Raw genomic sequence first — 71487 nt, 5'->3', positions numbered from 1 at the left:
TGAACAGGGTAGATGGCTCTGCAGCCCAGGGCTCCAAGGCGAAGGAAGAACACAGACTCCCAGGAGGACCTTGGAAATGGGACAGAGCTCCAGCTCTGCAGCCAGTTTCTCAACTTCAGCTGCAACCTCAGCGCAGTGGCACTGGGGACACAGTGTGGGGTCTCTCGAGGTCACTGTGAGAGCTATGGCAACATCTTGGCCTGGTCTACCCTATATGTTGGCAACATCCCCATCCTCAGTCAGGGCAATCAAAATCATCTATTGCCACATGTTCTCTGGAAGACAAAATCCCCCCTGACAATCCGAGAATCACTGATCCAGATCAGGCAGTGTTTCCTGAACGGAGGCAAGAGAGCTACATCCTTTTATTTTCTTTGGTAACACTGGTGATAGAACCCAAGGCCTCTCACATGCTATTCAAGGACCCCACTAAGTTGCATCCCTACCCGTATTATTTTTTTTTTAGATTTATATTTCAGGGCACAGTGACACACTCCTTGATCCCAGCACTCAGGAGGCAGAAGCTGGCAGAACTCTATGAGTTCAAGACCAGGCTGGACTACACAGTGAGTCCCAGGCTGTTCAGAATAACACAGTAAGACTCTGGCCTCAAAGGTTATGTGGGCTCCCCTCTGTAAGCTGTGAATACCATTGGTTAATAAAGAAACTGTCTTGGACCTGCATAAGGAATAGAGGTGGGAGGGGGCAAACAGAATGCTGGGAGAAAGGAGGAGTTAGAAGCCATGTAGCTCCACCGGAGACAGCCGCCAGAACTTCAGTCGGTAAGCCACAGCCACGTGGCAATACAGATTATTAGGAATGGATTAAATTTAGATGCAAGAGTTAGCCAATAAGAAGTTAGAGCTAGGCTCTGCAGACACCGCTGTCCCCTCTCACCGCTTGCTGCAGCCATGGTCAACCCCACCGTGTTCTTCAACATCGCGGCCGATGGCGAGCCCTTGGGCCGCATCTCCTTCGAGCTGTTTGCAGAAAAAGTTCCAAAGACAGCAGAAAACTTTCGTGCTCTGAGCACTGGAGAGAAAGGATTTGGATATACGGGTTCTTCCTTTCACAGGATTATTCCAGGATTCATGTGCCAGGGTGGTGACTTCACACGCCATAATGGCACTGGCGGCAGATCCATCTACGGAGAAAATTTTGAGGATGAGAACTTCATCCTGAAGCATACAGGTCCTGGCATCTTGTCCAAGGCAAATGCTGGACCAAACACAAACGGTTCCCAGTTTTTTATCTGCACCACCAAGACTGAGTGGCTGGATGGCAAACATGTGGTCTTTGGGAAGGTGAAAGAAGGCATGAACATTGTGGAAGCCATGGAGCATTTTGGGTCCAGGAATGGCAAGACCAGCAAGAAGATCACCATTTCCGACTGTGGACAACTCTAATTCTTTTGACTTGCGGGCTTCTTACCCATCAGACCATTCCTTCTGTAGCTCAGGAGAGCATCCCAGCCCCATCTGCTCACAGTACCCTGTAATCTCTGCTCTCACTGAAGTTCTTTGGGTTCCATATTTTCCTCATTCCCCTTCAAGTCTAGCTGGATTGCAGAGTTAAGTTTATGATTATGAATAAAAACTAAGTAAGAAAAAAAAAAGAAGAAGTTAGAGCTAATGGGCCAAGCAGTGATTTAATTAATACAGTTTCTGTGTGGTTATTTTGGATCTGAGCTGCCTTAATACAGCACAAAAGAATATTTATTTTATGTTTTAATTATATGCATATGGGTGTCTGTGTGTATGTGCACATATGAGTGCTGGTACCTGAGTAGTCCAGAGAGGGGGTCAGATCCCTTGGAGCTCCAACTTGGACATCTTACCTGCTTCTCTGGCTCCCTATTCTTTGCACAGCGATCCTGCTCTCCATCACTTCCTGGGTGGCTTTGATCAACACAACAATCTTTCTCTCTGGTCCTCATCTATATAATAAACCAGCTATACCTGATGGCTTCCCAGGGCTAAACACATGAATGCTTAACATCCAGGCCTCATCACACTGATAAAAGAATCTCTGTTGGGGGCTGGAGATGTGTCATTGTCATAGAGTACTTACAGAGCATCCACATGGTGGCTCACAGCCTGCAGTTCCAGGGAGTCTGACGCCCTCTTCTGGTCTCCTTAGGCACCAGGCATACATGAGGTACACAGATAAGCATGCCAGTGAAATACTAATACACATAAAATAAAATAAATTTTAACTTAAAAAAAAAAGAAGCTAGTTTGGGCCCCATAGCTGAAATACAAAGCAAGGCCTGGAGACTGAAATCCAGGCTCTAGCTTCATGTCATCAATCACACAGTACTTGACCTAAGCGGACAGGCATGACTGTCCTTAATTGCAGGCCACAACGAACAGATGGCCACTTTTTTAAAAAATATTTATTTATTTATTTATTTATTTATTTATTTATTTATTATGTATACAATATTCTGTCTGTGTGTGTTTGCAGACCAGAAGAGGGCAGCAGACCTCGTTACAGATGGTTGTGAGCCACCATGTGGTTGCCGGGAATTGAACTCATGACCTTTGGAAGAGCAGGCAATGCTCTTAACCACTGAGCCATCTCTCCAGCCCCCCAGATGGCCACTTTCGTATACCCAGGCAGCATTCAGTTCTTCTCCCAGTCACATCAGCATCTTGTCCAAATGTCCTTAAACAGGTGTGACATTCAGCCACTATGCACCCTGTTCCTGGTTGGTCTCTCCAGGCCACCTACCATTCGTCCATTTAAAGACGTGACGCGTGTCTTAAATCCCAGTACTTAGGAGGCAGAGGCAGGCAACTCTCTGTGAATTTAAGGCCAACCTGCTCTAGAGAGGGAGTTCTCCCCCCCCCCCCAATCAGGTCTCATGCCGAGGCTGCCATCAAACTTGATACTCAACCATGACCTTGAACTCCTGATCCCCCACACACACCTCCATCTCCCATGTGCTGTGATTACAGGTGTGTGGCGCCATGCTCTGTGAATGTGGGGCTGGGTACCAAGACCAAGGGTTTATGAAATCTAGGAGGGCAGCCTGCCACCCGAGTTCCAGCTAAATCTCCAGCCTGAGACGCTTCCTACTGTCCCCATTTTACATAGAAGGGCACTGATAGTCAGAGAACAAGCTGACACACACTTCCTGGAGCCACATCCTCCAGAAGTACCAAAAGCCCTCCCACATCAGTGGGGCTGCCCTGCCAGCACCAAGAGCTATCAAGCTCACTCTTGTCAGAAGGGTACCCCCCAGATGCTGATGTAATCAAACACTGGTGTGAACTGGTTTCACCATGCAGAACCACAAGCAGGACAGGAAGGAGGTCACTCCCAAGGACCCCAAATCCATATCATGTGTCCTTTATCCAGGTGAGTCCACCTGGCCAGGGGCTCTGTAGGTGTTCCCAGAACCCAGGCTGGAAACCCTGTCTGTCCTTCCTCTGCTGGAAAAACACTGTCCTGATCTCATCTACAAGGAAGCAAGCTGCTGAGTGGGGCAGTACAACTCGAGAAGTGAGGGATCAGGTCTGGGACCAGAAGCAGCAGCGCAAGCCTAACCACTCCCTAGGTGCACACACACAATCATACACACAAACACTGCATCACATGCACACACAATCACACACACAAACACATACTACATTACATGCACACACACATACACATACTGCATCACATGCACACACAATCACACACAAATACTGCATCACGTGTATACACACAAACACATACTGAATCACATGCACACAAATCATATACATGCAAACACATACTGCATCACATGTACACACACAAACACATACTACATCACATGCACACATATCATACATGTACACCACATCACACACACACAAATATAGACACACTTTACACACATACCTCATATACACAAATACACGTACTATATCACATGCACACACATCATAAATGCACATCATACACACATAGGCACAACTCATACTCACATACACACACCCTACATACATACACAGCTCACACTACACACATGCATGTTACATCACATACACACATCACACACCACACCACAAATACATCATACACATATACTACATGCACACACATATCTCCCATGCACACTATCCTACATATACACATCACATCACAAATACACACATAGACACATCACACATGTACACACAATACCTTTCTCTCCTCTCTCTCTCTCTCTCTCTCTCTCTCACACACACACACACACACACACAGAGTGGCAAAGACTGCTTATCTTTTCCTGAGGATAAACTGCTTTTCTTCTATAGTAATAGGACAACCTTTATTTACAGCTAGGCATTGTTCACTCAGATAAAGACCCATTTCCCAGCTTTCTTTTTAGCTGGCTGTGGTCATGTGACCTACACTCTGTTGAATGCTGGTATACATGATCGTGATTCAGCATTTCCAGGAAGGCTCAGCTGGATGATTTATTTGCTCCTTGTGCCATTGGCTGAGGTCACTCAGTGGCATTTGTCTAGGGCTGGAAAGCAGCTCCATTCACGTGTCTGGCATCCCTGCAGGAACAGCGGACAGAGTCTACCGGAAGTGTCAGCTGGAATACCACAGGTACCTACCTCTCCAGCATGACAGCCAAGGAAACACAGCCTTCTTACCCAGATGTTCAGGACTCTGCAAGGAATTGCTCCAGTGACAAGGAGAGGCCCCTGAGCCCATTTGCCTCTGAGCTTGGTACCACTTCTGCCTACTCTGTTTGACATACTCTACCGGTCAAGGTTGTTCCAAACACCCCATCAACTCAAAAAGGGCACTGGCAAATAATTTGCAATCCATTGTAGCACGAATTCTACTTGGTCTTAATAAATAAAACCCAGGGTTTGTTAAAACACAAACAAAATATCACTACAGTCCATTTTTCAAGATCTTGTGTTTCTCTCTCTCCTCCCTCCATGCCTCTCCGGAGTTGTGTATTATTTGTGTGTATATACACAGTTGGGGGGGGGTACATGAGTATCATGGTCTGGGCACAATCCACCTGTGGAGGTGTTAGTCCCCACCATCACCTTGCTCGAGCCAGGGTCTCTTTGTTCTCAGTCACACACACACCAGTCTGGCTGGACCTCGAGTTTCTGGAGGAATATTCTGTCTCTCTTTCTGATCTTGCTGTACTGGAACCCTGATGTCACAGCTGCATCACCTCCAGCTTCTATGTGGGTCCCAGGGATTCACACCTGGGCAGCAAGTGACTTACCCACTGAGCCACCTCTTTAATCCATGACTTTGTTTTGGTTCTAAGATTTATTTATTTTTATTTTATGTGTATGGGTCTTTGGGGCTGGAGAGGTGACTCAATGGAGCTGCTCCTGCAAAAGTCTCGGGTTCACTTCCTAGCACCCACATGGAGGCTCATAACCATTTGTAAATCCAGTTCCAAGGGATCCAACATCCTTTTATAACTGGGAGTACCAGGCACACACATGTATACATGCAGGCAAAACACTCATACACATAAAATAAAAATGAAGGTTAAGGGTTGGAGAGATGGCTCAGAGGTTAAGAGCACTGGCTGCTCTTCCAGAGGACCCAGGTTCAACTCCCAACACCCACAGGGCAGCTCACAACTGCCTGTAGCTCCAGCTCAGGAGATCTGACGCCCTCTCTCACACAGACATGCAGGTAGAACACCGGTGCACTAAATGGTTAAAAACTGTTTGCCCACACGTATATGAAGGCTCTGTGAGCATACGGTGCCACAAAGGCTGAAGAGGGTGTCAGATCTCCTGGAAATGGAGTTAGAGATAGTTGTGAACCACCTATACGTTCTCAAAACCAAACCCAGATCCTTGGCCAAAGCAGCAAATGCTCTTAACCCCTGAGTCAGCACTCCAGTCCTGTTTGCTTGTTTCTAAATACCAACCCCCTCCCAAAAAATCTAATCAGCTAGGCGGCAGTGGTGCACACCTTTAATCCCAGCACTCTGGAGGCAGAGGCAGGTGGATCTCTGTGAGTTCGAGGCCAGCCTGGTCTACAAGAGTTAATTCCAGGACAGGCTCCAAAGCTACAGAGAAACCCTGTCTCGAAAAACCAAAAAAAAAAAAAAAACCAACAACTAAACAAGCAGACCACTTAGATGGGACTTTAATTAAGAGAAAAAAAAAAAAGACCTTTGAACTGATTTCACCACTGATTTCTTGGTTGTCTTATCTGTCTCTCCTGTCCTACCTCACACACACACACACACACACACACACACACACAGATACCCTCCCAAGACACGTGCATGCAGCCCACATGACAGGAGGAGCGGAAGACATTGAAAGGGCACAGGCTCGTTTCAGTGCGCCCACACGAACTCCCTCTCCAATACTCACACCTCCTCCTGCCCCCCATGCCCAGGGCCCTCACCGTGCACCCTGGTGATCAAAGAGCTGCTTGTCTGTATCGTTTGCTCAGGTCAACTCACGCTGCCATCACCCTCCGTGCACCAAGCTCAGGGCTTCAGTTACTGTTCGAGCAGGCTCATGTTGTACAAACAGCCTTCCATGGACACTCTGGGCCACTGGAGACTGGAGATGAGTGGAGTCCTGAGTCTGCTTGGAAGCCTCCATTCAGGGGAAAACGGGGCCAGAGCAGGAGATAAGCTGACAGGCACCAACAGCTGTGGGACGGTGTGGGAACCAGGAGGCAGAGGTGGAGACTGAACTTAAATGGTGACGCTCTTTGCTGAAAGAGGAGATGGAGACAATGGAGGGGAAAGGGAAAGGGGAGAAGGGGAGAAGGGGGAAGGGAAGAGGAGAGAGAGAGAGAACCAGAGAGGGGGGAGGGAAGAGGGGAGAAGTGGGGAGAAGAGAGAGAAAGGCAGAAGCAGACAGGAGAAGGAGAGAGACAGGAAGGGGCTCAGGCTGAAAACTGAAGATCAGCTTGCCTGGGTGGGGGAGGCCTTGTCTCTCTCTCTTTTTTTTTTTTTTTTTTTTTTTTTGGTTTTTCGAGACAGGGTTTCTCTGTGGTTTTGGAGCCTGTCCTGGAACTAGCTCTTGTAGACCAGGCTGGTCTCGAACGCACAGAGATCCGCCTGCCTCTGCCTCCCAAGTGCTGGGATTGTTGGACTCTAGCGTCCAAACACCAAGGAGGAGTCGCCCCCAGAGACCATCTCACACACCACAGCCGATGCAAAAGCATGAGGATTTTATTAATTCTGTCATGACAGGGTCTCCCAGCATTCAGGAAGCCAAGGGACCTCGAATAGCTGGTACAGTCTTCTTTTAAAGGGGCCACAGAAGCAAGGGGGGTTGTTCTTTGACTATTCTGATTGACTTATTCGAAAGGGCTATTACCAATAATTGACTGGAGAGCTGTTGCCAGATCAGATGAGGTAAGAGGTCATTTTGACCCCGTTTCCCAGGGGACCGAATCAAAACATACGTATATGGGTAATTGTTCAGGAACTGAGTAGGTGCGAGTATAGCTGTTAGGTCCTTGGTTCCCAGGGGAGGAGGGGAAGCACTATGGCACAGAGGCTGAGAGGATTCAGAATTGTCAAAATGGCTTCAGAATTGTCTTAAAGTCTTACAGGATTAAAGGCGTGTGCCACCACTGCCCGGCGAGGCCTTGTCTCTTAAAGGAACAGGACAGACCATACACATCGGTGTGTGGGTTAATGTCAGTCTTGAATGCAATTCCATATGTCCATGTGTCTGTTTGTATATGAATACCAAGCTGTTTGGGTTTTTTGTTGGTTTGTTTTTGTTTTTTGTTGGTTTTTTTTTTTTTTTTTTTTTTTTTGGTTTTTCGAGACAGGGTTTCTCTGTAGCTTTGAACCTGTCCTGGAACTAGCTGTTTTAGACCAGACTGACTCGAACTCACAGAGATCCGTCTCCCTCCAGAGTGCTGGGATTAAAGGTGTGCACCACCACCGCCCGGCCCCAAGCTGTTTTTTATGACTATAGCTCTATAGTAGAGCTTGAAGTCAGGGGTGATGATACCTCCAACAGTTCCTTTATTGTAGAGGACTACATTGGCTATCCTGGGTTTTTTTGTTTTTCCATATGAAGTCGAGTATTGTTCTTTTGAGGTCTGTGAAAAATTGTGTTGGGATTTTGACAGGGATTGCATTGAATATGTAAATTGGTTTTGGTAAGATTGCCTTTTTTTATTTATTTATTTTCGAGACAGGGTTTCTCTGTAGCTTTTTGGTTCCTGTCCTGGAACTAGCTCTTGTAGACCAGGCTGGCCTCGAACTCACAGAGATCCGCCTGCCTCTGCCTCCTGAGTGCTGGGATTAAAGGTGTGCACCACCACCGCCCGGCTTACAATTGCCATTTTTATTATGTTGATCCTACCTATCCAAGAGCATGGAAGATATTTCCATTTTCTGATATTTTTTCAACTTCTTTCTTCAAAGACTTAAAGCTCTTATCATACAAGTCTTTCACTTGTTTGGTTAGAGTTACCCCAAGCTACTTTACATTATTTGTGACTATTGGAAAGGGTGTTGTTTCTCAACTGGTTTATCATTTGTTTGGGAGGGCTACTGATGTTTTTGAGTTAACCTCGTATCCTGCGACTTACCAAAGGTATTTGCCAGCTGTAGGAGTTCCCTGGTAGAACTTCTGGGGTCACTTATGTATACTATCATATCATTGGCAAATAGCGAAAATTTGACTTCTTCCTTTCCAATTTGTATCCTCTTGATCTCCCTTTGTTATCTTATTGCTCTAACTAAAACTTCAATTTACTTCAAAAAGGATGATGGGCATTGAAGAACCTCCATATAAAGTTTGCTTTTATTTGTGGCAAAGCTAGATACTGGGCAAGAAACTGCCCTTGCCTCAGCTGCTGACACTATGCTGTTCAAATTGGACTTGCAGGACACAAAAGAAGGCAACTGCCAGACTTTGCTAAGATAAAGTAGTTCAGTCCTTTAAAGTTCCTGCTTCACAGAAAAGTCTGTCAGATATTTTAGGCCTCTAGGCTGCAAATGGATGCACCAATGTTGTAGAGAAATCTTTAGGTGTCTGTCCAGGCAACACGATGTCTCTGTCATTGCTATAGTTTGGAAAGCTGTTTGCTCTGAATTTCCTGTTCACTCAGGTAATGGGGTTGAAGACTCAACAGTTATAATTACAGCTTTCCTTATTACTAAATTCAGAAGATAAACTCACAAAGGAGTTGTAAGGTTTATAAGGTTGAGAGACATAAAAACTTAAGTTTTTATCTAAGAAAATGTTTTAAGGTCTATAAAGATATTTCTAAGTTGGTAATATAAGTTATGATAGAAAGTAAATTAGGTACAAAACTTTTGACTCACCAAGATAGGATAGATAATAGAGTATTTTCTGTGAATTTGCCAAATACAAATGGACTAGACATTGTGAATGTATTTTTGTTTGTTTGTGTTTTTGAGACAGGGTTTCTCTGTAGCTTTGGAACTTGTTCTAGAAGTAGCTCTTGTAGACCTGGCTGGCCTTGAACTCACAGAGATCCACCTGTCTCTGCCTCCTGAGTATTGGGATTAAAGGCGTGCACCACCACTGCCTGGCCGTGAGTGTAATTCTTACCTGACAATTATTCTTATGTCTGAGCAGGTCTGAACTGGTCAGAACTGGTTTGAGTGGGTTGGAACTGGATGAAACCAGTTTGAACTGGCTTGAACTGGTCTGAGCCAGTCAGAACCGGCTTGAACCGGTTTGAGCCATCTGAAACTGGTCTGAACTGGCCTAAACCTGTCTGAACCGGCTTTGATCTGGTTTGAACTGGTCTGAACCGGACTGAAACCAGTCTGATACATTTTGGGCCGGTCTGAACCGGCCAGAATCAGTTTTAACCGGTCTGAACCTGCTTGATCCAGTTTGAACCAGTCTGAGCCGATTTTGATCCGGTCTGAACTGGTGGAAATCAGTCTGAGCCAATCTGAACCAGTTTGAGTCGGTCAGGACCGGCTTGAACCGGTTGGAATAGGTCAGAACCCATACGAACTGGTTTGGGTTGGCTCAAGACCAGTTTAAGCCGGTTTCAGCCAGTTCCAACCAGTTCTGACTGGCTCAAACCAGCTCCTGCCAGTTCCAGCCGGTTCCAACCAGATCAAGCCGTTTCAGACCGGCTTCAGCCAGATCAAACCGGTTCTGGCCAGTTCAGACCAGTTTAAGCCTGTTTCAAGCTGTTTTGTGCCAGTTCAAACTGGCCCTGACCGGCTCAGACTGGTTCAAACTAGTCTTGGCCGGTTACGCCCGGCTCTAGCCAGTTCAAACCGGTTCCGACTGGTTCCGGCTGGCTCAAACCGGTTTTCTGGCCTGCTCAGACCGGTTTGAGCCAGTTCCAACCGGGTCGAACTGGTTCCGACTGGCTCAGGCCGGTTCAGCCCCCAGGTTTGACCAGCTCAAACCGGTTCCGGCCAGTTTTGGCTGTTTTCAAGCCTGTTTAGGCTGGTTTTCAAACCGGTCCTGGCCAGTTCAAGCCAGTTTCAACTGGTTCTGACCATCTCCAACCCGTTCTGACCGGATCAGACCGGTTTCGGCCGGTTCCGATCGGAGCAAACCAGTTCAGGCTGGTTTCAGCCAGGATCGAGCCTGTTCCAACTGGTCTGAACTGGTTCTGACTGGCTCAAACTGGTTTCAGCCGGTTCCAACCAGCTTAGACCAGATCAAGTTGGTTCAACCCAGATCGTACCGGTTCCTGCCGGTTCAAACTGGCTCCAGCCAGTTCCGACTGGTTTCAACTGGATCAAGCCGTTTCTGACCAGTTCAAGCCGGTTTAGACCGGTTCAGACTGGTTCAGAACAGTTCAGACCAGATCAAACTGGTTCAACAACACATCACAGATTCTAGGCATTCAGAAAACAAATAGGATAGCTACCCATCCCTCCCACAGCTTACGAACCTGAGGCTAGCTTTCGAGAGAGGCAGACCCCAGTTGTCCTCATGGACCAATGGGATGGTGTCGATAAGCCTGCTAAGCACCTGCCACAAGAGCACACACCTTCTACATCTTTTTTTTTTTTTTCTGGTTTTTCAAGACACGGTTTCTCTGTAGCTTTGGTGCCGTCCCAGAACTAGCTCTTGTAGACCAGGCTGGCCTCAAACTCCCAGAGATCCTCCTGCCTCTGCCTCCCAAGTGCTGGAATTAAAGGCGTGTGCCAACACCGCCCGGCCACACCTTCTACTTCTACAAAGGGCATTTTTCGGAGCTCTGCTCAATCACAGGCCTTTGTGATGAGCTCACCCTGCTCACCAAGAGGCAGCTTCTACAGTGGCATGTGTTTAACAGGTAATTGAAGTTTTTCAGAGGCATCCCTCCATGGGAGTGAGGAGGAATATCCCCGCCCCCACCCGGAGCTTTGGTTTCCCCACTATAAAGGCAGAACTGTTGGCCACAGAAAGGCAGAAGAAATCAGCATTTTGGATCACTTTCTTTGAAAGCTTCTTAAATTTGTGGGTTCACCTGTGGATTCAAAATATTTCTGCGAGAGTTTTAAGGACATGTTTTCATTAAGCTTTCTGGGGGAGTTCCACTAAATGGCAGAATATAAAACCCAGCCAAACCTTTGCTGTGAAAAGGGAAAGACAACTATGAAGATAGTAATTACACTAGCAATATAATGCCGTGGATTCTACGGAGCCAATTTTGGCATGTTGTTGTGCTAGGAATGAGAAAAATGTCCTCCATAGGTTCATATATTTCAACTCATATATTTGGAACCCCAGTTGGTGGCCCTCTTTGGGAGGTTTGGGAATCTTCAGACCACATAGTCCTGCTAGAGTATGCCACTGGGGGTGGGCGCTGGGGGTTCAGAGCATCCCCCACTTCCAGTCACTGCTCTGTTTGCTACACACAGATGAAATGGAAACCTCTTCTTGCCTTCCCGCCCCCCTTGCCATGCCATTCCTAGCATTATGAACTCTATCCCTCTGAAATGTTAAGCCAAAATTAACTTTTTCTTCCCTAAGTTGCTTTGGCTGCAGTATTTTTACCATGGCCATAGGCAAGGTAAAGCTAAACCTATGTGGGGACATTTCCATTCAACCTACAACAAAGAGGAACTACTACAGGCATTAAAAATACATCTGGGGGGGGGGGCTGGAGAGATGGCTCAGTGGTTAAGAGCATTGCCTGCTCTTCCAAAGGTCCTGAGTTCAATTCCCAGCAACCACATGGTAGCTCACAACCATCTGTAAAGAGATCTGGTGCCCTCTTCTGGCCTTCAGGCATACACACAGACAGAATATTGTATACATAATAAATAAATATTTAAAAAGTACATCTAGGGAAGACTGAAAAGATGTTCCAGTTGAAGAAGTGCTTGGTGTACAAGTATGAGGGCCAGAATTGGATCATCAGAACCCACGTAAAAAGTCAGATGTGGTGATAGCACTGTGACCAGTGCCGGGAGGTGGAGATGGGTGGATACTTGAGGCTCACTTGCCAATCGGCCTAGCTTAACCAGGGGGATACAGGCCAACAACAGATTTTGTCTCAAAAAAACAAGGTGGGTGGTGTTCAGGTGGGGGCTCTATCCCAAGCCCCTCCCCTGGAATTGTCTCTGTCCAGACTCTGCCCCGAGAAAGCCCACCATCAGCAGCTCCATCCCTGAGGGTATTAAAAGCTCCCACCTTGTGGTTTCCCCCTCATGGTCTCCTCAACTTCTCTTGGGATCACCTAGGAATGTTTTGCTCAGAATAAATTTAGATTTATTAATTTGGTTTGATTACCTTATCATATCAGTGGCGGCAGATTCCCATTAATCAAGAATTAAACTTAACAGGTGGCATCTGGGGAATGGCACTTAAGGTTGACCACTGACCTTTATATAATAAGTGTGCACACATACAACATAAATGTAAAAGGGAAAATGACCTTTTTAGACTGACAAAAAGGTCAGAAAGGACAGGAAACATGCAGGGAGGTGATAATGGAAAAACCTAGTGATGGAAGAGGCAAAATGATGTGGGATGTTGCTCTGTATGCTGTGAATATGTTTTGTCACCTTTGGTTAATAAATAAGCTGCTTTGGCCTCTGGCAGGCAGAATACAGAGCTAGACAGGAAATTCAAGCAGAGAGACATGGAGAAAGAAGGCAGAGGACAAGATGCCAGCAGCCTCTGGGGAAGCAAGATGTGAGATAACAAGCCATGAGCCTCGTGGTAAAATACAGAAAAACAGAGATGGGTTAATTTAAGTTCTAAGAGCTAGTTAATAATAAGCCTGACCTAATAGACCAAACAGTTTATAATTAAACCAAACAGTTTATAAACCTCTGGATGATTATTTTATAAGCAGCTGAGGGGACCAATAGGTCCAGTGGGACCAGGTTAATGTAGAAAATGAGATAAAGCTACAGCAATATGGTAATACATAGAATAATAATAGAAATGGGTTAAGTTGTAAGAGCTAGTTAGTAATAAGCCTGAGACAAACAGTTTGTAGTTAATATGAAGCCTCGGAATGATCATTTTATACGTAGCTGTGGGGACTGTCAATCAAGATAGAACTGGCCCAGAGGGACTGGGTAAGATGTAGAAAAGCTTCTGGCTACAGCAAAAGGAGGGACAAGGTCCTGCGACAGTGTCAGATAAAGGAAGAATGTTGAGGACTCATTAAAAGGAAGGAGCAGAATTGAATTCTCCACCAAAACTGATGGCTGAATGCCTAGTCTCTCATAACTCAGAATATTTCGGTATATAGTTACTACAGTATAAAAGTGAGATCCTTTTGGGGGTATTTTAACCCTGATCCTGCTTGACTGGTATGGTTAAAGAGAAGACAGATCCTCAGCTCCCATGCCCATCAGCGCCCGAGGCAGGTGGAAGGGCAGGCCTAGAGGTTATAAGGGCAGGAGGGCTTCTCCTTATCTGCGGTAGCACTTGGGAGAGAGGCCCCTGTATCACCCCTGGGCAACACAATAGAGCTGGCCCTGAAGGTTCAGGTGTGGGAGATCTGACCCTGAGGATATGAAAGCAGGAGAACTGACTTCACCCCTGCTCTTGCTGCAAAGGGTGAACTCACCAAGGCAACTCAGTAGAGCTCACCCCAGCTGACTAACCCTACAACTACCCAGGCCCAGAACCAGGGTTATGGGTTAGTCCACCCCAATATACACCATGTCTGTGATCTGCTGGAGCATATAAAGGGCCTGATCCTGAAGACCCAAAGTTGCAGGATTTCTACAACACAGGGCAACATCAGGATAACCAAGAGAGGTTCCAGTGAGGGACCAGCATCAATAGTATAGCAGAAACCAGAGACGTTGCACCAGGCCTGCGATGAACCCCCTGCGATGAAGATGTATGACGAGAAGGGTTTACAGTGTGACTCTCTGCGTCACACTGCAGCTTCCACGAGACGCCTTCTCTTCATTTTTTCTCTTAAATTTTATTGAGAGTGGGGGAAGTTTGCTGCATGATGTAAAAGGCAAAGAATAAATAAAAAAATAACTCTGTAAAGGTAGATTGCAAAGCATTTAATTTTATTAACTGTTCAAAAGTGCAAGTTATTCAAAAGTTAAGCTGCATACAGCTGAATCTCTTCTTTGGGAAATACATAGAAAAATTTTAATTTCCTGAGTCTGGCGCACAGTTTTAGCAGATTTGTGATGTAATTTTTTTTTCATTCTGCCTGGTGGATTTGCTCAATTGTTACTCTGACTTCAAATGTCCATATGCTTTCTTGCCAGTGTGTATATCTGATCTGATGATTGCTTTGCTTCTTCAAAGGTGAAAGTATGCTGTTAGACCCAAAGTTAAGCCCCAACTACCCAAGGACCAGTAACTTCCTGGAATTCGGGGAACTGTAGTTCTTGACAGATAACAACCGCCCAAGGACCAGCAACTTCCTGGAATTCTGGAAATCGGAGTTCTTGAAAGATAACACCTGCCTAAGGACCAGGTAACATCTGTCTAAGAACTCTGGGAATTGTGGTTCTTGCAAGATAACACGTGCCCAAGGACCAGGTAACTTCTGGAATTCTGAGAACTGTAGTTCTTGAAAGAGAACACCTGTCCAAGGACCAGTAACTTCCTGGAATTCTGGGAATTGTAGTTCTTGAAAGATAATATTTGCCCAAGAACCAACCAGGTAACTTCCTGGAATTCTGGGAAAGGTAGTTTTTGAAAGATAACGCCTTCCCAAAGACCAGGTAACTCCCGAGAATTCTGGGAACTGTAGTTCTTGAAAGAGAACAACTGCCCAAGGACCAGGTAACTTGCTGGGGTTCTGGTACTTGGAATCCTTAGAAACTAACAACAAAGTCTCATGATAAAGTAAGGGTGACCTCTTGTGGTTTTTTTTTCCCCCAAATAAGCTGCACCAACATATGTCTCAAGGCCACTTATCTGGAAAGTTTCCAGGTGATGGTCCTGACCAAATTCCATCTTGGTTAGTATTTAAAATGCTAACAAAAGCTCGCTTAAATTCGGGGGTGGTGGTGGGGAGAGTAGGCAGGGATACAGTATAAGATACGCAAAAAGGAAAGGTGGCCACGTGAGGACAGAAGGAGAGACTGTGGCCATGCTTCCATAAATCAACATACTTGAAAATATTAGTAGAGAAAAAAAAGACCCCTCAGAGCTTCTGGAGAGCTAGAGCGACTTTGAGGTGAGGTGCGTCTGGTCTGGCCTCCGGAGCTATGAGCTAGCTAATAGGCATGAGCTACTGTAAACTGCTTCTTCTGAGGACTTTGTTGGATGCGCCTAGAATGTGAAGGCGAAACTACCGGTGGGGAGCCGGGCTGGTGTGCACAGCGCCTCAGGCCACACAGGGCCTGCAGGAGCTTCTTGAAGCTTGTTTTTCTAGAAGCAAAGGCAGGACAAGTGGCCGTTTTCCTAGGGATGTGGCAGCTGTGGCTGTGTAGTCCTTCAGAGGGCCGGACTTGGTTTTCACTGCAGTCCCCTGGACGGAAAGGGCGACAATGAGGGGTCACCTGCTGCTGTGTTTTCTTCAGCTGCTCTAGAGCTCATACATCATTCTTCCTGTTTCCATCCATGCTGGAAGCCTGAAGCGGCTTCTCCAACTCTGTGCCAAGGAGTCTGACTTCTCAGAAACACATCTTTAAAAAATTTCCATTATCGAAATAATTTGAAAGTCGCGAACTGCTCATTTATGAGGCGTTTCTTTTTCCTTGGGAAATCCCAATGCACATTAATATATTAAAAGCTCTGGGAAGGTCTACAGTAAAAGAGCTACCTAACCCTAATTCTCAACTGTATTTGAGAATTCACTTTGGAAATGCAGAGGTTTTTAATTTTTATTATTATTTTCTGCAGGCATGGCAAAATAGGGTCTGAGTCAGGTGACTTGTACAGAATCCTGGGATCCATTCCCAGGGTTACATGAAGCCAGGTGCTATAGCACATTCCTGTAATCCCAGAACTCTGCTGGAGAGATCTGGAGGCAGGAGGATCAGGAGTTCAAGGCCATCCTCCACTGTATTTGTTGGAGGAGAGCCTGAGGTGCATGAGATCTTACTCTGGTTAATTTTTTTATATCCCCACTGTCTCAGTCACTGTTCTGTAGCTGGGGACAGACATGATGACCACAGCAACTCTTATAAAGGAAAACATTTAATTGAGGCTTGCTTACAGTTTCAGAGGCTCAGTCCACTCTCATCATGGCGGGGAGCATGGCAGCACACAGGCTTATACATCTGGATAAACAGGAAGCAAAGAAGGGAGAAAGCCACTAGGCTTGCCTTGGGGCTTTTAAATCTCAAACCCCACTCCCAGTGACACACTTCCTCTAACAAGGTCACACCTCCTTATCCTTCTCAAGTAGGGCCACTTCCTGATGACTAAGCATTAGATGTATGAGCATAGGAGCATTCTTATCAAAACATGATGCCTGTCCAACTTTGGGACCAAGAAAATCTACCCAATGCTTACATTGTAGATCTTGCTGTTCTCTTTCCTGGATTTGCGACTCAGGAGATGCCAGCTGCTTACTATCTGTGGAGGATTCTTATTTTCGAGCTCAAGCATACTTTAGGTCTCCCATTTCCAACCTTATCCCCATTTGGGAGGCTTGACCACCAGCAATTTATAAATGCGATGTGGAGAAGTACTTAAGAACTAGTGTTAAAACCATGACAATGTTCAAATGTGATTTCGAACCCATAACCCCAAGCTTTAAGGTTTTTGTGACTGTCACCGATGCAGAAAATGTCAGACTGTGCAGAAAGGCATCCATAAACCACCTAGCAAAGCACGATGGTTTTGATCACAGGCAGACTAAGGTTCAGGTCATTGAGGAGATGGTGTCATCACCATGATAGCATGACGCAAATCCAACCCATGCAGCGGGTAGCCAAGCTCTGCTTCCTTTCGGCATATCTTTCTTCCGAAACACATCTTCTAAGGCTATCCAAAGGCTTTCCATAAAACTTCTCATAACACTTACACCCACGCATTTATAGTGGCTGTAAAGAAGATCATCAAAACTAAAACAGCAAACTCATATCTCAATCGAGTGCACCATCTTTATGAGCGAAAATAGTCCATTCAACTTAAAAACCAGGGAGAGAAGATTAGTGCAGAGTAAAGGAATAGCTGTAATTTGAGTTCTATGTACTAGCTAGACATCTACCACACAACCAATTTCCATTAAGTTAGCAACAACAACTAACATTTCTGTTAACAACTTTGTATGCTTATACTAAGTTCTCTAAGAAGACTTTTTCATATATTCTTTGCAACAACAAAAAGTTAAGAGAGTGACTTTGGGGCTGGGGTGATGCTAGGTGAGGAAGTGTTTGCTGTACAAGCCTGAGGACTTTGGATCCCCAGAGTCTGTGATGGGCAGGTAGAAACAAGCAGATCTCTGGGCTCCAAGTTCACTGAGAGATCTTATCTCAAAACAGAAGGTAGAAGACTACTGAGAGAGACACCCAGTGTTGGCCTCTGGCTTCCACAGAAATGCACACACACACATCTGATGTGGGAGCCTTCTGTTTTGTGTTGATTTCATTGGTTAAATAAAGAAACTGCCGGGGCTGGAGAGATGGCTCAGTGGTTAAGAGCATTGCCTGCTTTTCCAAAGGTCCTGAGTTCAATTCCTGGCAACCACATGGTGGCTCACAACCATCTGTAATGAGATCTGGTGCCCTCTTCTGGCCTGCAGACATACACACAGACAGAATATTGTATACATAATAAATAAATAAATATTTAAAAAAAAAAAAGAAAGAAACTGCCTTGGCCCTTTAATAGGACAAAAAATTAGGTAGGCGGAGTAAACAGAACAGAATGCTGGGAGAAAGAAGCCGAGTCAGGCAGTCGCCATGATTCTCCCACCCGACACAGACGCAGGTTAAGATCTTCCCTGGTAAGCCACTCCTCGTGGGACTACACAGATTATTAAAAATGGGTTAATCGAGATGTGAGAGTTAGCCAATAAGAGGCTGGAACTAATGGGCCAGGCAATGTTCAAAAGAATACAGTTTCCGTGTAATTATTTCAGGTATAAAGCTAGCCGGGTGGTGGGACGCAGCTCTGCAGCTCCACCCAACAGACATCACATGTGCATAACCTGTATTAACATGTTCACACACAAGAGCACGCACGCTCACACACACACTCACTCACTCTCTCTCACTCATTCTCTGTCACACACACATTTGGAAGCTACCACCATTGGCTCTCTTCTCTTGTATCCTTTCTCTGTCCTTATGCCAAGCATCTCTGGCTTCATGAGGAGCAATGCTCCCATCGGTTCCGCACTTAGAGGGGTAGAGTTTTACTACATCTGCTCTCTATCCTCTGACTACTTACATCTTTATGACAGACTTGTGGAAGGGGAATTTCAGCCTGTCCTGTCACAGTTGCTACACACACACACACACAGAATATTGAGATGGTCTTTGCCGTAGGGTTTCTATTGCTATGAAGAGACACCAGGACCATGGCTACTCTAAAAGGAAAACATTTGACTGGGGTGACTCACTTACAGTTTCAGAGGTTCAGTCAATTATCATGGTGGGGAGCATGGTAGCATGCAGGCAGACATGGTGCTGGAGCTACGTCTTGCAGGCAATAAACTCACCCCCAGATTGACACACTACCACCAACAAGGCCACACCCACTCCAACAAGGCCACACCTCCTAATAGTGCCACTCTCTTTGAGATTAAGGGGGCCAATTACATTCAAACTGCCACCATCCTTATGGTCAATATATCACAATGTTCTTATGGTCAATATATCGTAAGGGCCACATCAATACTCACAGAAACATAATTGTACCAAAAAAATGAATCCCACTATGTGTCATTTAAATCTCAATAAAAGTGAAAGAAACGTGTCTCTGGGTTTACTGAGATTCTTTAAATGAACGCAGCCTACAGACACAGCTTTAAATGGCAGCACCCTGATGAAAGGGGACCTTGTTGGATTAGAGAGACTGATAGCTGGCTGAGGCATTAATGGCTTTGGGTCCGGAAGCACTGGAAGAAACAGCAGCACTCCTTTCTGGGACACCAAGTGTCTTCACCTTCCATTTTAAGCTCCTTCTATGGGCCCTGCCTGGTGCCCTGGGATGTAATCATGGTTCCCCCAGCTTCCTCAGGCAAGTGACCACATTCAGATGTTGCCCAGATTCCTGAGCAATTTCTTTTTTGAGACTTACCTTTGTGGCAGGATAGATCAATGTTCCATAACTGTAGTAGGAGGTCCCTTGTTTGTTCCTGGCTGCCCAGACTCAAAATAATCACACAGAAACTGTATTAATTAAATCACTGTTTGGCCAATCACTTAAGCATATCGCTAACTAGCTCTTACATCTAGAATTAACCCATTTCCATTATTTTCCTTTTTTTTTTCTTTTTGGTTTTTCAAGACAGGGTTTCTCTGTGGCTTTGGAGCCTGTCCTGGAACTAGCTCTGTAGACCAGGCTGGTCTTGAACTCACAGAGATCCGCCTGCCTCTGCCTCCCGAGTGCTGGGATTAAAGGCATGCGCCACCATCACACGGCTCCATTTCCATTATTTTATATTTTATCATGAGGATCATGGCCTACTGAGAAGGTTCCAGCTGGTTGCTCCATGGCTTCTCACTGACTCTGCCTTCTTTCTCCCAGCATTCAGTTTTGTTTTTCCTGCCTAGCTCTACTCTGCCCTATCACAAGCCAATGCAGTTTCTTTACTTATTAACCAATAAAAGTAACACCATTTCTTCTTTTCTGTTTAAATAAAAAGAAAGGTTTTAACTTTAACATAGTAAAATTACATATAACAAGACAGATATCAAATAAGAATTACAGTTACAAGATTTATATTGTATTATATTTATATTTATATCTAATTTATCTTTTATCGTAACTAAGAAAAACTATAACTGTCTATCTATTCTTCAACTCCATCAAAGACTCCAGAAGGATATAATATTACCTAAGTAAACAGGATTTGCATTGAAAGCAACTTCCAAAATTCTAGAATTGACAGAGACATCTCGCTGCCTGGACAGTCACCCATAGTTCTTCTGTACCTTTGGGGCATCTATCTTCAGCCTACAGGCCCATAATATCCAGCAGACTTTTCCACAAAGCAGGAAATTTCAAAGACAGTTCCACCTATGTGGGTAGTTTGGCAGTCACTTTCTCCTGTGTCCTGCAGAATGTCTGGCAGACTCTTTCACGAAACAGAAACCCTGAAGTAGATGCTCTGGTTGTGGAATATTATTCTAAGATGTGTTACATTTGCTTATGCTGTGCGATGTTTGTTTAATGATGCCAGGATGTATTATATTCTTTTTTTTAAAAAAATATTTATTTATTTATTTATTATGTATACAATTTTTTTTTTTTTTTTTTGGTTTTTCAAGACAGGGTTTCTCTGTGGCTTTGGAGCCTGTCCTGGAACTACGAGCTCTTGTAGACCAGGCTGGTCTCGAACTCACAGAGATCCGCCTGTCTCTGCCTCCTGAGTACTAGGATTAAAGGCGTGCGCCACCACCGCCCGGCTACAATATTTTTTCTGCGTGTATGCCTGAAGGCCAGAAGAGGGCACCAGATCTCATTACATGTGGTTGTGAGCCACCATGTGGTTGCTAGGAATTAAACTCAGGACCTTTGGAAGAGTAGGCAATGCTCCTAACAGCTAAGCCATCTCTCCAGCCCTGTATTGCATTCTTTTATGTTGCATTTGTTTAACTCTGTGAAGCTGTGTTACTTTGCCTGCCTAAAACATCTGATTGGTCTAATAAGGAGCTGAATGGCCAATAGTGAGGCAGGAGAAAGGATAGGCGGGGCTGGCAGGCACAATAAATAGAAGGAGAAATCTGTGAAGAGAGGATTGAAGAGGAAGAGAGGAGGACTCCAGGGGCCAGTTGCACAGCAAGTCACAGAGTAAGAAGTAAAGAAGGGTATATAGAATAGAGAAAGATCAAAGCCCAGAGGCAAAAGGTAAACAGAATAATTTAAGTTAAGAAAAACTGGATAGAAATCAGCTAAGCTAAGGCCAGGCATTCATAAAAAAAGAATAAACCTCTGTGTGTGATTATTTGGGAACTGGATAGAGGGCCCCCCCAAAAAAAGTAAGGAGAAAAAACAATCAAGCAAACAAAAACAACTACAAGTTTCTCCTTTTCTCCTTTTTCAAAGTAGAGAAGGAATCAGCCACCAGGGCGTCTGGGCTGGAAGGATCAGACCCAATCCTCAGCAACCTCTTCCCAGTGTATAGCAACTGGAAGACACTCCGTTGGCCTCCCGTTTTCTGTTTTGTTTCAAATGAGAAGAAGGACACCACAGGCCCTCCTCTTCTCTTCTACCCCTTAGATTCAAACTATGATTATAATTTAAGAACTTTAAAAATATATCTATGAGTGTTTTTCCTGCATGCATGTCTCTGTATAACATTCGCATGCCTGGTACCTGAGGAAACAGAAGGCACCTGGAGCTGGAGTTAGAGGCAGTGTGAGCCATCATGTGGTGCTGGGATCCACTCCCAGTCTTCCAGAGGAGCAGCCACTGCTCTTAACTGGATGGTGTGTGTGTGTGTGTGTGTGTGTGTGTGTGTGGTGTGTTATGAAGATAAGTGCTTCCAGGTACTACTTTTTATGCAAATTGATTCCTTTACTGTTCATAGCAGTTCTAAGAACTAGCTGTGTTTTTGTGTCAGCCTAGAAGATAATAGTGAATTCTAGATTAACTAAATTACTGGAGATCACAGAGTTAACCTGCCCAAAGTCAGTGTTGAGCCCAAGTCCTCTGAATACAGTCAGTCCTGCCCGGGGGTAGGAGGGAATGGCTATTGGCATTGCTTATCATGGAGTTCCCAGGCTCCATCCTCACAGAGTCTGACTCTCTAGGCCTCAAATAACAAGCAGGCCTGCATTTTAATTGCATATCCCGTGGACCACACTTTGAAAATTCCCATCTTTTCTTCTAGCCAAGTCTTTCTTGTGCCTCTGATCCCTTTTCACCAAGAAACTTGCTTTCCGAATGGGCTGACTTGTGCTCTCAAGTCAGACGTAAGCCCCCTTGTGGTCAGAGACGAAAGATCAGGAGGGTAGCCAGAGGGATCCTTAGTCAACAGGACAAATTCCAATATTTTAGAATTCCATTCAGCAATGATCCCCTGCCAGCAGTAAGCCAGTGTCACACACAATATACCTAACAGAAACAAGACTTCATATGGCAGATCTTCGAGGTGACTGTCTACCTGTTTTTAACCCATAGATATATTCATTCCAAGGGGCAGGTGGACAAATTGTATCTGACCCAGTTATTTGTATCTTACAACAGGTGGCTCTAGATTCTCGGACCTTCCCAGCTGCAAAGAAATTTTCTTTTGTTTTGTTTTTGCGACAAAACAAAAGTTGGGCTGACCTCCACTTCCAGGCTGGGATTATAAGCCTGTACCACCTCACCCCACAGAGATTTTTGTTTCCCCTCTGAGACAGGCTAACCTGGAACTTAAGATCCTCCTGCCTCAGACTCCCAAAGTGTGGGAATTACAGGTGTGTGCTGTCTCGCCTGCCTTCACATCAGTCTTAAATCATTCACCTTGAAAAGAAACAGTGACAAATTTCGATGAAGTCAAGGAATAAGACATGGACTAGCTCTGAGTCCTCTGTGACCTGCGGACCTCCAAGCCACACCACACTGTGAGTGCAAATGTAAGTCAGCAATGTAGAATCTGTCCACAGTGCCTGCTGAAATTCACCCAGTGATTCCGTTCCTGTGCTTCTCCCAAACAGCTATGGTTCTCTGTGAACCTGAAACTCAGATGAGACCGTTTCTACCAATGCTGTGAATGAAGACAGATGCAAAGTGGGGAGTGCCCAAGTCAGTGGTTCTCACATGCGGGGGATCGAGTGACCCTTTCACAGGGTCACATGTCAACTGTCCTGCATGTCAGATGTGTGTACTACAATTCATAACAGTAGCAACATTACAGTTGTAAAGTAGCAATGAAATAATTTTATGGTTGGGAGTACAACGTAAGGAACTGTATTGAAGGGCAGAAGCATTGGGAAGCACCGGCCGAAGTGAGCAGTGGCTCTTGAAAGAGCACTTTTACAGAGAGCAGGTACCGGCCAGCAAGGAGAGTGACACAGCCAGCTTCACGCGACATGGCAAAGCTCGCACACACAGCTGTGAGAGAAACGAGGCCAACGCTGAAGAGTCAATCTGTGTGTGACAGGCATATAAAATACCAACTGCTAAAATGAATCTACAAGGCCAGAATGGACTAGGAACTGGCTGTGAGTGGACAGACTGGATGTACCTCAGAGGGCTCAGCAGGGGATGCTGGGTAAGCTCCACGAACTGATCTCAGAATAGTTCATAAAACTCTAATAGGAGCCCGGTGGTGGTGGCGCATGCCTTTAATCCCAGCACTTGGGAGGCAGAGGCAGGCGGATCTCTGTGAGTTCCAGGCCAGCCTGGTCCACAAGAGCTAGTTTCCAGGACAGACTCCAAAGCCATAGAGAAACCCTGTTTCGAAACCAAAAAAAAAAAGAAAGAAAAAATGTCTTGGTGGGAGGTGGGTGTGGTGGTACACATCTGTAATCCCAACACTTAGGATACAGAGGCAGGAGGATTGTGAGTTCGACTCACATCTGATCCTGTCTCAAATATCCACCACCAAGTCAAGCAAACAAACAAAAACTCCTCTGTGTAGGGCAATGCTCAGGACCCACTTACGTCAGTTAAAGTCCAGATTTCCTGCTCAAAGCCAACCACAAACGGGCTGTCCTGAAGATGATAGAAACACTACCACACTGAGCTGTGGAACACAGCAGGAGAGAGAGGAATCTGCCCAGGGTCTGTGGGAAGAAAAGCCAGGGCGCTAACATCGCACCAGAGTCAGAGGTAGGCACACTGAGCACACACTAGTCCTGCAGGAAATGCCTGGTCAAGAGGTTAATCAGAACTGTTCAGCTGTGATACAGAGCAATCAAAGCGAGAAGCCCAAAATAGGCACCACGCTCAAGACCGACCTGCTACAAAACCAAGTCAGCAAAGAAGTAAATGCCATTTGGTCCTGGTAGTTCAAGCCTGAAACCTTAGCACTCAGGATGCTGAAGCAGGGGGATTCCTGTGAGTCTGAAATCATCCTAAGCTACCCGGTGAGATCCTCCCTCACAAATGGCACAAATGTCATGACAGGGAGAGAGATATACAGTGAATGAGAAAGTTCATAACCCAGCTGCGACAGTCATTAGGACAAGCGTAAAAGATGTTTCCAAATGGAGGTGAATTTAAAATGATGCTGAGGACCAGTGAGGACCAATGGGAAGATGTTCATTTGTAGACCCGGCATTTGATCCCAATGGAAAGATGACAGATTAATCCATGATAGACAGACAGATCATTTAAAATGACCAGAATATGTGAAAGAAGGAATTGAATCTGAATAATAATGAGATGTTATGGAGGAATAGATGCATCTAAGAAAAAAAAAAACCTAGGGCACTGGGGAGCTGCTCAGTCGATGGAGTGCTTGCCTTGTGTACTGTGGGGTAGTATTAGACAGGCCGCATATTTCTGCATTGTATTGGTGGCCAGGAGTTCAAGCCACAGTCGCACCTGAGGTGGTTACAAAAACACAGACTGGCTGCCGCCTGGGTCAGGATATACTGATGTTGTTCTGCTCCCTTCTTTGTAAATATGGGGAACGCCTGGAAAGAGGTGTTAATCCAAGCTAGTGACAGAGCTGCAGACATGACTTTAGTCCAGCTACCCCGGAAACAGAATGCTAATGAACTTCCCCCTCAGTTTTCCTTTGGAGATCAAAGCTGTTTGGAGAATATACGTGGGTGATCTTGGATTTGAATGAACCCTGAGACTCCCTTCCGATATTGCTGTGTGAACTGTGTCTCAATTATTCCCACGAAGGATAGTTTGTGTTGGGGTTGAACCCCAACAGTGTACATAAGGACTTAAGTTCAAATACCTACCACCTATGTTTAAAAAAAACAAAACTGGGCATTTCAATGGGTGTCTGTAACCCCAGCACAGGTGTGCGGGAGGTGGGAGACAGAGACGGGGAATCCCTAGAGCTCATTGGCCAACCAGCTAGCCAAACTAATGAGTTCCACATTTAATGCAAGAGAGTGTCACAAAAAATAAGGAGGTGCCAGTTGTAGTGCAGCATCTTCTCCAGCGTTCAGGAGATAGAGGCTGGTAGTGAGTTTGAGGCCAGTTTGGTCTACATAGCAAGTTCCAAGTCAGCCAGAGCTACATAGTGAGACTCTATCTCCAAAAGAAAAAAAAAAAAACAAATTTAGGAAACTGAAGTTAGTAGGGCAATGGTGGAGCACGCCTTTAATCCCAGTACTCAGGAGGCAGAGGCAAGTGGATCTCTGAGTTCAAGGCCAGCCTGGTCTACAGAGTGAGTTCTAGGATGTGCTCCAAAGCAACAGAGAAACCTTGTCTCAAAAACAAAAAACCTAGCCGGGCGGTGGTGGCGCACGCCTTTAATCCCAGCACTTGGGAGGCAGAGGTAGGCGGATCTCTGTGAGTTCGAGACCAGCCTGGTCTACAGAGCTAGATCCAGGACAGGCTCCAAAGCCACAGAGAAACCCTGTCTCGAAAAAAAACCAAGCCAGCTGAGAAGCGAAGAGCCGCTGGCAGCGCCGATCTCCCCAGCGCGCAGGTTTTAAGAACTTTAGCTCTCAAAATGGGCAGAATCTTCCTTGATCATATCGGCGGTACCCGTCTGTTTTCTTGTGCAAACTGTGATACGATCCTTACCAACCGCTCAGAACTCATCTCTACTCGGTTCACAGGCGCCACTGGTAGAGCATTTCTTTTTAACAAGGTAGTTAACTTGCAGTACAGTGAAGTTCAAGATCGGGTCATGCTCACTGGCCGCCACATGGTTCGAGATGTGAGCTGCAAAAACTGCAATAGCAAACTGGGATGGATCTATGAGTTTGCTACTGAAGACAGCCAGCGTTATAAGGAAGGCCGTGTGATCCTGGAACGTGCACTAGTTCGAGAGAGTGAAGGCTTTGAGGAGCATGTACCATCTGATAACTCTTGAAGAAAAAAGATAAATCCATCTTTTCCCAGGTCTCCTTCACTGAAAACAGAAATCTACTTACATACACTGTCACCTTAGCATCAGAGTCGGATTCATGAACTGCAAACAAGAGGGTGTGAGAACTGAGATGGAACCTTTCTTTCTTTCTTTTCAATTTTTTTTTTTTTTTTTTTTTTTTTTTTTTTTTTTGGTTTTTCGAGACAGGGTTTCTCTGTGGTTTTGGAGCCTGTCCTGGAACTAGCTCTTGTAGACCAGGCTGGTCTCGAACTCACAGAGATCCGCCTGCCTCTGCCTCCTTTCTTTTCAATTTTGTATTCCCCATCCAACAGCAGTTTGTAGAGAGAATTTTTGCAGATGCCGTTAATTTTTTCCTTTTGTTTACATCTTGAGGCAGATGAGTCTGCAGTTATGTGGTGGGCTGTGTGAGGGGAAACTTGGCCCCTACAGTGAAAAGGAGTGTTTTTGTACATTTTGCGTGGAGAATATGTCAAGAGCATGGTTTTTAAATTTATTTGGGCTTTGTTTTAAACTTTCTTTTAAACCCAGTTATTTCACTTAATTTGCTAGCTTCAAGAAGAGATCCGAATCTGTGCCCAGCGCTGGAGGCTCAGTGTTAGTGTGGCTTGTGCTGGCCAGTGTGCCATATTCTTGTTGGAGAGGAACTGTAGCACCAGAACCCATTTTTCCTTGTCAGTCCTGACCCACGATGTCACCACCCCTAGTTACTTGTCACTAAATACGTGGTGTTGATTGGAGATTTCCTGAAATGGGGCAGAACTGCTTGGCTGTCTTTCCCATGTAACTTAAGCATAGTAATATAAATAAAGTGATAGTTGGATGTTTTGGTCCTGTGTTACTTCTAAAAATACCTTATAAAAGAGCAGGAGTTTGGTAAGTGATTTTCTTAGTAGTTAGTTTTCTCACTCTAAAGCTACGTTGACTATGTATAAGGTATTTGTGTAAATGGAAGCATACTGTTTAAACCCACAGTATTGCATTTAGAAAACAGTTGAGCAGAATGTCAGTGTGCATCCTTGCGTAAAACATTAATCTGCATCTATTCTAAAAGAAGGGGAGAAAATGAAGCAGCGTATCTAAAAATACTGCTTCACAAAGTGTTTCAGCCTTCCCCACATTTGTGAGTTGACTTTGATAAGTCTGTGGGCCCTAATAGTTTCTTCAAAGGACTGGTCTCTCCTTAGCATCATTTTTCCACATCTTCCCTTTGGAAGTTCACCAATCGCATTTGAACTGCACTTGATATCTTCTATTGGTAGAGGTCAGGTTTTGACTCAACTTAATCCTAAGTGTATGACATTACAAGATATCAAAATATGCTTATTTGTCCAGGCCACTCATAGGCAAACTGGTACTTTTGCTGCTTTCGGTGGAATAAAGGACATTGAAATCAGCTAGTTATACAAATGAACAGATGAACATTTGTATGCTCAGTATCCAGGTTGGCTAATAAAGGAAATTTGTGAGTTGAAAAAAAAAAAAAAAAAAAAAACCTGCAAGATAGTTCTGCAGGTAAAAGAGACTGCTGTGAAAACCTGGCAATCTGAGTCCGACCCGCAGAACCCACTGTGGATGAAGAGAACAACTGGAAGTCATCCTCTGGCCTCTATGTGTGACCATGAGATAATACACAACAACAGTAAAGTAAATGAGGCACTTTACAGTAACTGATGTAATAGGGCTGGAGAAATTGAGGGGAAGGGCACAGAACTTTGGAGAAGGGAATTTAAAAGATTAAGCCAAAGACTGGATACAATGGTTGGAGAAAGAGAGTGGTTCAGAATGGGTTCCCAAGGAGACATGGTTATTTGTGCCTATCATCCCAGCCCTTGGGAAGTGGAGGTAGGAGGATCAGAAATTCAGAGTCAGTCAGTGGTGGCTCATACCTTTAATCCCAGCACTCAAGAGGCAGAGGTAGACAGATCTCTGTGAGTTCAAGACCAGCCTGGTCTATGGATCCAGTTCCAGGACAGCCAGGACTACATGGAGAAACCTTGTCTTGAAAAAACAAAAACATGGTAAGTTTGGGATCTCTTTATCCTGATGTATTTATTGTTGATCTGGAAACTGAAATTTAACTGGGTGTCCAATGTTCTCCTGCAGTCAGGCAGGCCTAAGGAAGAAGCGATCTACCTGTGCTTGTCAGAAGTAGAGAGTGGATTGTGTCATCCACAGGACGTGTTCTACCTAGGCACCCAGTCCCTATATCAGCTTTAGGGATCCTAACAGGAGGAATGGGCCAATCTGCAGCACTGAAAATTCTGTGAGGTACCTCTAAACTGGACTGCTCAAAAGCCCGTCTCAAATGAAGGAAGCCAGCCTTGGAGTTCTCTGGCCAACGGACATCTAGCTCTCTATGCCTGAAAGCAGGAAATGATCTCAGAAATCTGAGATGTCTCCCAAAATCTCCGCTACTGCCTGGGCCTCCTAGCCTTTTCAGAATCAGCCAGGGCCCCGCTCTCCTTCCTGTTTAAAGAGGTAGAAAGGAGCTGGGCGGTGGTGGCGCACGCCTTTAATCCCAGCACTTGGGAGGCAGAGGCAGGTGGATCTCTGTGAGTTCGAGACCAGCCTGGTCTACAGAGCTAGTTCCAGGACAGGCTCCAAAACCACAGAGAAACCCTGTCTCGAAAAACCAAAAAAAAAAAAAAAAAGAGAGAAGAGGTAGAAAGGGACAGGGGAGAAAAGGTCCCCCAGAGCAGGCTCTTGTGGGGGAGGTGGGAGCTGACTGAGCGCTGACAGGCCCTTTGCTTTGTACCTTTCCTGCTGTGTCCAACAGAAGTGCGGCTCAGCTGCCGGGCTTGCCCCATTGTCCTCTCCACAATGTGCTGAGTCCAAGGGCTTCCCTGGCCCCATGGCCTCACTCCCCTACCCCTGGGCCCAGAGGCAAGACCAGGGCGACAAACCACCCACAAAATTCAGTTGAACACCAACCATCCCTAGCATGTGGCCAAAGTGTCAAGAGGTCCAAGTTTTAAACTATCCAGCTTACACTTTGGAGAGGGAGGATTGTCGTATTTGCCCTATGTCAATCATCGCCCCTACACTAATAGTTCATCTCACTGAACAGTTGTCTTACTTGCTTGTGCAGTGAGCGTGTGGGCTCAGAAGACATTTCAAAATCCATGTCTCTGATAAGTAGGATTAGGGGTAGGGGTTAGGGTTAGTGTTAGAAAACCAGCCTAGCAAGTGCTGGGGATGGATCATGTTCAGGTCTCTTGGGTTCCATCCCCAATGCACATGAACACATACATACACACACAGAGAGAAGGGCGTAGGGGGAAGCTGATCAAAGACACTGGGGTGTGCGATAGAATGCACTACAGGTAATAAAGAAAACTATTGGGAAATGAAAACTGAATGAATGTGGTCTTTCCCAGCTCAAAGAAAGCATTTATCTGACACATTTTTTCCTAAAGTCTGTTGCCTGTTTCTACTTGTCTCTCTGAGACCCTAGCATAAGGTGGAATCTTATTTGACACAATTAATGAAATAGTTCCGATTTGGTGAGTCTTGAGTACCTAACACTGCCTTGATCCCTTCACCTTCCTTATCTGACAGCTGTAGGTGGCCAGCAATGATCACCAGACCAGAGAGGAAAAAGAGAGGTGACTTTGCTTACAATCTAGTCTTCCCGTTCACCTGTGAAATAATTGCAGTGCTGACCTCTTCATGGGGCTGACTGAGGATTGAGAATGAACGGTCAGATTCACGGTCAATGTTATATATGTTATAGTCACTAAGGAGGAACGGGAAATTGTGATTCCCAGCCTGGGACGGTCAACGTTCTATATACCATAGTCATTAAGGATGGACAGGAAATTGTGATGCCTCGTCTGGGACAAGATTGCAAGCTGGTTTCATATATTTCTACTCCTTGGATAGCCTGTGCTCAAACTTCCCCAGAAAGAAATGGGACTGGGACCTGGAGCTTCCATATCGTGTTTAAAGCAGGACAGGCAAGGCAGAGTCTCAGACAAGGAGGGAGAAGAAGGAATGTGCCACACCTCTGTGAAGCGTCACACAGGGAGGCTGGAGGTGTGGCTCAGGGTCAAGTGCTAGTCTGAGGCCCTGGGTTTGATTCCCAGCACTGTAAAAGAAACAACAGCTTCTCAAACCCCCATATTAGGTTATTTTGAAAGCTTGGTAATTATAACAAGAGACCTCAAAATTCTCAAGTTTCTGGGACATAAGGTGATAGAAGAAAATGTGTGTGCTCAGGTTGAGGATGGCAGCTTAGGCTGCCTGTAACGCTAGGAACCACTTGGTGAACATGGCAACGGCTTGCTTGCTGACCCCACAATCTCTCATGCAATAGTTGTTCATGTGCTGAGCTTTTCCTTCCTTCCTTCCTTCCTTCCTTCCTTCCTTCCTTCCTTCCTTCCTTCCTTCCTTCCTTCCTTCCTTCCTTCCTTCTTTCCTTCCTTCCCTTCTTTTGAGATAGGCTTTCTCTGTGTAACAGTCCTAACTAGCTCTTGTGGACCAGGATGGCCTCAAACTCAGAGATCCGTCTGCCTCTGCTTCCCAAGTGCTGGGATTAAAGGCGTGCGCCACCACCATCGTCTGGCTTCAGTGTTTAGTTTTGTAAGAATACTTTCACTTTATTTACTTATTTTATCTTATTTTTTTGAGTCGGGGTCTCACTATGCAGCCCTGGCTGTTCTGGAACTCCAGCCTAGCCTCGAAACTCAGAGATCCGCCTGCCTCTGCCTCCCAAGTGCTGGGATTAAAGATGTGTGCCACCACATCCAGCTTTACATTCATATTTATGGAAAAATATATGTGGTCCTTTTTTTTTTTTTTTTTTTTTTTTTGGTTTTTTGAGACAGGGTTTCTCTGTGGTTTTGGAGCCTGTCCTGGTACTAGCTCTTGTAGACCAGGCTGGTCTCGAACTCACAAAGATCCGCCTGCCTCTGCCTCCCAAGTGCTGGGATTAAAGGCGTGCGCCACCACCGCCCGGCGTATGTGGTGCATTTTTGTGTGTTTGGTAGAACCTATCAAGATCTTAGGGAGAACCTAGGCAGAATAGTATAGGGACAAACATTCACTACAGAGTGCTTCTGTCCTCAACTCCCGACTGCTCAGAGAAGACCTCCCTGGACAGCCAGTTCTGCCCAAAAGCAGGGTCTCTGCACTTCTGTAACCCTAAACAAAGCTCGGAGGGACACACCCCCACCCAGTAGACTGAACCACTAAAGCTCTGGGGATCAGGAGAGACAAAGAGAGAGGGAAAACAGAGTGCTGACAGAGCCATTGGACACCGGCTGCAGGACTATAAAGAGAGGATTCATAGAGGACGCGGGAACAGATGGAGACCCAGACTGTGCAGAGGGAGCTGGGTGAGTAAGGCTTTCACGGTAGCTTTGAGGAAGAACCAGTTGTCTCCTGCCTAGAGGTTAGAGCCTTTGAAGGTGGGGAGAAGTGGGGAACTTTGGTCAGTGGACAGCTTCAGTTGCTACCTTGAAGAGTCACCTATATGGCAATAACCGCTTCCCTCTGGGCACAGGGAGGTGTAATGGGTAGGAGATGCGGCTTATTTGGAGGCTCCACAGCTTTGGCATGGTGCTATATCAATCACCCAGGAATTGCCAGCTCTGCTATTGAGATGCTCACCCAGTATAGAGTCAAAAGCAACACAGATGAGTATTGTGAGAAGTTCTGGGAAGTGAGGGAGAAGTCATAATCTGCAGACTGGAGAAGACAGAAAGGTCTAAACAGGTATAGGAGACAGAGGAAGATGAACATGCAGAATAATAGGTCAATTTTGGTGCTTGGAAGACCACAAAAGATTCAAATAGAGGTTGCCTTTTAATTGGGGCAGGTAAGGTGGGGAATTCTGACCCTACTGCCTGAATGACTAGATATATGGAATCTAGACATTCGTCAGAAAGTTGATATTAGGATACGTTAGACCCAGACAGTGTTGTTTCTGAAGGCAAGCAGAAGGTCAGAAGGTACATTTATCAAGAGGTCCAAATGCCTTTGCATTCCTGGTATAATTTTTACAGTGACTACATGTAAAAGGTTTGTTGTTGGAAAACCTGAGGTTTGGGTAATAGCACCAGAACCAGAATCCTAAAAAAAATCTGGGACTTCAAGCCTCTTTTCCTTTTTCTTGTGCCTTCTTACCTCACTACCCCCATCCTGAAAGTCTTATCATTGATGTTATATCTTCCAGAAACTCTTCCAACCACCAAGATGGCTCAGACCAACCCCATGCCAGGGTCCTTGGGGCCATGGAAGGTAAGCTGATCCAATAACATGGAAAATGGAAAGATCCAACAGGCAGGGCTGAGGTGCTGCCACATGGTAGCTACCAGGTCGTGCTTGCTCCCTGACAGTGCCCATCCAACAAAAACCTGTTCTGGAGGAGGAAGGCCCATTCAACACCCAGACTCTGTTGGAAGGCTTCCAGGATAGGTGCCACTGGATGTCCATGATGGGTGGGAGATGGTACTTGTCTTGGCCAATTCAGACTTGCCGTTAGATCCCAAACAAGCCATGGGATTCAGGCCTCCCTACTCAGTCTGAGGTTGAGCTGAAGTGCCAGATCCCAGGCCTCTCACTGTTTCCCTAACACTTGATCCTTTCCTCATCGGACAGCTCTGAGGCAAGTTCACAGTTTTGGGAGCTTGCCAGGTAAGGAAGCAAGTTCTAGTTGAAAAGACAAAAGATTTATAACAACCCCTTTATACTTTAGAAGCAAAGAAATAATCCTCAGGGTACTTTTAGGGAGTCCCAGAATCCTGGCCTCTGGGTCCTAAGGGTGCAGGACACTTGGTGGAATCAAGAGCTCACAAGACCTTGGTCTGGTCAATTGAGCTCTCCATTACCCCTGAAAGACCCTTCTTCTCATAGACTGCCTGAACATGTCACTGAGCAGCGGGCCTTATTCGAACCCCTTTTTGCCTTGTCTATACTGACCTTATCAGGTATTCTAGACTGTGGCTAGTGATAAAAAAAAGTACAGGATAGCTGGGTGGTGGTGCACACACCTTTAATCCCAGCACTCGGGAGGCAGAGGCAAGCAGATCTCTGTGAGTTTGAGGCCAGCCTGGTGTACAAGAGCTAGTTCCAGGACAGGCTCCAAAGCTACAGAGAAACCCTGTCTCGAAAAACCCAAAGGAAAAAAATTACAGGATAAATACAAGCTCTTAACTTGCACCTCTTTTCTTATTAGTATACCTGGTTCTCTTTCTTGTTCCATTTCAATCTATTTCAGATAACCATCTATGATCAGGAAAACTTCCAGGGCAAGAGGATGGAGTTCACCAGTTCCTGCCCAAATGTCTCCGAGCGTAGTTTTGATAATGTCCGATCCCTCAAGGTGGAGTGTGGCGCGTGAGTATGGGCACCAGCAGAGCTGACAGGCCTTTTTCAATTCTCTTTAGACATGATGCCATGAGTAAGGATATAGGAAATTGTTCCCCAGAAGTTAAGCACTTCTTAGAGGCATCTTATTTCCTAAAGGAAATTGGTCCATGCTTAATTAAGTAACTCAAAGCTAGGAATGATGATGTTCATATCTTGGTAATATACTTGCATCAGGGCAAGACAATGACAGTAATTGAATCTGTGCTTTGGAAGTGCACAGGCCATGCCTTTCGATTCCTTCAGAACAGGCACAGAAGCCTGTTTATCTTGCCCATAGAAAATAGGGAGAAGGGAATTATTCTTTCTTCCTTTTGATTTTTTTGAGACAGGGTTTCTTTGTGTATTCTTGACTGTCCTGGAACTAGCTCTGGCCTCTGCCTACCTCTGCCTCCAGAGTACTGGGATTAAAGGCATGCACCACCACCACCACCTGACTTGAAGGGAAATTCTTGTGAACGACAGAGTTTTTTTGTATGTTTGTTTTTTTGAGATAGGGTTTCTCCGTAGCTTTGGAGCCTGTCCCGGAACTAGCTCTTGTAGACCAGGCTGGCCTCAAACTCACAGAGATCCGCCTGCCTCTGCCTCCCAAATGCTGGGATTAAAAGCGAGCACCGCCACTACCACCTGGTCGAGTGAGAGATTTTATGACACAGATGTATTGTCCCAGAGCAGACACTGTTAGTTAATTTCTCTATTAAAGGAATGGAATCCCAAGGATCTAGAAACACGTTAGTTCTCAGTGTTCCAGAAATCTCGATTGTCAATCTTGGTGAGAGATTCTCTAGCAGGCCTAGGTGTGAACCTATACTAGTACTGTTGGTCCATGAAGAAGTGGCTTTGATGTGACCAAGCTTCCACAAGCTGCTCGGTACCAAAACAGAAAACACTTTAAGACATCTTCAATATATAAGATTCAGTGGTTAACAGCTTAACTAGAATGCTCCATTCAGGTAAAAGTATGGAAAGCAAAAGGAAGAACCCTTAAAGTAACAAAGAAACAAGTACAGATACCCATCCCATCATGCTTTTGCTCTTAGGAAAAGGCTTACAAGATCTAGAGCCAAAGAAATGGTCAATGAGTCATCATCAATCTTAAGTCCAGGTCATTAGAATGGAAACAGCTTTGTTAAAATACACATTGCTAGGTAAAGAGAATCTTCAGTGAGTAATTTCAAAATACATTTACAAAACTGTTTGATCAAAGTTAGGAGCATTCATTACCTAGGGCTTTGTGACTGACTTGATATTTTATTCCACTATGAACTCATCTAACAAGAGAGACCTTCTCTTCAAGGCCATATACCATTACCTATCTTTGGCAGCTGGATTGGTTATGAACATACCAGCTTCTGTGGACAACAGTTTATCCTGGAGAGAGGGGAATACCCTCGATGGGATGCCTGGAGTGGGAGCAATGCCTATCACATTGAGCGTCTCATGTCCTTCCGCCCTATCTGTTCAGCGGTGAGTCTCAAATTTTGACTTTTTTTTTTGCATGTGAGTGGGGTAAAAGATGAGGTCGGACTGACATTTGTTTGCTTCTGTTGATTATGTTGAATGTAACAGGAAGGATGAAAGTAACGAGTAACACTGTTCCCTTCCTTTAAATCTATGACTTGATTTCCCTCTTTATGCTAAAAAAGGGACTTTTTTTTTTTTTTTTGGATTTGAGACAGGGTTTCTCCATAGCTTTTGGTTCCTGTCCTGGAACTAGCTCTTGTAGACCAGGCTGGCCTCGAACTCACAGAGATCTGCCTGCCTCTGCCTCCCGAGTGCTGGGATTAAAGGCATGCGCCACCACCGCCAGGCTTTGTTTTGTTTTTCAAGACAGGGTTTCTCTGTAGCTTTTGGAGCCTGTCCTGGAACTCGCTCATAGACCAAGTTGGCCTTGAACTCACAGAGATCCCCCTGACTCTGCCTCCCAAGAGTGCTGGGATTAAAGGCGTGCGCCACCACCACCTGGCGATAAGTAAAATTTTAACACCATGGGGCTGGAGAGATGGCTCAGTGGTTAAGAGTACTGACTGCTTCTTTCAGAGGACCCAGGTTCAATTCCCAGCACCCACATGGCAGCTCACAACTGTAATTCCAGTTCCAGGGGATCTGACACCTTCATACCAAAGCACATAAAATAAAGTTAAATAAACATGTTTTTTTTTAAAAAAACTTTAACATCAGGCACTATTTAACAACGGATCAGGCTGCATTCTAAACTGAATCTGAAAATAAAACAAGTATATTTTTAAAACGACGTAACATTCTTGTGAGATATACTATGTGCAAATGGGGAAGAAACACTCCTAATCTGTTTCTGAGGACTGTAATTACTTCTTGCACTACTTGGCCACATTTAAAATGAGTAATTTCCTTCTTTAAACGTAGGCACCAAATCATTCTTTCAGTTCCTTAAATATCCAGTTTTCCATTAAACTCTCATTTAGGATATAGTTGAACTGGCCAAACTTGGTCATCTTTTCTAATTTTGAAAATACTTTTCTGTTGCCATTTTCTCAGTATTGACATAAGTATCTGACATGACTTAAGTACAGTTTTCTTTCAGCTCATGCCAGACAGAGAGCAAAGTGGTAGAAATATGTATTTAGAAATGTCAAAGGCAGATCACAGCAGCTGTCCAAAAAATAAATAAATAAAATCATTTTAGTACAGGAATAGGGTGTGCAGCGAAGCTACTGCCTGCTTCAGTGCCCAGTCTCCACATGCTTCCCCTCCAACATGGTGACCTCAGCTGGAAGTAAATGCCTCCATCAGGCTGCACTTAGTCTCAGAGAGCTGGGCATGGTAGTGCACATACTTGTAGCACCCAGAAAACTTGAAGACAGTCTTGAATATTGTTTTTTTAAGTTTAAGGAGAAACAGACCAACAATTAGGAGACAGGGTTTCTTTGTGTAACAGTTCTGACTGTCCTGGAACTAACTCTTGTAGACCAGGCTGGCTTCGAACTCAGAGATCCACTTGCATCTGCATCCCGAGTGCTGGGATTAAAAGCGTGCACCAAAACCTCCCCACCAATTAGATTTCTAAGGGCAGAAAATGGTCCCGATATTGGGAGTGACATTTTTCTGGGCTAGCTTTTAAAAACATTCTTTTGATTCTTCTCATGAAGTTAGATATGAATAACTCTGAACCTAAACCATGTACTTTATTGGGGAGGTTACTAGAAACAAAAATGCGGCCGGGCGGTGGTGGCGCACGCCTTTAATCCCAGCACTCGGGAGACAGAGGCAGGCGGATCTCTGGGAGTTCGAGGCCAGCCTGGTCTACAAGAGCTAGCACCAAAGCTAGAGAAACCCTGTCTCGAAAAAACAACAACAAAAAAATGCAAGCACACAGGTACTCAACAGTGTTTTATACACAGTGAGATCTTGCTGGGGCTGTAGATAAACAATTGTACAGCATGGGTGAGGCCCTGGATTAGATTATGGACAGCAGTACCAAAAAACAGGTGACTATTATTTAATGCATCTTTTACACTTTTTAGTTTTGGTTTTTCAAGACAGGGTTTCTCAGTGGTTTTGGAGCCTGTCCTGGAACTAGCTCTTGTAGACCAGGCTGGTCTCGAACTCAGAGATCCGCCTGCCTCTGCCTTCCAAGTGCTGGGATTAAAGGCGTGCGCCACCACTGCCCAGTTTATTTTACACTTTTTAAATGTGTAGCCCAAGCTGGCCTCAAACTCGTGATCCTTCGGCCTCTTCCTCCTTCAAAAATACTACTGCCATTCACCACCAGAACCAGCTATTTTACAGTCTTATATTGGTTAAGTTAAAAAATCATAGCGGTAGATTTTGCCTGTAGGCCAGAAAGTGTTTCAATTTTTAGAAAAAAATAGCAATAGAATAACTAAGGTTTTGCGTTCTGGGTTATAGAATCATAAAGAGTCTAAGATTACCATCTTTGAGAAAGAGAATTTTATTGGACGCCAGTGGGAGATCTGTGATGACTACCCTTCCTTGCAAGCCATGGGTTGGTTTAACAATGAAGTTGGTTCCATGAAGATACAATGTGGGGCGTAAGTACATGTGAATGTTAAGAGGCCAAGGGTTTACTCGATTCCATACACTGGCACCCTAACTACTGGCATAATGCTGCTGGAATTCTTTCTCCAGCTACTGCTTGTTCTGCTTTCTTCCACTAAGTACCTCTGTAAAAGCTTTTATAGACAACCAAATTTTTCACAATTAAAGCCAATCCTTTGTAGTCATACTACACTCAGTAAACAAAAATGACATGTTTTCTAATACTCCCACCCTGAAACCCAGTACCAGTTTGGGGGTCTATGTCAGGTTCTTAACCACATTTAATAATGTAATAATATGCTTTGAAATTTTCTAGCTGGGTTTGCTACCAGTATCCTGGATATCGTGGTTACCAGTACATCTTGGAATGTGACCATCATGGAGGAGACTACAAACACTGGAGAGAATGGGGATCTCATGCCCAGACTTTCCAGATCCAGTCAATTCGCCGTATCCAACAATAGTGGATTAAAAGTCCCAGATTTCCTCAAGTATGAAACCTTGATAAGCACTCTAGGCTTTATGTTCTACTCAGACAATGCTTCCAAATGTTAGCTACTAAAATCAATAATAAATGTCATTAAAAAAATCAAAAACCAGCCTCAGAGAGACTGAATCAACTACCACACACAAATCCCTCTTGTGGCTGACATTTTAAAGATAGTCTTAATAAAACCCTAAATTCCCAGCCCAGGTAGTGGTGGTGCACAACTTTAGTCCCAGTACTCTAAAGGCAGAGGAAGGAGGACTGAGTTCAATTGAAGTCAGTCTGGTCTATAGTGCTTGTTTTATGATAGACAGAGCTACACAGAAAAACCATCAAAATACCCTTGTAAGTACTTGTCAATTATTTGCCAGGGCAAGGACAATATTCCTATATCAAATAACGCATACTATCACTCTGATATTTCATCCCTATCTCCATTAAGAAATTTTGGTTAAGAAGAGTGCTGTGCTGCTTTTGCAGAGGATCCTTGGTTTCCAGCACCCACTTGAGGTGGTTCAGACTTAAATCCAGATCCAGAGATCTGTGTCTCTAGTCTCCGCAGGCACCTATATATACACCTCACCACGCCCATTAAAAATCCTTTAAAGTTATTAAAAAAAACAACACTCTCTGGAAGGCAGTAAGACACCTCAAAGATTATTCAGAGAAAAAGATGGGCAAAGTCACACCTTAAATCTGAGCTCTTGGGAGGCAGAGATCATCTGTGAGCTTGAGGCCAGTCTGGTCTACATAGTGAGTTCCAGGACATTCAGAACTATATAGCAAGACTGTGCCACAAGAAAAGAGACATACTGTGTTCCTTGCACAATCAACCTTTGAAAATTGTCAATGTCACCATCTTAAGCTTCCAGTGAAGAATTAAAAAATTAAAGTACACACAAAAAATTAACACAAACACCTCAAAAACTTGAAATTTTTTTATTCAACAATGTACACTTATTGTCTTATTTGATCTACAAATCTCTCAAGTTTTTCTCATAAAATAAGTAAATCTGAGTATGGTTGTAGAGTGTAATTTTGTATTTTTAAAACACTGAACATTAAGTAAGACATTGATAAAGGAAGATCATCATGTAACTGATACTTCCTTGAAATCCATTAACAGCAACAGCTTTAGTAAATACCTAAGCAGTTAGTTATTTAGCAAAACAGTAAATTTCTGGCCACTGTTCATCTATCTAGAAAATACCTACTTTTATTTTTTAAACTGGGCAAATACTGAAAAAATTTTCAGAGGGAGAAGGGCAAACATCTAACGTAACTGTAATTTACTAATTATTCTTTCCCAAAATTAAAGGCAACCCAGCTCCTAAGTAAATGTCTGTGCACACAATACAGAGATTATACTTCTCCAATACATTTGCTATGTTGTCACTATGCAGGCCAGTCTGGCTTTGAACTCGTAATTGTCCTGCTTCAGCCTTCTGGTCGCCAGGATTACACGTGTGCACCACAAAACCTAGCTACCAGTATGCTCTAAGACTGGATTTAAATGAACTATTGACAGATGCTAAAGAGTACTGAAAGCCATCCATGCTGTTTGCTACTACCTGTGTTTTTAAGGCTATGCATTATAGACCACATTTTGGACATCTTACTATTTAGTTATTAACTTCCACTATGAGAAGTTTTGCTGTCTTTTCAAAGTCAACAACACACACCAAGAAGAGAAGTAAATCCTCTTTTAGATATAGACAAAGCTATGAAATGAAGTATCTCATATGTAGGAGCCTGGGGAAAACACCATTGGCAGTATCTTCTACCCAACTCTCCTACAAATAAATGCCCTACGGAAATTATAGAAATTATCTGTTAAAAGATGGATAACAAGGTCTGGCTAGCACATCTGTACAACCTTAGTAAGTGCACACTTCCTGTCAAGTGAAGCTACCTAGTTCATGCAACTGCACTGAATGGACCTACCGTGCCCAATTTCTAAACTTGTTCTCATCAGCTTGGCATTTAAAAAAAAAAAAACTTTAACAACTGAATCATTTTGATAAACTATCCAGTCCAATTTATGCTAGAATAAAGGTTAAAGGGGGGGGGGCTATCCTACCTTTAAACCAGCTTTAAAATATAACATTGTCACAGAGCTTCGTATGGCAAAGTTTTTTCCTTCATTTCAGCTTGATTGACTTTCCATTTCTTTTTCATATTCAAAATTTCACTAAGAGCACTGGATCCAATGGTTTATAAAGCCGATACAACTGCCCTGTTTCAAGAAAAGCCCTTTAATAGATGCAAGTCAAGCTCTCATTTCAACTGAACTTTATTCAACGGGTGCCAGTTTTCCTCCCTTTACTTCCACTGATGAACTAGTCCAGAATTGATGAGCTAGTCCAGAACTCTGAACATGTTTCCAAAGATGGTAAAGCTAAGAACAGCAAAATAATGACTTTTGGTAATGACACACAAATTAAACTTTCAAAACATGTGCATAGCTTTATTCATCTACTTAGATCTAACCTTTTCACGGAGCTTCGGCAAAACTGAGTGTGCAAAATGCATTTCTAAAACGTAATGCAAGCAAAGCTTTTCACATTTACACTGGCAGGAAATACAGAAACTAACAAGTCACATTAGGGAGACTTCAGATCTGTTTTTGTTTTTTAATGACAAGAATTGCACAGTTTATTATTGAGACAATTGTTGCAGACATGAATATCTAAATTTTCTAAGCAAGGTGCTTTAACAATAATAATTTTTGTTGTTTAAAAGAGCCAAAAATTTTGGATCAAAGCTCACTAAGAATCCCCAATTAATGTGGACTCCCATCATCTTCCTGTATTTTGAAAACAATGCTTTTAATAACACCTTTCATAACACTAAGGAGACAGCAAGCTGAAACTTTCAAAGAGCACAAAGAAATGGTGTCATCACATTACTTGAAGGTGGTGCTGGGGGTGGGGTAGGTAGTAAAGAATCCTTTTTACTATTTCCCACTACAGACCAGCCACTAACAGACTTAAAAAAAGGGGGGAAGGTTGTGAGGGAAGAGAAACTACTGAAAAGCAAGTCACTTCCCCAGTTTATAAAAGAGTTCCAGTTTGACAAGATCTATGACTTTAAACAGAGAGCACCAGTTGGGCAATAGAATGAGCATTTCAACTGCATAAAAAATCAGTGAGGTGGTAAGAACCATCAGCATCTCAGGCATCACTACATGGCCTTTCCAAAGTTAATATACATGCAAGGCACACCGATAGAAAAATAGATCTCTGGCCAACAAATATATTAAGTAAGCAAATTAAAATTTTGGCTCTGTAATATTGGCAACATCAAAATATAACCAGATAGCTTTGGACCACACATCTTTCTCATATTCCTCCACCTCATTTGGTGTCCCTCCCCTACAGACTTTTTGGGTTTTTTTTTTCTCCTTCATGTTTGACTATGTGCTTGAGAAGATTTTTCCTTTGTCAAGTAGCATTCTTATACTTTGTTTACCTTTGTTAAGTGAAATATACACTAGAGAAGCAGAATAGTTGGGAGCTTAAGACTAAATATGACTGGTTCAGGGCAGCATTACTTGACTGATGCAAATTTTAAAAAAAGCCAGCTTACTGACAAAAAAGAAAAATTACTTCCTTTAATCTTTCCCAATTCTTTGAAGAAGAGAGGGAATAATAGAAACAAAGCTAAGGTTTAAACAATTTTCAGTAGTAGAAGACACTTTAAGGCCAAACAGTATAATATTAACCAAAAGTTTATTTCCTAAGTTACTGTCCCCTTCATAGGTCAACACAAACTACAGACTGACTCACTCCTGAAGAAATTATAAACTCTGCTCATCACTTGTTAGTGGCTGTGCTACAGAGAAAAGGTATTAAAGCAACCTATGGTATATAGTAATGTTAAAAAGTGCATCACATTCTTGATTTTCAGTTTCCCATAGCAGCAGCAGCAGCAGGCGCAATCTAAGACAAAACAGTTGTTTTCACTCTAAAGATGCAACAATACCTAATGAAATGTATTCAAGATTGTGAAAAAAGTATCTACAAAAGATAAATGCAAAGACTCAATAGACAAATAGAACTTAAGGTATTCGTTCATATTTACATATTAAAACCACTTTGTTAACACCAAATCTTTACAATTAGCAAAAGAAATGTGCATTTTAAGAATAAAACAGATGTCACTAAAGCAGTATCCATTTTGGAGCCTTTGTTTAGCACCTGAGGAAAAGGGATATATGTGGAAAGCTATTGTAATGTTGATGTAAGCTGGTTTGGTCTGTAGATTACAACTGATTTACAGCAAAAGTAAAAGACTAGGGGAAAACCACTTGTAGCTTTTATAACAAGGCTACTAAAAAAACAACACAATGTTATAAAACGGCTTCAGAACCCTGGACAGAAGAAAGTTTTCTAAATAGTCTGAACCAGCAATTCCACTACAGCTCAGGGTGTCTGTTAAGTTTCCAGGCCTTTACTATTTGATAGTCCTTGTAACACAAAAGCAATAAACTACTGATGGTTTGTTGGGCATTCATTTTATTGACAGAAAGCTCCAAGCTCTCACACTACTGCTGGCATCTAATAATTGCTTCCAAGACCTTTCTTTCTCTACTCAGTAAATCAGCACTTGAATGGAATTAATGATTTATCACTCTTTTACACCAACACAGAACGACCTTGCTTCTAACACACCTAAGTGTTTCTAAACACTGATTTATAGAACTAATCTCCTGTATACTTCTGGCCATCTTTAAGGAGCTACTCATGCTTCTAGGCTTGTCCTGTGCGCACTTTCCAAACTACTGGGGTATGGAGAAAATAAGCAAACCCCACCTTTTCTTATAGATAGTTCTATCAAACTCCACCCTGGCAGGCATACATCAACAGGATATTGTCCTTCACATGTATTTGATTCATTACACTGTAATAGTTGGTTAAACAGGAATTGTGTCATTTGAAGACATGGTCGAGTGGCATTAAACCCTTAGCAATTTGAGCAAGAAGTGACTTGAGAGGCACCCTTACATACCCCAATGGACAGCTTTTTAAATTGAGCCAAGTCTTAACTGGTAGAAGTTCACATTACACACCAAAACAAACAAAAAAAACCAACCAAACAAAAACAAAACGAAAAAACTTTTGGTGAGGATTGGAAACAGCCTAACAACCAACTGTGAAACTGCTGCTGCTGTGTCCTTGTTTGTGAATGACTACTACGCCTATTCTCTAAAAACTGTCATTTAGAAAAAGAAATCATAGCACTTGTTTGATTTATGAACAATTTGCAGATTCTGAGTGGTAACTAACAAAGTAGATGGAGGACAGCAGAAAGCTCTCACTAACAAGTCTCTAGATATTGGCTATCCCTCCTAGAAAGCAGAGAAGGGCAGGCTACTACAGACACCATAAACACACTTTATTGATGTGAAGGTTCATTACTAAGGTTAGAGGAAACACTATGCAATTAACTTCAGGTTGTTGAAGTGGGGGTGAATAGAGAAAAGATAAATACACCCTGTCTTTTGTTGGGAAGGGAGATTATTCAAGACATTTCACACAAAGTGAGTGGTATGTGACGCAAAACCCACAATCAAGATAAACTGAAAAAGAAATCATCACCCATAATTAGTTTCCTAGCTATTAAAAAAATAGGTCATGATTTCATCCTTAGTGCCATTTTTTCTAGTACTACCCTTTAAGGATTTAAACCACCCGACTTTATTCCGTCTAATGAAAACAAATGGCACAAAATAAATACAAGTTTCATTCTCTGAATACTAATATAATGTCTTACACATTCATTTACTAATTTAGTATCTTCATCTTTCCCTCACACGAGCACCCCAACATACATACATACATCCACACACACACACAACTTTTCAGTCTTTTAAATGGAGGGATGTTAAAAATCCCCTCTAGACTGTATTTGGTTTATGCTACAGTACTAATACTCTGAGTTGAAAGAAAATTCTTTATACCATCAACACACTGTTATTTAAATGTGCTAAATGAATCACAGCTGATGTTTCTTTAGAAGCTTACACAAAAATAATCAGAAAACAGATGAACTTGTAAGACTTTTTTTTTAATAAGTGCTCTGTAAGGAATTGTGTGAGGACCTAAGGAGAAATATTGAGACAAGTATCAAACAGCACAAAGGAGATCTGTCCCAAAGTCCTGCTTGTACCGAGGCAATTAAGTCCATTAACCCAATGTCCAAAAAATACTGACAGTTAATATGATGGGCCACTAGGGATCCCAGAAAGGTGAAAGACATTTAATAATTACTGTATATACCTCTTAATCATATTAATCAAGAAAATTTCAGTGGAGAAATCAAAGTGAAATGTTGCATTGTTTCATTTAGAAATGAGATTCTCAACCTTTGGACAAACAGAGAAGGGATACATTCTCTTTAGCTTCTCTGAACTCTGAACAGAGGCCTGAAAGATATGGAAAGGGAATTATGAAAGAGAAGGCTTTTAAAGGTAGCAAGTATTACTTCTAAGTTTAAAAGCCAAATTCAGGAAATTGGAATTTTTCTTTCCATATGATTATGTTCAACCTTGTATGCCACAAACCAAGGAAGTTGTTTTGTAATTTGTGAAACAGAAGAACTTTAAAATTCCAGGCAAGCAAAATGACATTTAAAAAAAGACTGGGGTAAGGATTTGGCCCTAAGGCGACAAGTGGTTACACAAGGCAATTAAACACACAGCAGAACTTTAAAACCTATAAAACAAACTGGAGCCTCTTTTTTTTTTTAATCAACCTTTTTTTAAAAACTTTTTGAAAATTTTTATTAAAAAAAAAAACAAAAAAAAAAACAAACACAGACTTTTTTTCAGTTCAGTATGTGGCGTGTTGCATTTTCCAGTTTGTTCAATGCTTTAAAGCTCAAGGATGCCGCACTTTGAATTGTACATGGGCCTGAAGCATCCTAGCTTTTGGCAAGCAGGCAGGAGACTCAACAACAAAAAAATGAAAAAAAAAAAAAAAATTTCAAAATAGAACAAAGCACTAAATGCAGGGCACATCTGTAAACATATTATACATTTGAAAATTACAATATCAGTAAAAGTGATACAGTTTACAGGTGAAATGAAACTATCTGAAACTGGCCTATCACAAGTTTCTGAACCTGGACTGATACAATAAGTTATTATATATATTATGTATAAAAAGTTTTGTTTACATCAAGTGGAATTGGCAATCCATGCTTATACTTTTTAAAAATCTAAGCAGGGCAGAAATCCAGACTAAAAAGTATTTTTCTCTGCAGTAAATCAAATAGCTTGTTTCGTGAAGTATTTGTTAAAAACCTGAAATAATTAACAAAACCAGAAAATCCATCCATACTACAATCGCTCAAAACTGGACATTTCTTAGAAAACAAATAGAGTAAAAAGTACTTTCTCCCCCAAACATGTCTAGGGGATCCGGTCTGCCTGTTAGAAGACTGCAACTCTATAAATGCCCTGCTATTTTAACTTGTATTTGACAAACATGGATACACTGATTTCTCTGTATGTGTCTATGTGTGTGATGTGATGCATCAGGCCAGAGAACTTGTTATTATGCCACTAACATCACCCAGTCTTAAATTGGACCCTTAGTTTCTACACACACACACAAAATATACACACACACACAACACACACATACACACACACTCACTTTTTTTAGCATGCTATACACAAGCTGCAGCGCAACAGGATGGTAATGTGATAGTAAGACAGGGCTAATGCTCTTTTCTGCCCCAAACAAAATTTCCAGATTTTCACATTATTTTCCTTAAAAAAAAAAAAAAACAAAAAAAAACCCCATCTTGCTCTAATGATAAAATATATTAAGATATAATTAGTAGCTAGTAAGCTCAGAAGTAGAATTTGCATGAAAACACGCCTTCTACAAGCAGTGTTTATTACCTCCTCACTGGCTAAAAACATTTTTTTAAGAACTTTTTTCCTTTAGATTTTGCTGAGAAACTGAAATTAAAAGAATTTACAGAAAAATATATGTTTCGCTTAGATGTTCAATGAAAAACAAGAGTACACACTTAGTGTTAGTGACAGAGAGCAAGTCTGAGCACCTACAGCAAAAAGCAGAATATATTTTTGCTCCCAGTTACACAATTATGATGGATAATTTATCAGCCAATTCCTTGTTCTGCAACCTTTCTTTAAATGACACTCTTGGATTTGTCAGCTGTTAAAAAGTCACACACATAACCAAAGTTAACTATGTACCCACCTACTATTCCAGGATTGTAGAACTTCAATGCCCTCCCCCAACCCCACCCCCACAAAAAATAAAGGAAAGGAACTATTTCCCCAACACCCCACAGAGGCTGCACAACTGGCAAGACATGCAAATCAGATTTTAAAAACCAACAACAAAAAAACAAACAACAAAAAACACCCCTGCAAACTTCAAGGCATTTATCCAGCATTCTCGCAGGGCTCAAAATAAAACTAAAAGATCAAGGGCAGAGAAGGGGAAATGCTGCATCACTCTGGGTTCCCCGTGATTAGTGTATCACTTTAGTCACACAACAAGATACAGATACCTAGTAAGTGGATTTGCCTTTCCAGTGGGTCATTTGTTGCCCAAGTCGATGACAGCAGGAACTTTAGAACCACGCTTGTTAAGTCTGTATTCATTAATCACTTGCATTCACACTTAAAACAAAAACTAACAAAATAAAGGAAAGACTATTCGGTACCGGAGATTAAATAACCATGTGTAGTCTCTTGAAATAAATTTGATTCCTTAAGAAGTCTAATTACTCTCAGTTGCCTTTTTTTTAAATAACTATATATATATATATATGTATATATATATATTTGTATATATTATCCTGTGATTCTACTTATGGTTCCTCTGCTGCGTTGAAGATCTAGGAGCATAAAAGCCTTGTGTCCATGAACGGTGGCTCTAATGCTGCAGAAAGGTTACAAATAGGCAGTCTGGTCCTTCATTGATCTGGACTATCCATGGCTTCATTGTAAGTGATTATCCTTTTGGGATCTAGAAGCAAAATGAAAAAAAAAGTAAATTAATTAAAATAAAAATAAAGTTCTGGAATTAACCAGGAAACAAATCATAAGCAATCACCGTTTAAACTGCTACATGTCTGATTAAAATAAAATTTAAAGGTCATTTCTTTTGGTATTATCACAAGTGTTTCTTCTCAATTTAAAAATGTCGCTGTTCAACACCCCCAACCAATTCCCAACAACATTGTCCTCTACCAAGCAGTAAGGGCAGAGGACAAATTTTTGGACAAACTTTATGAGTTCTGGGGTTAAACTAGGTATAAGTTATAAAACTAGGAATAAGGGATATAGCTCAGTAGCACAGTACTTTCCTAACATGCTCAAGGTCCTGGGTTCTTCATTCCTTACCCATATTCCAAGTAAGGCTTGTAAAGCTTTGATTCATTATTTAATACAAACGTAGAGGTATAAAAATACTTAAATTTTCCTCAGTTTAAGAATTAAACTATTAGATGGGTGGTGGTGGCACACACCTTTAATCTCAGCACTTGGGAAGCAGAGGCAGGCAGTCTCTGTGAGTTCGAGGCCAGCCTGGTCTACAAGAGCTAGTTCCAGGACAGGCTCCAAAGCTAGAGAAACCCTGTCTCCAAAAACCAAAACCAAAACAAACAAAAAAGAGAATTAACCTATTGTAGGGTGGTGTTAGCACATGCCTTTAATTCCAGCACTCAGGCAGAGGCAGGTGGATCTCTGTGAGGCCAGCCTGGTCTATAGAGTTCCAGGACAGCTAAGGCTACAGAGAAACTATCTTGAATCCCCCTCCCTAAAAGAATTAACGTAGCTTAAACTGGGCAATGGTGGTGTACACCTGAGTTTAAGGATAGCCAGGGCTACATGGACAAACCCTGGTGTTGGGGAAAACAACAACCACAAAACAAACAAAAACTCCCCCAAAAGAATTAATCTACCTTTAACAAGGAGATAATATAAAAATGTCTTTTCTGGAACTCCAAAGGCAACATGACATGAAGACAACATTCACTTCTATAGCCAGTAGCCATTTTATAATACAATTAGGTAGGTTTATTTTAAGGAGATCATATAAGGACATTACTAATCATGAGGTGATGGCTATTCTAAGAAACAAAAAAGAGCAGCTATGATATTTGCAAACCATACCCACCAGATAACCCTAAGGATGCAGCAGAGGCTCGCATACCTTGGCAGTAACCAAGTCTCTAATGAGACTGAAGAAGCACTCAACAAGAGGGAAAAATTCCTGGTACTAGAAACTTAACCAAATACCTCTGACTAGCAAAATTATGTATTCTGGATGAGAAAGCACAACCACCACTTTACTAATCCACCATAACCTAACTACACTGAAAGCAGTATTTGTTCTTATATTGACAGGTAAGCCTAGTTCTCATCCCACATCAAGGAAACTTTTCTTTGCAACAAATGGAGACCATTAAAGAAAACTAAAACCAATCAAAATACAGAGTTGTGCCGGCTGGTGGTGGCATATGCCTTTAATCCCAGCATTCAGGAGGCAGAGACAGGCCTCTGAGTTCGAGGTCAGCCTGGCCAACCAAAACAAGGTCCAGGACAGCCAGAGCTGTTACAGAGAAACTCAGGGAAGAAGGGAGGAAAAAAAAAAAAAAAAAAAAAAAAGAATTGTAGAACCCAGCCAGGCGGTGGTGGCGCACGCCTTTAATCCCAGCACTCGGGAGGCAGAGGCAGGCGGATCTCTGTGAGTTCGAGGCCAACCTGGTCTACAAGAGCTAGTTCCAGGACAGGAACCAAAAGCTACGGAGAAACACTGTTTCGAAAATCAAAAAAAAAAAAAAAAAAAAAAAAAAAAAAAAAAAAAAAAAAAAAGAGAGAGAGAGAGAATTGTAGAACCCAATCCTAACAGATGCACATACAAAACAACTCCTGCATTTAAAGTCAGGGAACATTGCAGAAGATAGGGAGGAAAGGATCAGGGAATTTGCTAGTAATGTAAAAAGTAACACCTTTAGTCTCACTAGCATGGCTGCCTAAACATGAGCTTAACAAAAACAAGAGACATGCTAAAGTGAACAAGGAAAGCCCAGGAGCCTCACCCCTACACAAAGAACTACAGACAGCTAAAATCACTTGAGCACTGAGAAATAGTCTTCCCCAAGGAAGAGACACCAATTGATCATCCAAAACCAAAACAGTCAGTCTGGAAAACATATACATATAGTAACACTATACAAACTAAGCAGGTAGTTATTTATATATCCAGGAATGTGTGTGTATACATCATGAGTGTGTAAATGTACAAAATACACAAAATAACAAAAAGAGACCAAATTTGAAAGCAACCAAGGAGAGGCATAAGGGAATGTTTATAGAGGGAAGAATGGGGAAATGATGTTAATTATAGTCTCAAAACAAAGAGAAAAAGAAAACAACAGAGAGATAGAACAATGTCAGAAACCAAGAATTTCATCACTCCCGGTCTGTGAGCTAAAAGTTCCTAACATGTAGAATGAGTGCCCTATTGACTTTATGCCAGAAAAGGGCATCAGATTCTACTACATGGTTGAGCCAACATGTGCTTACTGGGAATTGAATTCAGGATTCTAAATATCCAAACCTAATCTCAGTAATCACTTTTCCAGTCAAACTACCAAAGAAGATTGTACACTGTCCCTGTCCTTGTCAAATCTTGATTATGGAAAGAGGATAAAAGTAAATTTGCTATTTGTTTATATTACCAAACATGATTCCAGACAAAGTCCCTTTAACACTGAAAAATCAAACAATGAATTTCATTCTTAGACTATCATCCCTTTGTCTATCATAGATAAAAACATGGTTGGTTTTCTCAGTTAGAAACATTTATATTTGGAAGGAACAGGAAGGCATCAGGAAGGGCTATAATGGGTTGGGGGGGGGTCATATCTAAGGCTATATATTAAATATTCATATAGCATGAGCTCTGAGTAAAAAACTTAGCCTTTGATAAGTGTGGTGGTGTACACCTTTAATCCCAGCACTCAGATGGCAGAGGCAGGCAGATCAAGGCAGCCTATTCTACGAAGTTCCAGGACAGTCAGGGCTACATAGAGAAACTGTCTCAAACTCTTAGCCTCTTCTAATTCACACCAGACTAGAATAAACATTTCAACAAGTAGAGTATTTCCACCTTCCCTGGAATAGAGTCTTCCATTGTAGCCCAGAATAGCCTTGAACTTTAAAGCCTCAGCCTTATATAGGTGAAACACAATGCCTTAGCAGTATCGATATGGCAACTACTGCCCTTTGATTACAATCAGTTAAGTCAATACAAAATACAAAGCCTGTTCATTTGGTAGGCCATGATTCCAAATATTCTCATTAAAACAAATGTCATGATTTTTGATTAGTATTAACATTTCAAATAGTCAACCATTCTTACCTTGCTTCTGCAAATTCCATATAGATTCCATTTCTGTAAGAAAAAGAAAAAATTATTTTACATACGACCTTTAATGAATGCAGTATTTAGCTCTACTTTTATCACTTACAATAATGTTATGCTTCTACCACATCTGAAAAATATGAAGTGATTACTGCTGGGATAAAGGTAGGGCTGACAAACAATAGTATAGCTCTATGCAGCACAAGGTACTGAAATTTTCAAATTTTTAAGCATCATCCAGATTATGTAAAATCAATTTTGGGGTTGTCAAGATGGCTTCCTGCCCAGCCTAATGACTTAAGTTCAATCCTTAGTAGAAGGATGCTGGTTTATCTTTGACTGCCACACTGGTGAGACACATATGTGTGCATGTGCATACACAGACAGACATGTGCTAAAGAATAAAAGCCAATTATGTGGAACAATAGTCTGTTTACAAATATCAAAGATAGCAAAAATCTGCATTTCTAAATGTTATTTCTCACCTCACTGTCACTACCCAAGTATGTATTTACCAGGCAGCCAATACTTAGTGGAGTATTCAAGTCTCCTAAACAGAACCTTCATCATATTTTATTAAACTTGATTAAACATCTAGAAAAAGTAGTTCAAATCACACACAAATCGATAGGCCAGAATGCTAACCCACATCTCATTTGTTGGCACAATCACCATTTGCTCTAATTTCTATTAAACTTGCTTTATGTTTACTGTTTGACATCTTACAAGGGCATGTTTAACAAGACAGAGTGACCATTTTTGCAGTGCTTTGAAATGAACACCTAAATGAGTAAGAATAGCTTATGATACAAAACCCTAAGAATTAGTCCCTGAAGATAGAGAGGTCACCAAACTATTCATAAAAAGAAATGAACTAGCACAAAAGCAAGCAATATAGTAAGTATACTTTTTTTTTTTTTCCGAGATAGGGTTTCTCTGTAGCTTTTGGTTCCTGTCCTGGAACTAGCCCTTTTGTAGACCAGGCTGGCCTCGAACTCACAGAGATCCGCCTGCCTCTGCCTCCCGAGTGCTGGGATTAAAGGCATGCGCCACCACCGCCCGGCTTAGTAAGTATACTTTTCTCATGCCTACACAAAAAGGTTATTTTGCACCATCAGACTAGATCTTCTAACTAGTTTCATTCATTATGTATTAAGCATAGTCTGTTAATGGACTCATAATACAAAAATATCCCTCCACATTTAGAAGAAATTAAATATATATATATCTAAAATCATAAGTTTACTGCAAATAGAGGCTGAGAATTTTAGACTACATTCTCCCCACAAGATCAAAGAAACAATCAAAGCTGTTTATCTTGATTTTTGGGAGGGATACAAGAGGACAGGGTCTCTCTGTGTAGCCCTGGTTGTCCTGAAATTAACTATGCAAACCAGGCAGGCCTTGAACCTCAAGAATAATGGAATAAAAGATGTGCATCACCACAACCAGTTATTAGCGAGAAATCTAAAAGATAAATTACAAGTGTTTGAATTTAGCTGTATGTTTATAGCCTTCAAGTCCCTGGCAGATACCTATCTGGTATAGCAAGATACTATATATCCAAGCATGGTTTAGGCAACAGAATAACAATTTGAGGCCAGCCTAAGTACACAACAAGACCTGTCTTCAACACTTCTCTACCACCAAAAAGAGGACCTGAGTCAACTTTATTGATACCAAATATGACAAAAATTTCCTTCTCCTTAGGGTACTACCAAGGGCAGAGAATTATAATAATCTGATAACAGCAATCCAGTAAAGGAACTGTTACCTACTGATGGAGATCATTATTATTTACTACCCCAATATTATTTCATACATCAGAAATGACTTCTTTTAGAATTGTTATCTTTGGTCTCTGAATCTTGACTTATTTAATACATCCAAAGATAAGCTTGTCTTGGTTGATCTGAGGGAAAAAAAATAAGAATTCAGCTCAACTGTATTTTTTAGAGCCTTTTTTTGTTTGTTTGTTTTTGTTTTGTTTTTTTTCGAAACAGGGTTTCTCTGTGGCTTTGGAGCCTGTCCTGGAACTAGCTCTGTAGACCAGGCTGGTCTCGAACTCACAGAGATCCGCCTGCCTCTGCCTCCCAAGTGCTGGGATTAAAGGCGTGCGCCACCACCGCCCGGCTTTTAGAGCCTTGTATATACTAATTTGAAGCTACAATCAACCAAAATAAACATAATTGCCTAGTGTAATGATATTTCATTTGTATTTTAATAAATAAAGCTTGCCTAATGATCAGAAAGTAAAACAGTCACTCAGTCTTTACAAGCCAGGTAGTGATGGCACACACCTTTAATCCCAGTAGCCACACTAGTTTGCTATAGAAAACAGGCCATAGTGGTGCACACCTTGAATCCCAGCTCTAGAGAGGAATATAAGATGGGAGGAGACAACTCTCACACAGTCTCATTCTGAGATTCCTGGAGGCAGGCTCGCCATTTCGGACTGAGTTAGAAGTAAAAGTCAGTGGCTGGCTTGTTTTGTTTTTCTGTGCTACAGTCTTACTTAGGTCACTTACACAAGAGTATTTTAATTTTTTCCTATAAATATACTTCAGCAAAGGCTACACAGTATGATCGTCTATCCCAAAAAAATGAAACTCCAATTTCAACAAATTCTAAATGACCATTCAAACCAATACTACCATGAAGTTATTTTCACTGGGCTAACAGACAAGTCGTTGGGGGTTCTTAAGCTGTTGATAATTTTATCTTTTCTCCCATTTCTGTACTATACAGAAAAGCAAAAAAAAAATCTCAGCCGGGCGGTGGTGGCGCACGCCTTTAATCCCAGCACTCGGGAGGCAGAGGCAGGCGGATCTCTGGGAGTTCGAGGCCAGCCTGGTCTACAAGAGCTAGTTCCGGGACGGGCACCAAAGCTACAGAGAAACCCTGTCTCGAAAAAACAAACAAACAAACAAACAAACAAACAAAAAAATCTCAAAATACAGAAAATCCAATTAAAGGATAAAGTACCTATTTTTAAAATAATCTGTCAAATTTGGAGGCTTATATTAATAAGATTCCTATAAATTTGTCAAAGGCATTCATGGAACATCCCAAATAGAAATTAACAAAGAACACATAAACTATATAAAGTTGATGCTTGAGCAATGAGGTCAGAAGTGTAGGATCCTATTCCTAACGTTTCTCAGTGAGTAGATTCTCTACTCCCTTTGGTGCTAGAGACTGAAAACAATGCCTTGCTTGATTTTCTACCACTGAGCTAAACCCATACATAAGACAAACAGAATTCTGACTCCCAACAGATGGCCACTAAATTTTTACATTAATGCACCACTACAGTTCATTTCTACAGTCTGTAATATTGTGTCCCTGAATTTCTGCTTAAGTTAATGATGTCTGTGTCCACTTTGAAATAACCCCAGAACTTATGTGGGAGAGGCAGGGGTTCTTAACTACTGAGTCATCCCTTTAGTGCTATCCTGTGACTTTGAACATGTAACCATCATTGTTAGAGAAGTAGCTTCTTTCCTGAATGAGACACTCCCCATTCTCATTCATTTATCTAGGGAGTCTGGTTCTTTCCTGCTAATGGTAAATGTACTATTTATTTAGAAGTCAAAAGCTGAGTTGGCCTTTATGTGTTTAGTACTATTAGGTGGAAGCCATACTTAATCCATTCTCTCTGGGTATTTAAGACATGCAGTTTAGACTCTAACTTGACATCACAAAGGGTGACTTTGAACCCCTATCTCCATCTCCTAAGTACTGGCATTGGGGCATTTACTATCAATCGTGGCACTAATCATATTATATAACTATAGTGAACGTTAATAATAATAATATTTCCTCAGAAATATCTGGCCACCTGATGCCGCTTTCCCACTGCTCTTGCCCTTTTTTTTCTCTACTAGGGAGTAAACCTAGGTCTTTTGTGTCTATTAGGCAAGCTATCTGACCAGTCCTCTTTACTTTTGTTTGCCAATGCATTCTTGTTACCTAGGTAGGCCTTGTGTTTGTAAACATAAATAGAATTACAGGCCTATACTAGCAGGCCGTTTTTTGGTCTGTCTGTTTGACAGTATTACCTCTTACCAAATATCCTGAACTTGCCTTGAAGTGGCCATTATACCTCCACATCGTTCCAAGGAATATGATGTCCTCTTCTAGCCTCCAAAGACCATTACGTACATAAACAAATTTTTTTTTTTTGATTTTCGAGACAGGGTTTTTCCGTAGCTTTTTTGTTCCTGTCCTGGAACTAGCTCTTGTAGACCAGGCTGGCCTCGAAACATAAACATTTATGTGTGTACACACACACACATAAATAACTAAAAAGTAAATAATAATTTAAAAAGATCACCAGGTGTGGTAACACACACCTTTAAACCCAGCACTCTTTTTTTTTTTTTTTTTCGAGACAGGGTTTCTCTGTGGTTTTGGAGCCTGTCCTGGAACTAGCTCTTGTAGACCAGGGTGGTCTCGAACTCAGAGATCCGCCTGCCTCTGCCTCCCAAGTGCTGGGATTAAAGGGTGCGCCACCACCGCCCAGCAATCCCAGCACTCTTGAGGCAGAAGGAGGTGGATCTCAGAGTTTCAGCTGATTTACACATTCAAGGCAACATAGTGAGACCTTTTCCAAACAAAAATGAGAAAAACTCATGAAAATCCAGTTCAATCTCTACTGATTTTCCCTACTTTTTTGTCTCCTCACATTTAAAATCTTGTGTTTTCTCCCTCACCTAAATGTTTTAAAGGAAGGATCTCATGTATCACACTGGCCTCCTCTTCCAGATCCTAAATGCTTGGTTTGCATGTTTCTAGGCAAGTACATTACGAACTAAAATAGTGACTCGGTGCCTAAGTATTTTTAAGGAAAAGATCCATCTTGCCAAAGTAATCTTCTCACAAAAAAAAGTACTTTTAGTCAATGGCAGATATTTCGCAAGGAAAAAAGAAATTCCAAATTAGCACTATACTCCTTAAAAATACATGCTGTGGCAAAGAGGGTAGGAGAAAAAAAAAAAAAATCAAGCCAAAAAGATTATAGAGCAACCGTTTCTTTTTCTTTTTTTCTTTTTTTTTTTTTTCAGTTTTTCAGGACAGGGTTTCTCTGCATAACACTGCTGGCTGTCTTGGAACTCACTTTGTATAAAGACTCAAACATTCGCTTGACTCCATGAGTGCTGGGATTAAAGGTGTGCACCACCACAGCCAGGTTAAACTTGTATTTTCAAATGAACCGCTAAATTAGAACTTCATCGCTTACATGCCTGCAAGACTGGGTGATGCTGCTGGCATAACAAGTTCTCTGCCCTGATGCATCACAAACTGGAGAACCAAACTGTTTATACTAATAACCTGCCACAAACTGACTTAACAGCCTCCAGTTGTCTGAAATATATTTTAATACTAGCAGTTTCTCCATAGGACATTAGCTTCAGGTGATTTAACAGATCACAACTAGGACTAGAAGAGATGGCTCAGCAGTTAAAGATCACTGACTGTTCTTCCAGAGGACCTAGGCTCAAATCCCAGCATGCACATGGTAGTTTACAACTAAGTGTAACTCCAGGATCTGACACTTCCACACAGGTGCACATGAAGGCAAACACAAACGCTCATACAATAAGCATTACTTTAAGATTGTGTGTGTGCACTGCAATTAGTGGAGTTTTAAGAAGGTAAAGATACTTGCTGCCAAGCCTACACACCTAAGCCTGGTCTCTGGGACCTACCCCCACTAGGTTTTCCTTGCATAGTTTTAACTGACTGATTTTATCTGATATCTTTCAAGTTGTCTCAGTTATCCCAACTACTAAGTATAAATTATAATTCATCTATATTGCCACTTAGTATACGAGCTAAAATTGATCACTGAATTATTTTGTGGCACTGGGGTTTGAATACTGACCACACCTATGAGGCAACTGTTCCTTCAATGAGCTCTTCTATGGTAGTATGGAGACACACCTTAGGTAGAGATTGGTGTATCTCTTTGAGTTCAAGGCCAACCTGGTCTACAAAGAGTTCCAGGACAGTCAGGGCTGTTATACAAAGAAACCCAGTCTTAAAAAAAATAAAAAACAAAAAGATTTTGTATATAGGTGTTTTGCCTACATGTGTATCTAGTACCAGGCTGGGAGAGTGCTAAGATTAAAGGAGTGATCTCCACCATCATGGCCTACGGTCATTTCTTAAGCACAATATATACATGAGGAGCTAAGAGAAAAATGCCAAAACTAGACTTTAATTACCAATCCCTTATGTGTTATCATTTTATAATTTTTGGGGTTTTTATTGTTCCTTTTTTCTTTTACCAAAGGACACAATGAAAGTCTAACTATGTTACATCATATCATGCTGAATAAAAGTCCTTTGAAAGTCATAGCTTTTATTTATTCATTCATTCATTCATTCATTTATTTATTTATTTTGGTTTGAGGCAGGGTTTCTCTGTAGTTTTGGGACCTATCCTGGAACTAGCTCTTGTAAACCAGGCTGGCCTTGAACTCACAGAGATCTGCCTGCCTCTGCCTCTTGAGTGCTGGGATTAAAGGTGTGCAACACCTTTGATTTTTTTTTTTTGTTTTTTTTTTTTTGGTTTTTCGAGACAGGGTTTCTCGGTGGTTTTGGAGCCTGTCCTGGAACTAGCTCTGTAGACCAGGCTGGTCTCGAACTCACAGCTTAAACTCCCTTTGTAGAAGGTTAGCCTTCAATCTTTCTATCTTTAATTGCACTGAACATTTACATTAAAAATTAGTTGTACGTCTGACACTGCAAGTAATTAATGTTAAACGTAAAATATGTACCATTCCTATTAAAATGCCATCACATACCCTAATACTTCTAAATTAAAGTGGTGAATGGCCTACTTGAGATAAGAGCAATGCACCAATTATAAGCCTAACTTACTTAGTAAACTATTACTCAACACTAAAAGGACCAGAACACTAACACTATAAAGGTAACTCTTGAGAGTCCAGTTAAGTTCAAGTGATTCTCCCTTTAAAGTTTAAAATAAAAATAAATAAATAAATAAAAAATGAAAGACTAGAGCTGAAGAGATGGCTCAGAGGACGAGAGCACTGACTGCTCTTCCGGAGGTCCTGAGTTCAATTCCCAGCAACCACATGGTGGCTCACAACCATCTGTAATGGGGTCTGGTGCCTTCTTCTGGCCTGCAGGCATGTGGCTGAACACTGTGTACATAATAAATAAATCTCAAAAAAAAAAAAAAAAAAGAAAGACTAGAGAGATGACTCAGTGGTCAATACTTGCTGTTGCTGCTCTTCCAATAGGGTGTAGCTTGGTTATCAGCATCCATATGGGGATAGCTCACAACCATCTGCAACTCCATACTTTCAAAATAAATTCAGACAGAAAAATCACTAGGCCAATAAACCACTACTGAACCAACCAATACTTAGTAGGGTTTCAAAGAACTTGTCCTCCTGGGACCTAAATGAACTATTATCGGCTTAGTTCTATTCTGTTTAGGGGAAAACAATATTCGTTAGATCAACTTTATTAATGCTCAACTGCAAAATTCAAGCTGATGCACTTCACTAAATTCAATTAAAACTGCAACAATATAAAATGGCATTTAGTTTACTTAAATCAGTTCTACACTTAAGAAAAAAAGCCAGTGATGATTGTTCACAACTTTAATCCCAGCACTCAGTACTAGGATGATTAGAACAGATATCCAAACAGAGCCTGTCTTGAAAATCCAACACACACACACACACATGGCACCCAGACATGGGGCACTGAATCTACAGAAAGCCTGAGAAAGCTTTGGAAAGAATAGAGTAAAGCATGTTTTCTTGGTAGCAACAATTTCTCGGGTCTGCTCTGCTTTTGAGGTTGCAGGAGAAAAATGTCTTCTAGGCTCACATAATTATCACAAACTCTAAGACACTGGTTTTCTATAATAGGCCCTAGAGAGCAAATGACACAGAAAATGACACCAAAACTACCCAACTATATTGGTGGAATTTTTACATATATAATTAAACACACCATAGAAAACTTAATAAGCACCTTTTTGCTCTATTTTCAGCTTCTAAACTTTTATTTTCAAGAAGATCTGGAAAGCCAGGCGGTGGTGGCGCACGCCTTTAATCCCAGCACTCGGGAGGCAGAGGCAGGCGGATCTCTGTGAGTTCGAGACCAGCCTGGTCTACAAGAGCTAGTTCCAGGACAGGCTCCAAAACCAGAGAAACCCTGTCTCGAAAAACCAAAAAAAAAAAAAAAAAGATCTGGAGAGCAAGTCAATCTTTACCTGTCAAGATTCCTACTTCCAAACTACAAATTGCTAGTCAATATCAAGCCTTCCCATTTCCATTCTCCACAGTTTTTTGAGACAGGGTCTCTCTGCCGGGCGGTGGTGGCACATACCTTTAATCCCAGCACTTGGGAGGCAGAGGCAGGCGGATCTCTGTGAGTTCGAGACCAGCCTGGTCTACAAGAGCTAGTTCCAGGACAGGCTCCAAAACCACAGAGAAACCCTGTCTCGAAAAACCAATAAATAAATAAATAAATAAATAAAACTTCATGTATTAAGTTTTTTCAATTTATAAAAGGCTGGCTGTAATGATGACTCAGCCATTATAAACATCTCCCTTTCAGAGGACTCAAGCTAAATTTCCAGAACTCACACCAGACAATTCACAACTGCCTGTAATTCCGCCACCTTCAAATCTGGCATCCTCTTTTGGCTTATACCAATGAAAATCTGATAATTCCTTCACTCCTACCCTTATTCCTACAGATCCCTACCTAATTGCCTTTAATCCTAGCTCTCAGAAGACAGAGGTGGGCAGTTATTTGCATTCAAGGCTAGCTAGTTCAAGGACAGCCAGGGCTACATGAAACAAATATTTATTCTGTTTTTTGTTTGGGGAGGGGCGTTTCAAGCCAGGTTTCTCTGTGTAGCCTTCACTGTCCTGGAACTCTCAGAAAACAAGGCTGGTTTTGAACTCAGATCTACCTGTCTCTGCCTCCTGAGAGCTGGGATTAAAGGCGTGCGCCACCACTGCCTAGCTATTTTCTAAAATTTTTAATTATATGTATTGCATGGGATAAGGTGTCAAAATGTGGATGTGAGCACAGTGCTTGCAGAGGCAAATAGAAGTCATCAGATCTCCTTTGAGGCTAGAGTTATAGATTGTGGGTGCTGGGACTCAAACTCCTATAAAAAGCAGTAAATTCTAAAGTGATGAGCATAAAGTCACACTTTAGGCTAATAGATCAAGTAGATCACACTGCTTCTTGATTTATGCAAAGGATGTACCATGAATAGTTGTAATATAGTAATTGAGAGTGATATAAAAGGAATTTGGGCCGGGCGGTGGTGGCGCACGCCTTTAATCCCAGCACTTGGGAGGCAGAGGCAGGTGAATCTCTGAGTTCGAGACCAGCCTGGTCTACAGAGCTAGTTCCAGGACAGGCTCAAAAGCCAGAGAAACCCTGTCTCGAAAAACCAAAAAAAAAAAAAAAAAAAAAAGGAATTTGGTGGGGAAGGGTGAGGCAGGGAGGGGAGCATAGAAAACTGTATTATCTCAATCAAATCAATAAAAAATAAAGGAATTTGAAGAGGAATGACATGACTTAATTTATAAATGAATGATAAATAAAATCTTGGTGATACTAGGAGCTGGACTAGTCTTTCACAGAGATGCTAGGTGTGTTGTTTAATTTCGTATTCAGCTTGGAACAAACCTAAACACACCTGGAACAAGAAATTCCATAAATTGAGGAATTGCCTCCAGAAAATTGGCCTGTGGGCACATCTATGGGGCATTTTTGACTGCTAATTAATGCAGAAGGGCCCTGTACACTGTGAATGGTACTATCTTTATACAGGTGGCCCTGGGTGTATGAGAAAGGTAACTAAGCGAGCCACGAAAGACAGTAAGCAGCATTCTTCTCTGGTTGCTGATTCAGTTCCTGGCTTCAGGCTCCTGTCTTGAACTCTTGCCCTGGCTTCTCTCAGTCACGAAAACTGTAATCTGCAGACCAAATAAACCCCTCCTTTCTAAGATTATTCCACCTCTTTTGTGAAAAATGGTTAGGGAGTTATGAATAGAAGTTCAGAGACTTAGACCAAAAGAAGTAAAGATAGAAGGAAGTTAGGCAGTAGTGGTGATGCAGGCCTTTAATCCCAGCACTCAGGAGGCAGTGGCAGGTGCATCTGTGAGTTAGAAGCCGGCCAGCTCTACAGAGTTGCAGGACAGTCAGAGCCAGAGAAACCCTGCCTCAAAAATACAAAACAAAAAGTTAGCTGGCAGACAGCTTTAATCCCAGAACTTGGTGGACCTCTGTGAGTTCAGGGCCAATCTGGTTTACAAGAGCTAGTTCCAGGACAGGCTCCAAAGCTACGGAGAAACCCTGTCTCGAAAACCAAAAGTTATGCTATTCAGCAAAAAGAAAAACATTTTTTTATTAGATTTTGCAAGTGGAGGGATCTGCCATGGCACAAGTGTGGAGGTCAAAGGACAACTTGTAGAAGTCAAGTTTTTTCCACCATTTGGAAACCAGGGATCAAATTCACATAAGGCTTGGGGAAACAGGTGTCTTTATTCTTTGAGCCATCTCTGGGGCCCAAGACTTTTTTTTCTCAGGTTTGAGACATTAATTTGTCCTGGCTGTCCTGAAACTTGCTCTGTATCCAGACTGGCCTCAAACTCAGGAATTTGCCTGCCTCTGCCTCAAGTGCTAGTAAGAAGCAGGCCACATTTCGTGGCATAGACCTGCAATCCCAGCAGAACCTGAGAAAGAGGATTAGGACTTAAGGGCATCACTTTAAAACAAAACAAAAACATACAAAAAACTCATTAGCCTTAGAAATACTGAGCAAGGCATGTTAGGAAGCATGCACTTAAAATCCCAGCACCTGGGAAACAGAAGGATCAAGAATTTAAGGTCAGCCTAACTATGAAACCATGTTTCAAAAAGCTAAAGAATAATTATTCCTTTAAGCAAGTGCTTCATTTCCACATAAAACCTCTATAACAGCGGGGTGGTGGTGGTGCACGCCTTTAATCCCAGCACTTGGGAGGCAGAGGCAGGGGGATCTCTGTGAGTTCGAGACCAGCCTGGTCTACAAGAGCTAGTTCCAGGACAGGCTCCAAAACCACAGAGAAACCCTGTCTCAAAAAAATCAAAAAAAAAAAAAAAAAAAACCAAAAAAACCTCTAACTATGTGATCAATTATTCCTTTCTTGATAATTTTATATTGGAAAACTACATTCTTATAAACTATATTGTCTCCAGAGACATTGAATCAGGAAATTTATACTAATTACTTATTCAACCACTTATAATCATAGACTCAAATATACTAGTATATGTACACACACACACACAATCAGCCCATCAATATCTTTGGGAAATAAAAAAAGTTACCTTTAGTGTGATATACAATAGCAGCCCTCAGGTCAAAAGAACCCCAGCTATCATTCCTTTCTAGGCCTCTCTGGTATCTCTGTTCTTTGGCGGAGCCTAACAAAGTGTTCGTAGGAGAGGCCAGAGGATTTTGATTTTCTATTTCGTAGTCCTTTGAGAGAAACACTAAAGCACCTTGACTACTGGTGTCTGCTTTTTGCAGGTCACCTATATGACTGGGTTCCAAGGATAAGGCTCCACTCTCAGCAGTCCCAGGTTTTAGAATGTTACCCAGAACTTGAGGACTAGTCCGTTTTTCCAGCTCATAAGCCTTAGGGAACACAGGATGCTCAGTTCCTGAGGGAATTATTTCAGCACCCTGTGAAACCAAAGTGGCAGGATATTCTCCTTGAAATGTCACTTCCATTACTTTATGATCTGACGACTTTCCAATAACAGTCTCTGGGCCAGCACTAGGTTCATTTATAAATGATAAACCCCATTGATTCTGGAAGATATCCCCCAGATTTTGCTGATCTGTCTGAGAGGGCAGATCTACTTGCGCAGTGCTTAACAGCACCGTTTGCATATTTGAAGGGTAGATAAAAAGGCTAGACTTAATTTGTTCAACAGCTGCTGATGTCAGACTCATGTCCTGAAGAACTGAATCAGTCCCAGTAGAGATGGGTGTTAAAGTATTAGCAGCAGTAGTTAGCAGTGGCTGACCCCCTGATGGATACACATTTCCATCAGTTCCTGCTAAAACAGGCCCATTAGAAAAGTTGGCAGAAGTAACAGATTTCAGAGCTGACATGGGGACCTGGGATAATCGATTTGAAGGTTGAGTCTGAGTTTCCCCAGTAGATAACGAAGAGGATGAAGATGAAGATGGTGACACAGAAGAGTTCTGTACAGTTTTGTTGAGGTTCTCCTTAACTTTGCTTGCATAACTTATTTTAGGAACTATTTTAGCACTGCTATTATCCACTGGAAAAACTGGGGGTGGTTTAAACAAAGTCCATGAGTCCTCTTTGGAGGCAGAAGCTGAGGCATGCTTTCCTTTAGGCCGATCATCAAACTTTTTGCTGCTCAAACCAGGTTTAATATCTGAGCTTTTACGAAGTATGTCACTCACAGCAGGTTTTCCACGACTTGTTCCTCCAGGTCCAGTTTCATACTTCCAAATAGGCTTCGAACCATCTGCCCGAGTTCCCTTTTGTTCACTATAGTCAGGCTTTAAACTTTCAAGTCCCTGTTTTAATGCTGGGACACTAGTCTCTTGCATTATTTTGTCCTGCACTAAATTAAGGTTTTCACAACCCTTGGCACTATTGCGCCTAGCTTTCCTTTTTTTAGGAGTTGTATATCCACTCTCAGATCCACTACCATCATCTGCTCCTTTGCCCATATAACCATTAGTAATATAGCCTGAATTATTTGTTATAACACCATTTGGAATTGCTACAGTGTCAGTCTTGTCTACCGCCTGGTTCTCTCCAGATTTATTTTCATAAGACTTCCCATTCTTTTTGTCCATATTGTTTTTCTGAATAAAATTCTTGGTTTTAATTCCTGTTTTTCCAAAGGTGCTGGTCTTTACAGTCTGCTTCAGGCTAGTGTCTACAACTTGCTGGTTGCCATTGACGACCCTAGAAATAGGGTTAGTAGCTTCATCAGAACTGAGGCTCTTTAAAGATATTTCTCTTTCTCCAGCATTACCATTTATTTCACCATAGCCTAAAGAAAGAAAACAAAAACAAAACAAAACAAAAGCCATTTAAATCACAATAGTACTAAAATCCCAAAGCTATTTATTGAATGTCCCCATACTATGGTGTAAGGTTTGTTACTTCACATCTCTATGAAGAGACTTGTCAGCCCTATCTCATAGATTAAAACATTGAGTTCACTGCTAGGCAGAATTGGGACACAATTCACATCAGGTCCATGTACAGGGCCAGTGGCCAGAATTAACTAGAAAGAACAGGACCTCTTCAAGCAGCATGCCCGTAATACTCTAGATTTATCTAAACAGAATAAACCTACACATTATGGCCATGAAGTTGTTATAAAAAAATCCCCTCACAATTAATTAAATGCAATACAATCCAGGCAGGTGTGGTAACAGCTTGTAACTTCAGCAATCACACTGAAAACTGAGGCAAGATGATTGCATGATTGAAGCCACCCTGAACTATACACACAAATAGGACCAGAACTACCCTCTGGGCAAAATCCCAAGTGTTCAGATACAGTAAACTGTAAAGGAAAAGAAATAAGGCTGTGACCTTTGCCTAGCATGCATGACCATTGAATTCAATCCCTTGCATTAAACCACCCCACCAAAAGTTAGGAAATTGAAGACCGTAAGCGGCTAGTTACAATCCATCTAACAAAGCTCTAAATCCTATGAACTTGGCATCAGATCATACCATAACACATGAAGCAAAAATTTATACCAATATTTCTAAGCAAAGACTTGTTTTCTTATACTTGGGTTAAAAGACTTAGATAAAATAATACCCAAGTCACGAAGTGGCAGAACTAGAAATCTAAACTAAACTGTGGTCACTGCTTTCTACCCTCATGTAACGCTTGCTCACAAAACTACACAATAAAAGAAATCTAATTTTTTAAATCTGTCAAGTATTTCAATGTAAAGACTTTGCCAGTTAAAGATTACAAGAGATCTACTGGGACACAATTCCTACTTACTAGTAAAATGGTGATTAGCCATCAATTGTAGAGTCCTTAGGAGAAATCCTCAATTCTAAAAGTAATCTTAGTAACTACAGGTTTCTCTGTAGCCCTGGCATCCTGAAACTTTGTAGACCAGGCTGTCCTTAAACTCAGAGATCTGCCTCAGCCTCCCAAGTGCTGGGATTAAAGACATGTGCCACTATCACCCTTCATCAGAAAATACATTTTAAAGAAGTTCTTAACTTCCTGACTGGCATGCATTAAGTCCAAGACTCAACCCTTAGTAATTAGAAGAAAAAATAAAATTCTTAATTTCCAGTGTTAAAGTACTACTTTTCATTTTTAAATCTATGATAGCCAGTCAGTCAGACTTCCTGTGGTAAGGGCTGAGTGAGTACCCCTAGCAGACATTCTACCACTAGACTATCTCCAGTTCCCAAATAAAAGCTCTCATGGAGATGTGATGGTCAAACCTCCAATCCTAGCACTGAGGAGGCAGAAGCAGGGGAATCTGAGTTTGAACGCAGCCTAATCTAGATAAATTCCAGGCCAGTCAGGAATACATATCAAGACCCTGTCTCAAATATATTTCTCCCTTATAGAGTCTAACTATGAAACAAAAGAGTCAAGAACACTATTTGCTGTTTTTTCTGTAAAATGTTCTTTTAAAAAATGCTGAAAGCTACTGGCAGTGCTGGTGCACACCTTTAATCACAGCACTCAGGAGGCAGAGGCAGTGGCAGGAGAATTTCTGAGTTGGAGGCCAACTGCTTGGTGGTCTACAGAATGAGTTTCAGGTCAGAGCTGGAGAGAAACCTTGTCTCAAATAAATAAATAAATAAACCCCAAAAGCACAAAGTCAAGCCAGGCACAATGGTGCATCATGCACTCCTATCTAAAACAAAAACAAAAATTAGGAGCAGGGGAGAACCAGATCATTAAATTTACCCTCCCGAAACTGCATCAAAGACAAGAATTACTTCACCGTTTAATAGCTCAATAGGTTAAACAATCTATCTTTTGGATCACTAGTCATAATTTTTGTATTTCAACTAAAGGTGGGCAATGTTACATGAAAAAAAAAATGAAGTTGATGTTCAAATCAAGTTGAACCAAAGTACAGTCTGTCTGGTAAGTAAACCAGAACAATTACTACCTAAGAGTACTTAACGGTTCAGATACCAGAAATCACTCATGGAAAAAACAGTTCAGTAGGAAATGGTGGCCCACACTAACTCAAGCTACACTGGAGAGTGAGACACCAGAATTACAACTTCAGCTATAAAGGGTAGCTGAGTGATACACAATTCCTGCCTAGCATACCCAGTGTCCTAGGCTCAGTCCTCAGTTTACAAAACTTGTTTTAATGACAATCTTTTTTTTTTTTTTTTGCATTTAACTACATAATACTTCTCCCCTGTGGCTTTGGTATGCACAAAGTATGAAAGGCATCTTTTAAAGCTTAAATATTAAAAAAAAATTAAAGAATTCCTAGCACTTATTATTTAGGGCTGCCATGCTAATTCCACTTCAAAGGGGCTCAGCCTAGCTTCTGGATGTGAAGCTGCAATCACAACACATCTGGTCTTCTCTTGTGCAGCACTCTTCTGGGTTCTGAGAACCAGTTACTCAAAAGGTTTAGAGGAGTAATGGTCATTGCCCAAAAACATTCTTCTTTTCTTAGCACTGTACACAAAGAAGCAACAGCACTGTGTGAGCAAACCACGTATGGAAAACTTAGTAGCTTAAAATTTTCAAACACACTTTCCCTCCTTATTCTTTATCCCAACTTAAGACATTTCGAGGGGTGCCACTTAATGGTTCAGGGTCTGCATCTCTATGAGGTCAAGTCCTGTGTGGGAACACACAAACTTTATAGAGTGTAAATTTGACATCTAAGAAGCATCATTATTTGACAACCTTAATACTTTCTCACCTTCTGAAAACCAAAATTAATGCAGCGTTACATAATTCCTAAGTTTCTAGGCTGCTCCAGATCCTCACAATTCAGCACTTAACTTCCAGTGCACACTATCATCAGTCCGTGCCACCTTACAAAGGAAAATCTGATAGCCAGCTGCTGTCTTCAAAGGTACATTGCCAACAATAAGTTTTTCATCAGTAACTGCTCGTTTTAAATGACAGGCTGACTTTAACATTTTTTCTAAGTTTCCCTTCATTTCTCGTCGGTTTATAAACATGTTTAATCTGCGAATATATAATCTTTGATGTTTATTTCTTGACTTATCTCCTCAAGACTTTGGCGTTTAGCATGATAAATAAAATTCAGTTTGGGGATCCATATCGGTTCTGAAATGCATAAACTACCTTTCCCGAAATACCACCGAAAAAGTCTTGTCCAAGATAAGAAGGTATTGACACAACCTCACGGCCAAGCCACTTTCAGGTCTTCGTTAGTAAGAGTGGGGACCCAAACTGTGCCTGTTGTCCATCCATTTGATTTATCCCTCCCTACAGTCACTACCCGTACCAGAAGTCTGGCTGCTGAGTGGGAAACGGATGGAACAAGGTTTAAGAGGTTGCCCCCCCCCCTTTTTTTTCTTGGTAGGAAAAGCGCTGCAGGAAAGAAAAAGGCCTAAGTGAGAGCCTCTGAGGCGGAGTCGTGAGCGAACCTGGCAGGAGATGAGATTCCTGTGGCAGAGAAACTCGTGACCCGGGAGCTCGGTTCCCGCTGGGTACCCCACCCGGACTCAGGCACCGCCTCTACCGAAAACGAACCCCTCGCCCCTCGCAGGCCCGCGGCCGCCGCCCGGGCCTCCTTCCCTCTCAAGCTCGTCTTCGAGGCCGGCTCCCCGCCCGGCCGCCCGCCCGCCCGCGCCTCCCGCCGCACCCGGGAGCGGGAAACGCGGACGTCGGCGCGCGGGTCCACGGTGCAGGCCGCTCCCCTCGTGGCCGCTTCCCTCCCCCACCCCAACCGCCCCCGCCCCTCACCCCAGGGACCCGCCCGGGGCCGCGCGGCCGCCACCGGGTTACACAACCCGGCGCGGGGCGGGGGGAGGGGCGGCGGGCGCCGGCCGCCCGCAGTGCGGGGGACCCGGCCGTGGCCGCCGAGGGTCCCGGGCCGTCGGTCCCGGCGTGCCGTGTGGCCTTCCGCACCCTTCCCCCCTCCGCTCCTCAGCCGGCCGGAGTCGGTGACAGGAATCGGCTTCCAACATGGCGGACAGGAAGCGGCCCCGCGAGGAGGAGAGAACATTCCAGCCTCGCCGGCTCTGAGGAGAGCGGGCCAGGGGCGCCGGCCTCCGGAGGAGCCTCGCGGACAGACAGCAGGGCCCGGCGCCCGACAGGGGCGTTTAGGGGTGGGAACGACCCCCGGGACGAAGGGGTCCCCCGCCGCCCCCCGGACCGCAAACCCCAAGGCCACAGGTGGGCTAGGGCTGGCGGGTGAGGGCGGACGCTTCCTCGCCTCGGCTCAGCCCGGCTCCGCGCCGCCCGCGGGAGGGTCTCGCGACACCACCCGCGCCCGGATTCACTAGGCCCGCCTGAATCACATACATCTCGAGGGAATTTTTTGGGGGGAGCGGCCGAGTTTCACCCCTTCTTAGGGCCCCCCACGTTCGGGCAACTCTGGGGCCGCAGAGGAGGAAAAAAAAGAAAATAAAAATAAGGTTGGACTTGCAAAACCGAGCGTCCAGGTTTGCCTCCAGCCGGGGAAGGTCACGCTGGCCTGCGCGGGCCTCTCCCATGCTGGGGGGGGGGGGAGGAGAGGGCGCTGCGATCCCCACCTCGCGGCCCGCGCCCGGGAAGAATGAAAGGGGGCATCCCCGGCCCCGCGGGACGCACACCCCGACCGGGTCCGCGCTTTTCCCAGCTAGCCCCACCCCCATCCCCTCGCCGCCCCCCCCCAGCCCGGGTCCCCTTCCCCCACCGCCCTCCCTCCCGGACCTGTTTTCTTCTTCGGCGTTTCCTGGTGCTGCTGGAGGGTGTGTTTCTGCTCATGTTTCAGCGGCTTGGGCTGGGCCTTGGGGCTGCCCTCGGCTCCATGCTGCAGGTACTGGTGAGGCTGCTGGTGATGGTGGTGGTGGTGGTGGTTGTGGCTGTGGTTGTAGAAATAGTAATGGTGGTGGTGGTGCGACTGCGACTGCTGCTGCTGCTGGGGGTGATGGTGCGGATGGTGGTGGCTGTGATGGTGCTGAGGCTGTGGCTGGCCGGGCTTCTCCTCCATTGAAAGCGGCTGGGACTCCCTGGCTGAGGCTGCGGGCTGCTGCACCGTCAGGATCTGAGGCTGCTTCTCAGCGCTCGCTCAGTATATCTGAGCGCGTCTCGCCAGCGCACTGGTTAAGCGAGCGGATCGGCAAGATTGGCAGCGGCGCTCCGGCAATCAGGAGCCACGCTGCGCTTCAAGCCCCGCCCCTAGCCCAAATCCTCTTCCCTTCCCCTTCGCCACCGCCGCCTGGCCAACGCCACTTACCCTATGCAACCTCACGGGGCCGGGCCTTCAACGTCAGCATTATGGCTCTCTTCTATCGCTTTCTCTCCTTTACCACGCAGTTAGCGAACAGCACTTTCTACACTCCTCACAGGCAAGCAAGCTGATTTCGAGGGTAGCAGATTCCACTGACGATTACTGGCGCTAGAAGCCATCTGCTGGTTTTGCACCTCTTAGAATCTGTTGTGGGATGTGTGTGTGTGTGTGTGTGTGTGTGTGTGGTTTTTTTTTTTTTAAATCCTTTTCCGGGTAGCCAGCACGGAGGGGGAAGCTCAGTTTCCTTAACCCTTAGGCCACGAAAGGAGCAATACAAAAGAGGAAATAAATTCATTTTTAAGAATACAAAACCTTCACAACTCGATAGATCGTTTTGTATTCTGGATTCATTTTGGTTTGTATTCATATGCTAATCTCTTCCTTTGCACGGAGGGATTATAGGGTTCCACAATGGGGTATCTGTGTAATTTTCTAAAAGGGCACAAAGGGCTTAAAGCATTGTTTCTTTGTAGTTGAAGGCGAGAGAGGGATGGAGGGAGGGATGAAAAATGTATGCTGAATTTTTTGTTTTGTTTTAATTAAACACTACAGGTGAGGTCAACTATGGGACCAAAATGGGTTCAAAATAAGAATTTCAAGAGTGAAGAAAGGAAGGGACACCTTTAAAAGTTCTTACCGTTTTGTTTTTCACATTTTTTTTGTTTTGCATTTACAAAAACTATTGAAATTTAAAGATGTATTTGCATTTTATGGGGTTTATTCAACTAATCTTGTCATGGTAGGAAGGAAGAGGGTTGTGATGAGGACAGACACAGGGTACCCTCAAAATATATTTCTGTGGGCTTGGGGGGTATTTGGTTTTGGTTGGGTTTTTTTTCTTTTTTTTTTTTTTTTTTTTTTTTTTTTTGGTTTTTCGAGACAGGGTTTCTCTGTGGTTTTGGAGCCTGTCCTGGAACTAGCTCTTGTAGACCAGGCTGGTCTCGAACTCACAGAGATCCGCCTGCCTCTGCCTCCCAAGTGCTGGGATTAAAGGCGTGCGCCACCACCGCCCAACTGGTTGGTTTGTTTTTGAAACAGAATCTAACTACGCAACTCTAATTGACTTCGAGCTCCAAAAGTACAACTGACCTCCAACTAAGAGATCCCCCTGCCTCTGCTCCTGAGTGCTGGGCTTAAAGTTCTACACCTATGCCGGGCGCTGGTGGCATACGCCTTTAATCCCAGCACTCAGGAGGCAGAGGCAGGCCGATCTCTGTGAGTTCGAGGCCAGCCTGGTCTACAAAGGGAGTTCCAGGACAGGCTCCAAAGCCACAGAGAAACCCTGTATCGAAAAACCAAAAGAAAAGCCGGGCGATCTTAACCTGTTTTTTGTTTGTTTTTGTTTTATTAGTTTGAGACAGAGTCTTACTATGTGACCCTGATTGGCCTGGTATTATTTACTATGTAGCCAAGGCTGGGTTCCAACTTGTTGCCATCCCCCTGCCTCTACATCACAAATACTGTCATTTCAGACATGCACCATCATACCCAGCTTCTACTTGTAATAACCATTTGGTGCACATAGTTCAGGGTATTAGGACATTCCCATTGTTGTACAGCTATAATCCAGTGCATCTCTAGAGCCTATCTTGTAAAATTGAAACTCCATGCCCATTAAATAAGTCCCTTGAAGCTGGAGAGATGGCTCAGCTGATAAGAGCATGCATATTCTGCTCTTGCAGAGGACCAGAGTTCGAATTCTGAACATTCGCATGGCAGCTCAATCATCCTTAACTCCAGTTCCTGAGGGTCTGACCCCTCTTCAACCTCCTTCAGGCAAAACACTCATACATGTAAAATATATTTTTTCCCCCTTTGGTTCTGTTTTTGATACAGGGTTTCTCTGTGTAACCACCCTGGCTGTCCTGGAACTTACTCTGTAGACCAGGCTGGCCTCACTGGAATTCACAGAGATCCTCCTGTCTCTGCCTCCTGATCGTGCTGGGATTAAAAGCATATGCCACCACAAATTCACAAATACATCTTTTTTTAAAAGACAAAAGATTGAGCTGGGCGGTGGTGGCACACACCTTTAATTCCAGCACTCAGAAGGCAGAGGGAGACAGATCTCTGTGAGTTTGACGCCAGCCTGGTCTACAAGAGCTAGTTCCAGGACAGGCTCCAAAGCTAGAGAAACCCTGTCTCAAAAAAAAAAACAAAAACAAAAAACAGGGGCTGGA

The 71487-nt window shown here is 42.9% G+C and overlaps 4 protein-coding genes across 5 annotated transcripts; 3 read left to right on the top strand and 1 right to left on the bottom strand.

The window, feature by feature from the left end:
- The first annotated feature begins 905 nt into the window (after nucleotides 1-905).
- On the top strand, nucleotides 906-1432 carry LOC130877972 (peptidyl-prolyl cis-trans isomerase A-like). The gene has a single exon (XM_057775676.1). It carries the CDS (start codon nucleotides 912-914, stop codon nucleotides 1404-1406), a length of 495 nt encoding a protein of 164 aa, XP_057631659.1. The 5' UTR covers nucleotides 906-911; the 3' UTR covers nucleotides 1407-1432.
- A 24563-nt stretch (nucleotides 1433-25995) lies between these two features.
- On the top strand, nucleotides 25996-26574 carry LOC130878344 (protein yippee-like 5). Its single transcript, XM_057776263.1, has one exon. It carries the CDS (start codon nucleotides 26065-26067, stop codon nucleotides 26428-26430), a length of 366 nt encoding a protein of 121 aa, XP_057632246.1. The 5' UTR covers nucleotides 25996-26064; the 3' UTR covers nucleotides 26431-26574.
- Nucleotides 26575-31753: 5179 nt separating this feature from the next.
- Nucleotides 31754-38318, top strand: Cryba1 (crystallin beta A1). 2 transcript variants are annotated; one of them, XM_057776260.1, is made up of 6 exons: nucleotides 31754-31784; nucleotides 32624-32688; nucleotides 33668-33786; nucleotides 35142-35283; nucleotides 37705-37847; nucleotides 38171-38318. In XM_057776260.1, exons 1-6 carry the CDS (start codon nucleotides 31754-31756, stop codon nucleotides 38316-38318), a joined length of 648 nt encoding a protein of 215 aa, XP_057632243.1. The 2 variants fall into 2 exon arrangements, with proteins under 2 accessions (XP_057632243.1, XP_057632244.1); XM_057776261.1 differs by lacking the exons at nucleotides 35142-35283; nucleotides 38171-38318 and having other exon boundaries at nucleotides 37705-37831.
- Nucleotides 38319-39266: 948 nt separating this feature from the next.
- Nufip2 (nuclear FMR1 interacting protein 2) lies at nucleotides 39267-69072 on the bottom strand. Its single transcript, XM_057774179.1, has 4 exons — nucleotides 68728-69072; nucleotides 62146-63861; nucleotides 50758-50790; nucleotides 39267-47355 (listed from the first exon to the last, which is right to left on the bottom strand). The coding sequence occupies exons 1-4, from the start codon at nucleotides 69005-69007 to the stop codon at nucleotides 47303-47305; spliced, it is 2082 nt and encodes a 693-aa protein (XP_057630162.1). The 5' UTR covers nucleotides 69008-69072; the 3' UTR covers nucleotides 39267-47302.
- Nucleotides 69073-71487: the final 2415 nt, after the last annotated feature.

Source organism: Chionomys nivalis, chromosome 7, assembly GCF_950005125.1.
Source record: "Chionomys nivalis chromosome 7, mChiNiv1.1, whole genome shotgun sequence".
Classification (NCBI taxonomy): Eukaryota; Metazoa; Chordata; class Mammalia; order Rodentia; family Cricetidae; genus Chionomys; species Chionomys nivalis.
This window is presented reverse-complemented; position numbering and strand designations above follow the sequence as displayed.

Coding starts and splice junctions, on each gene's coding strand:
- LOC130878344 (XM_057776263.1), top strand. CDS start 26,065: ATGGGCAGAATCTTCCTTGATCATATCGGCGGTACCCGTCTGTTTTCT.
- Cryba1 (XM_057776260.1), top strand. CDS start 31,754: ATGGAGACCCAGACTGTGCAGAGGGAGCTGG. Junction 35,284..37,704: donor TCCGCCCTATCTGTTCAGCG/GTGAGTCTCAAA, acceptor TCTGGGTTATAG/AATCATAAAGAGTCTAAGAT. Junction 37,848..38,170: donor ATGAAGATACAATGTGGGGC/GTAAGTACATGT, acceptor GAAATTTTCTAG/CTGGGTTTGCTACCAGTATC.
- Nufip2 (XM_057774179.1), bottom strand. CDS start 69,007: ATGGAGGAGAAGCCCGGCCAGCCACAGCCTCAGCACCATCACAGCCAC. Junction 63,862..68,727: donor AACGCCGAAGAAGAAAACAG/GTCCGGGAGGGA, acceptor TTCTTTCTTTAG/GCTATGGTGAAATAAATGGT. Junction 47,356..50,757: donor ATGGAATTTGCAGAAGCAAG/GTAAGAATGGTT, acceptor TTTTGCTTCTAG/ATCCCAAAAGGATAATCACT.
- LOC130877972 (XM_057775676.1), top strand. CDS start 912: ATGGTCAACCCCACCGTGTTCTTCAACATCGCGGCCGATGGCGAGCCC.